This window comes from Helianthus annuus, chromosome 2, assembly GCF_002127325.2.
Source record: "Helianthus annuus cultivar XRQ/B chromosome 2, HanXRQr2.0-SUNRISE, whole genome shotgun sequence".
NCBI classification, from domain to species: Eukaryota; Viridiplantae; Streptophyta; class Magnoliopsida; order Asterales; family Asteraceae; genus Helianthus; species Helianthus annuus.
The window spans coordinates 138,566,246-138,638,334 of record NC_035434.2 but is presented as its reverse complement, the minus strand read 5'-3'; the positions used below and the strand labels follow the sequence as shown (position 1 = coordinate 138,638,334).

The following is a 72,089-nucleotide window of genomic DNA, read 5'->3' as shown; positions in this document are numbered from 1 at the left end:
CCAAACTTCATCTTGAACCATGCAAAGTCGACCTGGGATGTATTACCCAACAAGAATTTGTCGCCTATTATTCCATTTAACATTATCAGTGCAATCATGATGAGCAAATCGAAAAGTGGTATCAGTTTGCAGTAAGATTTGACCTTGTAAGGTCAAACTATACCCAAACAAGATTAGAAAATAGTCGAATTCTTACTGTTACGGTACCCTCTCGTAACATCTCGAGTGATTCCTTGAGTTGAATCTGTTTTGAAGTCGTATCACACATGGCCTGCCACAACAAAATGACAGTTACATAAAAACAATTTCAAAAAGTCAAAACAAAAGTCAATAACAATGAAATATATTCATACTTTCTTTGTCATTTGCAAGTCAAACTCCATTGACCGTATACGGTTCAACGATTCAGCAAGAATCACGTCTTTTTCTTCAGGGATGCTTGAAGGTTTGCTTGAAAGCTCAATCACTAAAGCTTCTAATTGTTTCACTTTCTCTACATACGGTAGCAAAAAGTGCTCCTTTTGATGATGTAAATCATCTGCAATTTGCGGTTGGTCTTGCTGCTGATTTCGATAATATTTTACAGGCTATTCGCTACACCAAAACACTATTTGTTCAAAGAATTTAATTTCTTTTGTAAACAATTATGATAGGTGCTATTGAAAGATTATCTACTTCATTAATAATACTACTTTGACCCACTTCCTTTTTACTTATTTGTTTTTACCATTAGGGGTATAAGCATAGTTGTCAATAGTGCTCGTAGCAACCGGTATAGCGGATAGCCTGTAGCGATAAATAGCGGATTTTTTTATTCATTTAGAAGATTAGTGATAGCATATTTGCGTTATTTTAGCATATTTGTTGAGTTTTTATACATAATTTGTGTGTGAAAATTTTTTTCTACCCTTTTATCGCTAAACATAAAATAGTAGGCGCTATTTCGTCGCTATTGCTACGTAGCATATAGGTAGCCTGTAGCGATGGTCTGTTACTCGCTATTGACAACTTTGGGTATAACATAAGCAAGTCATAAATTCCACCTTTATATAAAGGCTTCAAAGTTTTATATAACTTAATGTAGGTATTGAGTTTTCTTGGGAACTCAAAGTATTTTTGTTTTTTTATTTGAAACACATTGGAAAAGTTTTTGTAAAGATGATATGTTATAAAAAAGCACCTTTATGATAGAGTTTGCACCATATGCTTTCCTCCAGTTTAGCATTGTCAAACTTTCTTGCTTTCAAGAATCTGCAAGATTGTGTTTGAGTAAAAAAATTGTAAAATAAGCAAATTAGAAGTGATATTTAACATGGGTGAGTTCATAATTTAAAATGGAATCACCTATCAGTCACATACAGTAACATCTAGAGCATTAACTTGAAACATCTTATCTGAATAACTCACAGTCGCCGGTACCCTGTTCGTCATCGGCTGGAGGCGGCGGCTAGGGCTTCTATTATCTCCCTTCATCTGATAAAGCATAGATTATGTTTTTCTATACCTCCCAACAAATATCAAAGTGGGTTAAAATCCAAATTGCTCATCGTGGCCATACTAATATAAAGAAGCAGAAGATTAAATGGATTAGATTTAATGGGGTGGCAGTTGATGTCTCACTTGCTTCCGGTTTGCGTCGTAGGGTTAAAGGGAGGAAGATGATGCGCCAGATGAAGAAAGAAACGGATTCTGGATCTTAAATGCGTGCGGGAGAAGGATTTCTCAATTTTAGCCCTAGAGTGTCTTAAAACTTTGGTGAATATACAAATTCAACCCCTCTAAAAAGGCTTCATTTACTTGTACATGTTGTTATAATATTTGTACGCGATGTTAAATTACATTTCTATCCACTAGATTTGCTTTATATAGTTATATAGATTATTTATGTTTGAATGTTAAAAAACTCTTTTAAGTTAAATAAAATCAGTTTATTTATATTTCAGTTTATTTCAGCAGCTTGTAGAACTTAAAAAACAAACAGTCTTTTTCTTGCAGACTGCTGAGGTTTGGTCCACCTATTCAGCTGCAGATGTCTGCAGGTGGTCAGCAGACTGCATATGTTTTACCTCTGAAAAAACAAACAACACCTTTCTTTCTTTCTCTCTCCACATGCAAGGCACATGTCAATTCTCCCATCAATTTAAAACGTCCATAACTTTTTCATACGACATTTTTTAAAAGTTCACCATAATAACAAGCCTTTTTTATCTTTAATATGCGTATAATATTGCTATATAAAAATGAATTAAAAAATTTTCATTTTTACTGGTTTTTTTTTTTTTTTTTTTTTTGCATTGTGTTAAAGGTTCAGATCATTGTGTCTTTTAATTGGGTTTTGTTCATTATGGTTTTACTAGGACTTATATACATTATGTTATTATCAAAACTTATAACAATGTTAATTTGGGTTCAGACCACTGCATTTTTATCAAAACTTATAACACAATTTATGACACAATAAAGATTGTATTATATTTGGATACTCTATATATTGTGTTATAGGTTCTGGTCATTGTATTTATTCTGCTATCCATTGTGTTTTAATCTGTTGTTCATTGTGTATTAGTCTGCTGTCTATTGTGTTTTAGTTTGTTGTCCATTGTGTCTTTTATTTGTTGATCTCACTTATTGTGTCTTTTATCTGTCGTCATCAATTGTGTTTTTAGTCTACTTTCCATTGTGTTTTTAGTTTGATACTCATTATGTTTTAGTTTGTTGTCCATTGTTTCTTTTATTTGAACTCACTTATTGTGTCTTTATTTGTCGTCATCAGTTGTGCTTTTAGTCTAATTTCCATTGTGTTTTTAGTTTGATACTCATTGTGTTTTACGTTATGTCCATTGTGTCTTTTATCTGTAGTCATCGATTGTGTTTTGGTCTACTTTCCATTGTGTTTTTAGTTTAAATCTTGCCAAAAACCACGTAACTACAAAAATACACACACACACACAGATATATATATATATATATATATATATATATATATAATTATTTATGCTTCATGGGTGGGGTTCTAGAGTGAACACTAGTGTATTTGCGAACTGAGTGAACAAATCGTGTGTCACACCCCAACCGATGGCGGAATCATCGGGGCGCGGCACTGAGCGAAACAGATTGTTCAGAAGTTTCCACAACAACTATCTTACAATTCAGTTATATAACACGTCCCATACCGTGTCCCAAATAATAACAAGTTATCATAGAAATCAACTAAACAATATGGGAACTGTTCCGACAACTCAAATTCTTAATTATTACAGACCGAATGTAGATATTGTTTTAAGACTTCTAGACGGCTAACTATAGATCTCACTGACTACAGGTGCCAGTACAAGATCTACAGATAATTATGGCCCTGGAGCAGGCACGTGGACACTGTCCTAAGGTCACTGACTCCTAGAAGCTTATTATTGCCTCGCTTCCCTAGCACGCTAGTAGCTTAAACACCTGTCACATACGTTAAAATAACAGTCAATACATATAATGTAAAGGTGAGTACACAAGTTTGATATAGCATATAGAGTTCGAAAAGTTTACGCATAACCAAGCACGTACACAAGGGCAAACGATGCATGTAAATTATCAACATGGGACCATCGATACCAATGACTTCGAGTTGACTGTCCGAGACAGTTCGCAATACATGATTACCACCGTAATCCATGCAAGTAATTGTCCTTAGCAACCCCCGTGTGAACGGGTGCTGAGTCCAAACTATAGTACTACGTTGCTAAAGCAGGCAGATAGCACTCCACGTGTAAACATAATAAACAGCAATCATTTAGACAAGTAATACATGCAAGTAGGTTAGCGTTCAAATAGTTTGTGTTGTTTGTGAATTTGATAGATTACGTATGTAACACCCAAAAGTGCTGAAAGCAAAAAAAGGGATCGAGTATACTCACAGTGGTTGATTGTGGATTGAAGGGAGCACTGAGAATAGGTTAGCCTGAATAGTTCGATAGCACAACGATGAGTAACGCGGAAAAAGTAAACAATGTACTTAGATCGAGTAGGTCATTCGATCGGACAGCAGTTCGATCGAGTGGGCTGTTCGATTGGTTTGAGGGTCCGTTCGAACATCCATTCGATCGGCTGGCTAGCTCGATCGGCTGGTTCCTTCAAGTGGATTGTTTCTTCCTTTGATGTGAAGGATGTGTTCGTGTACGATGGTTTGTACTACCTTTCAAGTTGGCCGATCGAACAGCTGTTCGATCGGTTAGCCCAACCGATCGGTTAGCACTTCATTGTTTTCAAGTATGTCACTCGATCGGTTGGTATGTTCGATCGGGTGACATTCCAATGTTTTGAAAAGTCTAAGTGTTGAAGTGTAGTATCTCATGATTCGAGTAGTAATGATCACAATCGAGTGGCTCGATCGATCGAACAGAACTCTCTCAATACTACACCTTGTGAGTTTGTGGGACTAAGTGCTAGTCGTTCGGTTAGCCTAGTCGATCGGCTGGCATAGTCGTTCGGTTGGGCTGTTCGATCGAACAGCCTAGCCGTTCGGCCAGCTTCTCGATTCAGTTAACCTATCACCTAACACTTGGTTATTCCCGTTAATTGTTGATGTTTTAGAGATATTTTGACTACGAGTTGAACCACAAAACTGAAGTCCCTACTTAGTCTACTGACTCGAGCAGGAATCACCCAAACTCGGTCAGAGACGGTTTGGAACCTAAGTTTAACGCTTAACCCGGAATCGGTATATCTCTCGGTAGAACCCGAATCTTGAACCATGTGTTTGTTTAGAATGGTTTGTAAATCGGTTCAAGTCTCGTTTTCACCTTTTTGAGTGTAAAAGAGTTGAAAGATAGATGAAAACCCATCTTCTAATCCTTTTCCACCGTGAAATGTTAAGATCTTTGGAAGAGTCTAGGTTATTTATGTGGAAATCGGTTAGATCTAAGTTATTCATGGTGGAATGATGCCAAAACTTAGTGTTCTTGAAGAACACATGATGACATCACCCAAGAACACCTAGATCTTGGTGATTTCATGGATGAAATTCAGATTTTGAAAGATAGAAAGATGGAGAATCGATTAATGAACAAAAACGTACAAGGATTAGAGCGAAATACTTACCGGTTTGAGAGAAATCTGAGATTTAGTGAGAAGAAGAGGCTGGTCGGTCAGAGCTTTTCCAAAAGTGGAAAGTTTGACAAGGACAGCCCTATTTATAGGCTTCCAAAAGAGGAAAGGGTCAGCTGATCGAACAGCATTCCTGATCGAGCAGCTGTCCGATCGAACAGCCTGTTCGATCGGCTAGCCTGTTCGATCAGGTTGCCCTGTTCGATCGGCTTGCCTGGTTTTGAGCGTTTCGCGACGATTTTTGATATTTCGAGTTCGATGAACGATGATTTGAGAATGATAGAGTTCCTAATCAAATTACTTTTAGTTCCAACTACTATATCTAACATACAAGTATCCTTACAACCATTTCGGGTTCGATTTCCATTGAGTTTGATTCACCTTTGAGTCTTGATTGATTTGATTGATTCACCACACACACTTTAACATAAAAGTAAACATGCACAAGTAACACATAAGGCACACACACACGTATAAAAGCATTAAAATCCCCACACTTGAGTTTGATGATTGATTCGATTCACCTTGGTTATTGATTGACTAGCTTTATTGCATTGTTACTTCCTATCATTCACAGTCGATCGTTGATTCACAGTTCGATTATCGGTCGATTAGTTTGATTATACAACACTTACTCCAAATAATACGAAAATCAAAATGAAACTAAAATGAAATTAATCTTTATTAATCTTTAATTCCAATAACAGTCAACACTTGACTTTGACTTTGACTCTTGGAAAACACGGGGTGTTACAGTCTCCCCTCCTTTAGGGAATTTCGTCCCGAAATTAGGCCGAGAACCGTACATCGCCGTGTGATTTTTACCAATTTGATGCTTCAGAACTATCTGAATAACTGCGGGTACTTGGCCTTCATGTCACTTTCGAGTTCCCAAGTGAACTCCGCGCCTCGTTTGCCTTCCCATCGTACCTTTACAATAGGAATGCGTGAGCGTCTGAGTTGCTTGGTCTGTCGGTCCATGATTTCGACAGGCTTTTCCACGAAGTGTAGAGTCTCATTGACCTGAAGATCGTCGAGTGGTATTATTGCGTCGTGGTCGGCTACGCATTTTCGAAGGTTTGAAATATGGAAAGTCGGGTGGACATTGCTGAGTTCCTCCGGTAATTCGAGTTTGTAGGCAACTTTACCGATCCTTTCCAGAATCTTAAAAGGTCCAACAAATCGAGGCGCAAGTTTCCCTCTTTTGCCGAATCGGACTACTCCCTTCCAAGGTGATACCTTTAGGAGCACGTAGTCGCCAACTGCAAATTCGCGGGGCTTGCGTCGTTTATCGGCGTACATCTTTTGTCTGTCCCGGGCCTTTACCAAATTTTCCCTTATCTGGTGGATCTTGTCAGTCGTTTCTTGCAGAATCTCGGGCCCAGTCAATTGTGAATGACCGACCTCGTGCCATACAATAGGCGAGCGACATCTCCTACCATACAGGGCTTCGAAAGGTGCCATTTCGATGCTGGAGTGATAGCTATTATTGTACGAAAATTCGACCAATGGTAGGTGTTTGCTCCAACTACCACCAAAATCGATAACACACGCACGGAGCATGTCTTCAATAGTACGAATCGTTCTTTCCGTCTGCCCGTCGGTTTGCGGGTGGAATGCGGTACTCAAATTCAGCGTCGTACCAAGAGCTGCTTGAAAAGTTTCCCACAATCTCGATGTAAACCGAGCGTCGCGATCAGAAATGATGTCTCGAGGCGTACCATGATTCTTAATGATCTCGTCGGTGTAGATTTGGGCTAGCTTGGCCACCTTATAGTCTTCTCGTATTGGCAGAAAGTGGGCTGATTTGGTTAGACGGTCGACTATAACCCAAATACTGTCGTGACCTGATGGCGTGGTCGGAAGCTTAGTTATGAAATCCATAGCTATGCTTTCCCACTTCCATACGGGTATCGGCGGTTGTTCGAGTAAGCCTGAAGGTCTTTGGTGTTCAGCCTTGACTCTTGCACAAGTTAAACAGCTACCAACATATAGAGCAATATCCCTTTTCATCCCAGGCCACCAGTACTTGTAGCGAAGGTCCTGGTACATTTTGTCCGCACCGGGATGAATGGAATATCGGGATTTGTGGGCTTCGTTCATGATGATCTTTCGCAAATCTGTCCTCCTCGGAACCCAGATTCGGTCCAGATAATAGAATATCCCGTTGGCTTTGCTCACGAGCTGAGTTCCATCGTGATGGATTCGTTCTTTCTTCAACGTACGCTCGTTAAAGCAAGCGTGTTGTGCTTCGCGGATGAGAGCTTCGAGGTTATACTGAGCCTGGATGTTTCGAACACCTATCACGTAATTCTTTCTGCTGAGGGCGTCTGCAACTACATTCGCCTTGCCTGGGTGATAACGGATCTCACAGTCGTAATCGTTGAGAAGTTCTACCCATCGGCGTTGACGCATATTGAGTTCTCTCTGGTTAAAGATATGTTGTAGGCTCTTGTGATCGGTGAAGATCGTGCACTTTGTACCATACAGGTAGTGTCGCCAAATCTTTAAGGCAAAGACAACTGCGCCTAGCTCGAGGTCATGGGTTGTATAGTTCTTCTCGTGGATTTTGAGCTGTCGAGATGCGTAAGCTATAACCTTGTCTCGTTGCATGAGAACACAGCCAAGTCCAAGGTTTGAAGCATCACAATAGACAACGAAGTCATCGCTTCCGTCCGGCAGTGTAAGAACTGGTGCATGGCACAGCATGTGTTTGAGGGTTTGGAAAGCAGTCTCCTGCGCGGTTCCCCACACAAAAGGCTTGTCTTTATGAGTAAGGGAGGTAAGCGGTACAGCAATCTTTGAGAATCCTTCGATGAATCGCCGGTAATAACCAGCTAATCCGAGAAAAGAGCGAACTTCTGACGGATTCTTTGGCGTAACCCATCCCTTGACTGCCTCAATCTTTGCAGGATCAACGTGTATACCCCGACTATTCACAATGTGACCCAGAAATTGAACCTCCTCCAACCAGAACTCACACTTGGAGAATTTGGCGTAGAGTTGGTTTCCCTGAAGCAACTCGAGAACCAATCGCAAATGCTGCGCATGTTCGGCCCTCGATCTGGAATAGATCAGGACATCGTCGATAAATACAATGACAAAACGGTCTAAGAACGGTTTACACACGCGATTCATCAGATCCATAAAGACCGCGGGTGCGTTGGTCAAACCAAAAGGCATGACAACAAATTCGTAGTGGCCGTATCGGGTTCGAAAAGCGGTTTTGGGTATGTCTTCCTCTTGAATCCGCAACTGATGGTAGCCTGAACGTAGATCAATCTTGGAGAAACACTGAGCACCTTGTAGTTGGTCAAACAGATCATCGATTCTTGGTAAGGGGTATCGGTTCTTGATGGTCAGCTTGTTCAATTCCCGGTAATCGATGCACATTCGGAACGACCCGTCCTTCTTTTTGACGAAAAGGACTGGTGCGCCCCATGGAGAAGTGCTTGGGCGAATGAAGCCTTTTTCAAGTAACTCCTGGAGTTGGTTTGAGAGTTCTCGCATCTCAGATGGAGCGAGTCGATACGGAGCTTTGGCCACTGGGTTGGCTCCTGGAATAAGGTCGATTCGAAAGTCGATATCACGACTTGGAGGTAATCCAGGAAGATCATCAGGGAACACCTGAGGAAATTCTCGGACAACGGGAACATCCTTGACTTCAACTTTCTTTTTCTTGTCCGTCTCTGCTACAACAATGTTGGCCAGAAAGGCTCGATATTCCTTGCGGAGATATTTGCGAGCTTGAAGACATGACATAAGCTTGAGATCTTTCGCAGTAGTTTCACCATAAACACATAGAATATCACCACTAGCTAGCACAAAACGAATCATCTTATCGGAACACACAACTTCAGCACGGTTTTCACGAAGAAAGTCCATGCCTACTATGACATCGAAACTTCCGAGTTGCATTGGAATGAGATTAATCGGAAATATATGATTGTTGAGCTCGAGAGTACAATCACGGAGCACAGAATTGACAGCAATGGTTCTTCCGGTAGCGACTTCTACTTCGAAGGGTGTCGAAAGATAAGAGCGCTTACGTCTAAGAAGTTTCTCGAATTCAAAGGACACAAAGCAGTTATCGGCTCCAGTATCAAACAAACATGATGCATATATACCATTCACGAGGAACGTACCATTGACCACGTTGTTGTCAGCTTGAGCCTGGCGTGCGTTGATGTTGAAAGTTCTGGCGTGAGCGGCTTGTTGTTGAGGCTGTTGTTGTTGTTGCTGGGGTTGTTGAGCTTCTTGCTTGACTACCCTGTTCGGGCACCGGTTTGCGAAGTGGTTAGGGTCACCACATGCAAAGCAGGTCCGAACATTGTTTGCCGGGGCTTGTGCAGCTTGAGGAGCTTGAGGAGCAGGTAGCAGGGCCTGGTTGACAGCAGCTTGAGCTTGAGCTTGACGGGGACCATAGCGACAACTCGCAGTGAAATGCCCGTAGACGTTACAGTGAGCGCAGAATCGGCAAGCCACACCCACCGGGTGATGATAGGAACATGTAGCACAGAGTGGGTGGGGGCCGGTGTACGCACGCTTCGCCGGCGGCGCATTGATCACTGGCGCAGTGCGCTGTGGCTGTTGCTGTTGTGGCGGTACTGACTGAAGAGGAGCAGCATTGGTTGCGGCGGCACAACCCTTGTTCTTCTTTCTTCTTCTCGAGGACTTGGAGGTTTGAGCAGCAGGGTTGTCGGTTGATACGGCAGTAACTTGATGCAATGACTTGGATGGCTTATCCCAGACACCAGCCTTAACTCGCTTGTCGTTAATCTCGGCAGCGAGTAGGTAGGTTTCCTCGATCGTTGCGGGTTTGGCGGCGTGAACAAAATCTGCGACACAATCCGGAAGAGCACGGATGTATTTCTTGATGGTCATGTCAGAAGTCTTGACCTGGTCGGGACATATGATACTCAATTGCTTGAAACGGGCGGTGAGACCAGCATTGTCTCCCTCCTTTTGCTTGATACTCCAGAACTCATCCTCCAACTTTTGGCGTTCGTGGGGAGGACAGAACTCGTCCATCATGATCGTTTTCAATTCCTTCCACGTCAGCTCGTATGCAGCGTCGTTCCCGCGCTTGTTCCTTTCTGCGGTCCACCAGTCCAAAGCTCGCGACTGGAAGACACCGGTAGCATTGAGAGTACGGAGGTGATCTGGGCATCCGCTTTGACGAAGGGTGACTTCTACCGAGTCAAACCAATGAAACAGAGCCGTAGGGCCATCTTCACCGGTAAACTCTTTTGGCCCACATGCCTTGAATTGTTTGAAGCTAAAAGTAGCTTTGTTGGAGTCTTTGGGCGTGAGGGTTCGGGATTCCTCAGATGACTTGCTTGCGTTCTCGAACACATCACTGACGGCTTTCGCCACGGTCTTAGAGATGATAGCAGCGAGACGTCGATCTCTTTTCTCCTGGCGGGTAAGACGCGAGTGTGATCTAGGTTGTCCAGATGACGACATGGTCTGCAATAGACATCGTCACAGGCTCAACACAACGAATTCGAGCCTCACACGTTCTTAGATCTCTAAAGCTTAGAATCACGTCGCATCTCTCGTCACGTAACACATATAATCACATAAGCACATAATCATAGAGGCACATAAGCACAGAAGCAATTAGGGCACATAAGCAATTAAGCAAATTGAGCACTTAATTTCCTAAACACGTACGAAATTTTAACACAGAGGTAGTCAGAAAACAGAAACCTATAACCACAAGTCGAGTGTCGTTCGTTTTGCATATCGAATATCATCACATCGTATCGTCTAACTTAGTCGTATAGCGTAGCATAGCACACTGGTTTCGTTTAGATCACATCAACAGGGATTTGAATCGAGATAGGATAGCAACAAAGGTCACGCAGATTGATTTAACAAATGGAGCAATCAACAATTCTTAAAGCACGTAAACAGGTAAATCATATAAAATCAACAAAGCAACACTCAAAATCGGAAAATGGATTGTCTGCGGCTACTAGACTTTGACTAACCATGGCAATTTAACTATTCACAGTTGACTTGTCGTCACTTTCGGCTCTAGGGGACATGTTTCTGCCTCGATTCTTGGGCATTATGCATGCGCATTCTAGGCCATACTCGTGAGTTCAGGTCGTTGGAGTCCGTCAATTGCCTTGGCGAGATAAAATAAAGTTGGAATAACTGCCAAGGTTAGGGTTCCACCCCTAGCTTAGCAATTTCTTCCTTGTTTTAAGAAAATTTAGAGGAAAGTTTTCATCAAATTACGGGTTTCAGCCCTGATTTGGTATAATTCTCCCCCGTTTGTTGATAGAAAATCGCACAAAATAACTGGCAAAAATTTGTAATTTAGGCAGGAATTTGCGGGTTTCACTCCTAATCCCGTCCAAATTACAAAATTTGGCTCGGAGTTCGGATGTAATGATAGAATAGAAGGAAACAACATAAAATAAGCACATAAACTTGGTCTCTTGGTTCCTAACTATAGTCTAGGTCTCTAAGACAGCGATCCGGACTAGATCGTGTCTAACCTAATTCTCTATAGTTATGGCTCTGATACCAATCTGTCACACCCCAACCGATGGCGGAATCATCGGGGCGCGGCACTGAGCGAAACAGATTGTTCAGAAGTTTCCACAACAACTATCTTACAATTCAGTTATATAACACGTCCCATACCGTGTCCCAAATAATAACAAGTTATCATAGAAATCAACTAAACAATATGGGAACTGTTCCGACAACTCAAATTCTTAATTATTACAGACCGAATGTAGATATTGTTTTAAGACTTCTAGACGGCTAACTATAGATCTCACTGACTACAGGTGCCAGTACAAGATCTACAGATAATTATGGCCCTGGAGCAGGCACGTGGACACTGTCCTAAGGTCACTGACTCCTAGAAGCTTATTATTGCCTCGCTTCCCTAGCACGCTAGTAGCTTAAACACCTGTCACATACGTTAAAATAACAGTCAATACATATAATGTAAAGGTGAGTACACAAGTTTGATATAGCATATAGAGTTCGAAAAGTTTACGCATAACCAAGCACGTACACAAGGGCAAACGATGCATGTAAATTATCAACATGGGACCATCGATACCAATGACTTCGAGTTGACTGTCCGAGACAGTTCGCAATACATGATTACCACCGTAATCCATGCAAGTAATTGTCCTTAGCAACCCCCGTGTGAACGGGTGCTGAGTCCAAACTATAGTACTACGTTGCTAAAGCAGGCAGATAGCACTCCACGTGTAAACATAATAAACAGCAATCATTTAGACAAGTAATACATGCAAGTAGGTTAGCGTTCAAATAGTTTGTGTTGTTTGTGAATTTGATAGATTACGTATGTAACACCCAAAAGTGCTGAAAGCAAAAAAAGGGATCGAGTATACTCACAGTGGTTGATTGTGGATTGAAGGGAGCACTGAGAATAGGTTAGCCTGAATAGTTCGATAGCACAACGATGAGTAACGCGGAAAAAGTAAACAATGTACTTAGATCGAGTAGGTCATTCGATCGGACAGCAGTTCGATCGAGTGGGCTGTTCGATTGGTTTGAGGGTCCGTTCGAACATCCATTCGATCGGCTGGCTAGCTCGATCGGCTGGTTCCTTCAAGTGGATTGTTTCTTCCTTTGATGTGAAGGATGTGTTCGTGTACGATGGTTTGTACTACCTTTCAAGTTGGCCGATCGAACAGCTGTTCGATCGGTTAGCCCAACCGATCGGTTAGCACTTCATTGTTTTCAAGTATGTCACTCGATCGGTTGGTATGTTCGATCGGGTGACATTCCAATGTTTTGAAAAGTCTAAGTGTTGAAGTGTAGTATCTCATGATTCGAGTAGTAATGATCACAATCGAGTGGCTCGATCGATCGAACAGAACTCTCTCAATACTACACCTTGTGAGTTTGTGGGACTAAGTGCTAGTCGTTCGGTTAGCCTAGTCGATCGGCTGGCATAGTCGTTCGGTTGGGCTGTTCGATCGAACAGCCTAGCCGTTCGGCCAGCTTCTCGATTCAGTTAACCTATCACCTAACACTTGGTTATTCCCGTTAATTGTTGATGTTTTAGAGATATTTTGACTACGAGTTGAACCACAAAACTGAAGTCCCTACTTAGTCTACTGACTCGAGCAGGAATCACCCAAACTCGGTCAGAGACGGTTTGGAACCTAAGTTTAACGCTTAACCCGGAATCGGTATATCTCTCGGTAGAACCCGAATCTTGAACCATGTGTTTGTTTAGAATGGTTTGTAAATCGGTTCAAGTCTCGTTTTCACCTTTTTGAGTGTAAAAGAGTTGAAAGATAGATGAAAACCCATCTTCTAATCCTTTTCCACCGTGAAATGTTAAGATCTTTGGAAGAGTCTAGGTTATTTATGTGGAAATCGGTTAGATCTAAGTTATTCATGGTGGAATGATGCCAAAACTTAGTGTTCTTGAAGAACACATGATGACATCACCCAAGAACACCTAGATCTTGGTGATTTCATGGATGAAATTCAGATTTTGAAAGATAGAAAGATGGAGAATCGATTAATGAACAAAAACGTACAAGGATTAGAGCGAAATACTTACCGGTTTGAGAGAAATCTGAGATTTAGTGAGAAGAAGAGGCTGGTCGGTCAGAGCTTTTCCAAAAGTGGAAAGTTTGACAAGGACAGCCCTATTTATAGGCTTCCAAAAGAGGAAAGGGTCAGCTGATCGAACAGCATTCCTGATCGAGCAGCTGTCCGATCGAACAGCCTGTTCGATCGGCTAGCCTGTTCGATCAGGTTGCCCTGTTCGATCGGCTTGCCTGGTTTTGAGCGTTTCGCGACGATTTTTGATATTTCGAGTTCGATGAACGATGATTTGAGAATGATAGAGTTCCTAATCAAATTACTTTTAGTTCCAACTACTATATCTAACATACAAGTATCCTTACAACCATTTCGGGTTCGATTTCCATTGAGTTTGATTCACCTTTGAGTCTTGATTGATTTGATTGATTCACCACACACACTTTAACATAAAAGTAAACATGCACAAGTAACACATAAGGCACACACACACGTATAAAAGCATTAAAATCCCCACACTTGAGTTTGATGATTGATTCGATTCACCTTGGTTATTGATTGACTAGCTTTATTGCATTGTTACTTCCTATCATTCACAGTCGATCGTTGATTCACAGTTCGATTATCGGTCGATTAGTTTGATTATACAACACTTACTCCAAATAATACGAAAATCAAAATGAAACTAAAATGAAATTAATCTTTATTAATCTTTAATTCCAATAACAGTCAACACTTGACTTTGACTTTGACTCTTGGAAAACACGGGGTGTTACATCGTGGCCACTGATCTACACACGTGTATGGCCAGGATCTTATCATCAAATCGTAAAATACACTAGTGTATTTCAATATCACATCTTGGCCATTGATCTACACACGTGTATGGCCAGCATTAATTCACTCAGTTCACAAGTTACACTAGTGTTCACTCTTGATCCTAATCGATGCTTCATATGCCTTTGGTTTGTATTTAAAAAAGGATTATATAATATCTTTAATTCTTCAAGAGTGAAACTAGACCATGGTAGTTGTAAAGAAATCCAATCGAATGTTAGATGTATATATTATATACCAACTCAATAAATATATAAGGTTTTATGGTAAACATTAATGGTAATTAATATCATTAATTATATTATTAAGTGGCTCAAAAAATAATTTTTAAAAGTTATATCACTTTAAAGTTTTAAAAAGAAAATGCATTATTTACTAAACTAGTTTTTGACTATCAACGCGTTGCGATGAACGTTTTTTGTTGTTTAGTCTATGTTTACATGTGTTTCGAAATCTTTACGAGCATATTGCGCACGAAACAGCTGACAAGAATAAAAAGAAAATATAGAAAAAAACACTAAAAGATAACCAAAAGAAACTCAACAAAAAAAGTTGCGTGATAATGATGTTGTTCGTATGAAACCTGTGGTCAGAGATAAGCAAATTGTACTGGCTACCAGTACCGAATTTCCTGAACCGAAAGATCTTAAGTACTAATTCGGTACGACTTTTGGCGTTCCTGGTACCGATTCGCTACCAGTTTTTACCTTCATATACCGGTACCGTAACTGGTATTTTCAGTACCAGTACCGATTCGGTATTGGTTGCCATCGAGCTCATCCCTACCCCTGAAACTAAAAAAAGAAATCATTAAAAGTTGAAGAAAATCAACAAAAAAGTTGCATGATACCGTTGTTATACGTACAGTACTCGTGATCAGAAATGAGCAAATGGTACCGAGTAGCAGTACCGAATTTCTCGAACTAAAAGATTTTCAAAATCAATTTGATACCGACTTTCGGCGTTTTCTGTACAAGACTGATGCAAGTTTTTACCTTCATCTATCGATAACCGTACCGGTATTTTCAATACCAATATTGGTTGACACAAGCTTATCTAACTTAAAAAGTAAAGAAAATAATAAAAGTATTTAAAAACTATGTATATTATTATAATATTTAAAACACTATTCATTAAAAGATTTTCAAACTCAATCAGGTACCGACTTTTGGCGTTTTCTGTATCAGGATGGTGCCGGTTTTTACCTTCATGTACCGTTAATGAACCGGACCGTATCGGTATTTTCGATACCAATATTGGTTGACACCAATCTTATCCAACTTAGAAATAAAGAAAATAATAATTGTTGTTATTATTATATTAATATGTTATTATAATATATTAAAACAATTGTTCATTTCATTTCTTTGATACCGAGTTTCGGTGTTTTCTGTACCAGACTGATGCCAGTTTTTACCGATAACCGTACCGGTATTTTCGATACCAATATCGGTTGACACAATCTTATCCAACTTAAAAAGTAAAGAAAATAGTAAAAGTATTTAAAAGCTATATATATTATTATAATATTTAAAACACTATTCATTAAAAGATTTTCAAACTCAATCCGGTACCGACTTTTGGCGTTTTTTGTATTAGGCTGGTGCCGATTATTACCTTCATGTACCGATAATGAATTGGACAATACCGGTACTTTCGATACCAGTATTGGTTGACACCAAGCTTATTCAACTTAGAAAGTAAAGAAAATAATAATTGTTGTTATTATTATATTAATATGTTATTATAATATATTAAAACAACTGTTCATTTCATTTCTTTTATTAATATATAGTAATAATAGTAATAATGGTAATTGTTATTGTAAAACAATGGTCTATTAGCTACTAATATATAATTATATAAACATGAGAACAAAAACTATAAATCATGTAGAGAATAGAACATGGAGAATTCTTATTCATTAATCAATCTTCACCATATACAAATGCCTCTATATATTTAGGCATATACATTAATACAAAGAAAATAAAGAGATATGAGTTATGTATGTGGAGAGTCACCATATAAATGACTCATTCATAACACTCCCCCTTGACTATCCACATACTTTTAATACGCTTGGTGATACTGCCTCGTTAAAAACCTTGCTAGGAAAACCCAGTGGGACAAAACCTCAGCTAAGGGAAAAAGAGTGCAGCACGTATTTTCTTATTCTGATACTTCTGGATCAGGTATGTTGCCTCGTTAAAAACCTTACTAAGAAAACCCAATGGGACAAAACTTAGTTAAGGGAAAAAGAGTGCAACTTAAAAAAATCTCCCCCTCATTATAATATGTATCCTTTAAGTAACATGTGTCCATCTTCCTCGAATGTTACTCAAAACTTTTGTAGAATAATTTGTTGTTTGATGCCTTGAAGTGCAATACTTTATATTGAGTAATGTTGTAAAATCTTCTTGTGAGACTTCTAGTGCTTCCTCTTGCAAACAAATACCATAAGATCCACTACTATGTTGTGTTACATTCTTTACATCTACAAGACTAACGAAACTAGATTTCATAGGTTAGTAAAATATAAACACATATCATTCTTACCTTTAGGATATCGACATATCTGCTTTACCATTTAAATGTCTCCTCATTGTACATGTGCTATATCATGTTGATAATTCAAATAAGAAAAACATATTATGCATAGATAGAAAGAAATATTAATGCACAATTGCACTTTAGCTATGGTACTTTTGGAATGAGAATCCCTACTTTGGTAGGAGATGATAATAGTCATTTCTTATAAAAAATGACTTAACAACCTTTAACATACTTTAGGTTCAACTATGTCCATACTAAAATATCCAAACATCATCTTCTAGATGTACTTGAGGGATGAGTAAAATATGATTACATATATACTCGAACTGCAGTTCGAGTAATAATTAGACCGTGCCAAGGTCATTCAAAAATTCTCCCTCTAAAAGCTCGACAATTTCTCTCAATGATGCCTAGAATAATTACTGTAAATTGCGATTATAGTGAACTTTTAAAAGTAGAATGTTCATAGAACATGGCTAATTTAATTAAACTTATATCCCTCTTTATGTGAATATCTCGAGTTGTACAACACTCGACCCAACTATTTTAGTCCATACGTATTTTGTCAACTTCATATAATACGTTCTTGCGGTTTTTACATCATTAACGCTTCTAGCATTATCAATCCATGAGGGAATTCTTTCTATCTTATCCAAATATGCATGTGCTTTCACTCTTAGAAGTTTTGCTATATAAACTTGCCCTTTTAACACATAGATATATCTATATCATATGCAAAAATATCAAGAGCACTTGCTTTTATCTCCAAAATTCATATTGTGCCATGTTTGTACACAGTGTACATTGAGATGCCATAATAACCAGGTACACATTTTCTATGTATGTTTATTGGAGTATTGGTGCACTATAATTACATCCATAAGGTGTTTCAATTAACCTCTTAAGCACTCAAACGGTTTAGGATACTCATGGGGAGTTCCAATTATATTCAATTCAATAACATATACAACATGTATATGTATTCAGATCTGAATTTATATAATAATCATAATATTCTCGATAACTTATTTTATATGACTTAGTATCAAGTGATACATAACTTTCATAAGACGCGTGTCAATTCTCTTTTATATATTACCAGACTAATAAGATATTGGAAAGTCAATGCATCCACCACTGAAGAATACGTTTTCTCATAATCAATTATAGGTATTTGTGAAAATTCTTGTGCCACCAATTTTGACTTATATCACTTAATTTGATTTTCACATGATTCGCGTAAAGACACTTTTGTATCCAGCATATTTTACAACTTCAGTTGTATGGACTGTTGGTCCAAAAACTTTCCATTTCATTAGAGAACTAAACTCTGCCTTATTTGCGTCTTTCTATTTTGGCCAATCATTTCTTAATATTCATTCATAGGCAGATCTTAAATCTTGATCCTCATCATTTAATCATTTTAAGCGCTACAATATATACAAAAGTATAACGACGTCGATTTTTATTTCGATTCCATACATATCTTAGACATGATACAACTTAGCGAGATCTCTTTATTTTCAGGTACCTGAGGTTCTTCTTGAACCATATTGTCTATTGTCCATTCACGGGATCTTATTACTATAACCTCGACTTGACCATCTTAATTACTTGCTCCAATTTTCGAGGAATTTTATTGTTGGAATCAACTAGTCTACCACGCTATAGGCGTGCAATAGACTCATTACAAAAATATGTGGTTGTCCTCTTAGGACACAAAGATAACTGGAGCATAAGCAGTTGATTATGTGACTTACTTGGTCACTCTATTTAGGTCAGTGAACTTGTCTGGTAATTTGTACTTTAATATTGGTAAATGAATTATACTTTAAACTTCTAGTTCATAGTTTAAAGTCTGAGGATCAAGATGACATGATAATTCATTTTTACTTTTCACTTTCCAACTGCTTGTTATCTCCCCCTAATGTTGGGAACATTCATTCACTAAAGTGAAAACCAATGAGCCATAAACGAATTTCTCACTAACGGCTTTAAGTATTTAATCATAGACGATTATTTATACCCAACATATTCTCAAACTTTTTAGAAGTCCCATCTTTGTGTGGTGTGGTGGATGCGTTTCAATATATGTCGCACAACCAAAAGCTTTGATGAGACATCTTTGGTTCCTGACCAAAAACCAACTGTATGGGGAGAACTATCACTTATTGGCTTAATATGAACTGATGGTACTATATATAAAATTACATGTACCTAAATGAACTTTTTCTCCTCTCAAGATCATTGGCTTTGTAACCAACAGTAGACGTTTAGTGATTATCTCAACAATAACACTTATTCCAATGATTGTTAATAATTTGTGAATCAAATTCATTATTATCAAATAAATATACTAATCTGGATTAATATGCTTGCTGTCACATTAGCTAAGCCACAATCACACAAGCTTCAGGTTGTGGATTTGATAACCATTTAGACGATGCATCGATTTTAAAATACTAAATGGTATCATGTTTGTATATTTATTCCGTTATCATTTCTAGAATATTTGGGGATTCACACCCTACTTTGTTGATCAGTACTTAACTTCACTTGAGAGCAAACATGACATGTAATTATCAAGATAATCTTCTGGTTCTTCGATACTTTTCACATCATCATTAATGACTCGGTGTGGTCTAACCGGTCATGCCAACTAACTAAATACTTATGATCCATAAACCTTTGGATTATGATCGCATATGTATTACTTGCACGTATGTAATACAAAATGTAAGATACAAGAGAATGTATTATAATTTCAAAGTTTAAACCATCATGTTATATGGTCATTCCTTAGTTTGCCACTTTTGGTGGTCGATCTCATTATGACTATTGTTACAATTCTAATAGTCGATCTCATCATGACTATCATTTCAATTATTGTAGTCGATCTCATTATAATTTCTAAATGTTGATCTCATTATCAACATGACCATCATTGTATTTTTCTCAGTGATCACAATGATCAATATATATTCATTTCATGGATCAAAGTAAAACCAAACAATTTTCACGGTTTCCATTATTTACTCGGACATATAAATCTAAATTGATTTAGAACCTTTTTGTTTCTTTTTAATGATATTGCTACCTTAGGATCATATTTGAGGTTTGACAAACAAAGTTTGTTTTATCCGATTTTCCCTTATAAATAAACTTCTCTTTGTTGTCCGAGTCATATAATAATACCGGTCTAACATCTCACGACCATTTAAAACTTGATAATGAGATACATGGAGTATGACACTTTGGGTGTCAAATCTATGCATATTTCTCCTCTTTCATGAGAGTGACAATAAACCATGATCTGGTTTAATCGTTTCATTCAATATTATCGATGCAAATAAATGATAGCATATAGAATACAAGATATAGATAGCAACAAATCATTCAATACATGATCTCATAGCATGTCATCATATAAAAACAACTTATAATAGGCCTTTAGGAAATAAGAAACCTTTTCATCACTAATAAGCAAACGTATATAATTTATGTAATAACATATCATGGTATAACCAATCACAAAAATATGATATAGCCAATCACAAAGATATCTTATATATATTCGTTACTTACTTTGAAACTTAAACATAGATCTCTTTCAAGTTCTCAGATCATTTATTATTTGAAAATTGGAATATTTATGAACTACATAGCGTACTCAATCTTTTCTTCTCAAATATTGATATTAAAAAAAACTAATGACATCAAATAAACAATCTATATATTGCACATATGAATCATATAGCAATGGTCATTATTTTATACAAGCAATAATAATATTTAATCAAAAATTAAATTATTAAACATTAGGCAAATTGGAAATAAATAATCCCAACTCACTGTTATTGGCCAATAACAATCCCAACTCATTTAATCACCAATAATAATCCGAACTATTCACTTTTGTTTGTAAAATACTCCCACGTTAAAAAAAACACTAACTAGATTAAAATATTGCTGATGTGGCTTATCATGTGTGGACTGACGTGGCTGGTTAACATCTTGCCTGTGTGTAAAATGATTATCAGCGTCATTTGCACACAGAATCGCACTCTCCTTCAAAACCCTAATTCTACAAATTGGGCAAATTCAGTCGATTATGTGTGCAAATGAGGCTGATAATCATTTTATACACAGGTAAGATGTTAACCAGCCACGCCAGTCCACACATGTTAAGCCACATTAGCAATATTTTAACCTAGTTAGTGTTTTTTTAATGTGGGAGTATTTTACAAACAAAAGTGAATAGTTCGGATTATTATTGGTGATTAAATGAGTTGGGATTATTATTGGCCAATAACAGTGAGTTGGGATTATTTATTTCCAATTTGCCTAAACATTATGACATAGCCTAATGAATGCATGAGAAAAACCGACATCGCTAGAAAGGGTTTCTCTAATAACAAATAATGATATCTAGCAATAGGAATCAATTACATGAATTTCTTATATGCAAAATTTGTTATAAATGCTAGTATAACCCTAGTGTAAATACCAAACGTTATTTTTATAATCATGCTATAACAATAATAATACATTGCATTATAGATTGTATACTTTATTTAAAACTAAATCACGTGATGTTTCCAATGAGCACTACACACATAACTCATTTATATCTAATTGTGTAAAAGTCCTTTGGCATGCTATATATTAACAATGACTAATGAAAACAATTAATTACGATCCACATTATAACTCATTTATATCTAATTGTGTAAAAATCCTTTGGCATGCTATATATTAACAATGACTAATGAAAACAATTAATTACGATCCATATTACTATTTTATCTTTTTTTACGGCCAACAAGCAAATAATTTCAGTTAAAGGATAAAAAAGGACTTCACTTGGGGTTTAACAGAAAAAGTGTATATATTATGTCCTTGATTGAGTAGTAAAACTTTATGAGATAAGATATTCTTTTCGATCAATTAAAAAGCATAAAACTTTTTTTTTAAATAAATTATCATGGTATAATTAATTATAGTGTAACAAAAAAAAATATCTCACGTATACATATCTGTCATGTTAATTTGAAACTATGATTTTAACATATCATCATTGTTTACTAGTAAGTAGTAAATAAGCCCACCTTTTTTTTTACTTTCTACAATAATAAGTTATGTAGTTCCATATAATCGTAAAAGTATCACAAGGGTCTCAATGCTATAAATATAATATCTTACCATGCAAATATTTCAAATATTCATATATAACATCTATTTGATCCAACTTTATGAATAAGATACCAACTCATCAATATAACCAAAATCACCATAACAAGAAACAAATTTAATTAAATCCAATTACTTGGTGTATGCTCTTGTGTTTCTATGCAACCCTCTAAATTCATTTTTTTTACCATTGTGTTCATATATTCTTATCCAAGCACTAAAAATAAATTAAGAAGTAGCCCACATATTGTTTATTAAAATAATGAGTAATACGGTATCTAATATGAATGGTTAAATTTTTTTTAACTATATCTTTTATGTATGCATCGAAATCAATATTTTGGATATATGTCCTCAATTCATTGTTTTGTCTTACCAATAAATTAAAATATACTAAATAACAAAATATCAATATTTTTTGCACTTAGAAATATATTATATCAAAAACTGAAACTTAAAAAGTCCTCTAAAATTGTAAATACAACGGTATAACGTCTCCATTATTTAAATAATCTTTTGAGATTGATATAAATTGAATCAAAACAGAGATTTAATTAAATAGTTAAATAATCTTTGAATTCGTTGTCCCATACAACAAACTCCCATTTCCAAATTAAAATTCAATCCAAATCAATATAATATTATAATTCGTCAATGCATATCAACAGGATGTGTATATGTATTATGAGCAATAAGTTTTTATGCTGTTACCTTATTTGCCACTTGAGATAGGTTCGTGATTGCGGAATGGAACGCCCCGTCAAACGAGCGATGAGTGGGATGTTGGTGATAGTTGTTGTCAAGTGAGACTCGCAGTTGGTGGCTCCAGTTGGCAATATTAACTTGAACAAAACAATGGAGAATCGCTACCGCTATGTTTTTTTTTTCAACAAAAACACCGTCGTGCTGATAACGTGTTGTAAAACAATGGTCTATTAGCTATTAATATATAATTATATAAACATGAGAACAAAAACTATAAAATCATGTAGAGAATAGAACATGGAGAATTCTTATTCATTAATCAATCTTCACCATATACAAATGCCTCTATATATTTAGGCATATACATTAATACAAAGAAAATAAAGAGATATGAGTTATGTATGTGGAGAGTCACCATATAAATGACTCATTCAAAACAATTGTTTCTTTTTCTTGAACCTGGATTTTTAATTTTAACTAGTGCTATTAAATCCCCGCGTTGCGTCGTGGGTGGGTATTAGTTCGTTTAACTTCGGTACTGATACTTGTTCTAGCAACCAATAGAGAAAACCTAAAAAAATCATGATTTGACAAAAAATATACCAACACAACAGGAATTTGATCGGTATTGGTTTGTTTTTTACGCCACCTACACTCGTTACAACAACCCATAAAGAAAAAATCTTGATATGACCAAAGAATACCGACACGTGATTTACATTGATAAAAAAATGCGCAAGTTATATATAAGATATATAAAAAACCACTAAACAAAACATATAAAAAAAGTCTTTAAAACAAATAGTTACTATTTATTTAGTTTCTTTATTAATAGTATAATAATTCATTTAGTTTTTTTATTGATAGTATAATAATATATACAATTACTGTTCATTCTGTTTGCCTGTTATCATATATGAATTTTTTTATTTATATTGTTTTCTTCTTCTTTGTTTCATTTTATTGTTTCTTTAAATTTAAATATTGTACAAGTGAAGACTACCCCTTTTAAAATATATGTTTTAGTTGGCATACATATATTAAAAACACATGTGTTATACTCCTTAAAGAGTAGAATAGGCAAGGACTATCCGGACACCCTCTGCGTCTATTTTCACGCTTTTTGTGCCCTAGACGCCTCGTATAGGGCTATACGAGGCGTCTATGCACTGAATTCAAGGGGGTCACAGAGGGTGTCAGGCACAACGTTTAAGGAACCCTATACGAAGGGTACAACCCTATACGAGGCGTCTAATCTTGGGTTTTTTTTGGCTGAGATGAGGGGTGTTTTGGTGGGTTTTGGTATGGTTTTTTGGATAGTTTTTGAAGATGTGTTTTTTGGTTGAAATTTTTTTTGGTTTAAAAAAAAGGTTTTCTTTTTTTTATTTTTTTAAAAATCAACTATTTTAAAAATCGGCTCTTTAAATATATTATATCGATTAAATATTATAATGTTTTTAACATATTACTTTTAAAATATTATTCTTCCAATTAAAATTTTATCTCTTTCAAATATTGTTTCCGTATTATATTCAGGGGATATATTGTTTCCGTATTATATTCAAAACATATTTTGTTTCCGTATTATCTCAATTTAAGACAACAATCATTAAGTAACCGAATAAATGAAAACAAACATAAATATAACATATATAAGATAACTTTGTACATCCATAACAAAAATATATAAGATAAGTTTGTACATCCATAATAAAAATAAAAAACAACAACATGTCTATGCATCCAAATCCAAATCTGAATCCTGATGCTGCTGCTGATGTGGTGCTCGAGCCGGTGGAAGCGGTATCGGGGGTAATCCCTCACTCTCTCGTTTATCCTGCTCGGCCCGTACCAGCCAACCTACCAAATCGTTGAGCCTGTCAAGCTCGGCTCGTACATCTGGATGTAGTGCAGCTCCTGGGCATGACCTGGAATAACGTGACGTGGAAACTGAGGCGCCCCGGCAGGTGGCTGTGGCTGTGGCACCGCTGCACCGTCTACATCCTCCGGAGGGTCCTCCACGGGCACTGCATCAGCAGGATCTGCAGGAGGATAAATGGCCTTGAAATGCTCTGGTAAGGCCTCCTCTGTCCATATGCCCCCATCGCGGTTTTTAAACCGCGGGCCAACGGGGAACCTCTTGATTACCTTCATCCACCACAACGACTGAAAACCCATCCGCGTCGGCATGATTGCCAGCGTCCGTAGATGTGGGTCCTGGTGCAGTACGAGGCCCAATTAACGGGTAATGACGGTCACGTACGCCCTGCCATACAAAAATCCGCGCTCCTGCCGGTGATGGGCGGAGGCATAGTACTGGGCTAGACCGTGTGCTAGTGCACACGACCTCCTATACAACAAACAATAAAGGAAAAAAAGATCTGTGGTCGTACACCACTCACGGCTGTAGCCGCGCGCTGAAATAGAAGTAGCGAGCAAATGGTGCAGATACCTGCAGATAGTGTTAGCGAAATACAGAAACAAAGATTAATAAACAATGCATATAATCACAATAATTGCCGTAATAAACGTACATACCTGTACAGTGGGTCCCTAACAAACGACACCCTCCCCTTCGACTTGTCGTGCTCCCAATGATTCTCCCCCGCAATCACCTGCCAAAAGCCTACAAGAGTGGGGTTGTCAACCACCACTAGCCCCGTTGTGTAAACTGTCACACCCCGACCACGTGGAACATACAAAACGTGGCAGAAACGTCGGGGAGTGTTGTAACAGAATCAATTGTTTCAAATCCATGGCAAATGATTTTATTAATCAAACATGAAAGTTTACATTGTTTAAACAAGAATCGAAGTGTACATAACATAAATTAACTAGCTCTTGTCTCGTTTTAAGTCACTAAGGCACAGGTCCGCCTAAGTATGTCTTGATAAGTCCTATGCATCATCTCCTGAAAACACATGTGAAAATAGGTACTTCAGCATAAAAATACCTGTGAGATACATTGGTTTTGTGAAAACAGAATTCATGACTTATGTTTGAGAAAATGTTTAGTCATGAACCTGGTAATTTGCTTTGCCTTGTAAATCATTTGAAAAACGATAAGATCAGATGATGATAAGAGAACACTGTATGGTTAAATGGATAACCATGTAAAATGAGTTTGTATAAGATAAGTCGTTTGTAAATCAATGTCTCGTGAAAAGTGTGTTATTTGTATAAAATGTTATATGTCTCAAATTGAAATGATTCAAATAACGCTACGATATGTAATACCATACAAACACTTATATATAGGAAGTACCAGCGGCGTATCCACCATGCTTGTATCATATTACACACGCCTCGTTACTTAGATCACTTGCTCAAACCAAACCATCAAGATGAAATGTTTAACAATGGTAGAAATGTTCATGTCAAATGTAAATCATGTCAACAGATACAACTGGTTCACACGGTTCAATGGTTACAAACGGTTCATATAATCAAAGGGTTAAAGCGGTTCACATAGTCAAATGGTTACAACGGTTCGAAATGTAGTATAATGTGTTCATATGCTGGATGAGCATATGCAACAGAAATGCAATGTAAAACATTTTACTAAGTATGCACACAATGGGCGTACGTAGCATGAAATGTATTGTAAAGTGATGTACTAAGTATGCACACAATGGGCGTACGTAGCATGAGATGTATCGTAAAGTGATGTACTAAGTATGCACACAATGGGCGTACGTAGCATGAAATGTATTGTAAAGTGATGTACTAAGTATGCACACAATGGGCGTACGTAGCATGTGATGTATTGTAAAGTGATGTACTAAGTATGCACACAATGAGCATACATAGCATATAATGTTTTGAAATCATGTACTATAAATGTACTAATGAACATAGCAAGTATATGATGTGAAAACAGGAAAGCATGAAGGTAACAAGTAGGCACATGTGTTTCACCCCAAAACAGTTTGGAAAACAGTAAAAGAGGGGTTCAATGTACTCACATGAACTCCTCGAAAACATGTAAAAGATGGGGTTCTATGTACTCACCTGAGATTGCTTTGAAGTCCTTGTATAACAACGAAATAATGCTAGAGATCACGGAATATCAAACGGCACCTAATAGGTAGCTATATTAATATACCAGACCAAAATAAGAGGATCGGATAGGATGCGGGTTCGTAAACCAAACGAGTATGGAGACTCGTGTAATATAGTTTAACAAAGCCCACATACTAAAGTGAAACTTAACCTAAGTGCTTACGACCCATTACGACCCGTTTAGGTAGCTTATGCTATCTTAACGCGTCATTCGCGTAGAACGTGTTTGGAACGCCTAACATCGTGACCATAAGGTATAACCTCGGAAGGTTACAGCTATGGTCACCTAATGTGTTTGGTCAGATCCTAATGATCGACCAAATGGGTCGGGTTCGAAAGTATAACCGATTGTTTAGATCGCTTAACTTACGACCCTATATAAGCACTAAACTAAAAGTGACGAGCTAAGCATGTTAGAACATGCTTAACTAAGTTTAGAAAACAGGTTTGGTATCAAAACAAACGGTTTTGATACTCACGAGTAGTTTGGTTACTAAATACGCAAGAATGCGCATTTTGGCCAAAACTACGACTCGTCACTGAGCCTAGATAACGTGGTAATCAGTAGGTATAGTCACTACGGACCATAACCATCGTGATCACGCTCACGTTATGAAGTTCCAACGAACTTCGTGTTGACCATAGGCTGGTCAACGCAGAAAGTCAAACAGAGTTTGACTTTAGCACTAGAAAGCGATTAAAAGAACGAAAGAACACTTACGAAGGGTCCCTGAAAGCTAAACTTGATCCAGGAGCTCAGGTATGAAGCAATAGCAACAACTTAGAGCTCTTTGATCAGTTTTGTGGGTTTTAACACAAATGGGGGGGGGGTATTTATAGGAAAAGCAAAACCGTTAGGATCGTTTCTTGAATATCGTGCCACGATCTTATGCGTACACTTGTCAAGATGTTGTGGTGGCTCATAATGACCCTTAACTCCTGAGATTGTAAAAGGGCATTGCCCTTTGGAGTGTTTGAAAGGCCAACTTCAACCAAAAAACAAGTTTCTGCATCTCCAGGGGCCACGCGGCCCGCGTCAGCATATAGACAAAACTCAGGCGGGCCGCCTGGGCATGTCTGATCTGCACAAAGTTTCAGAAATGGCAGTTTTGGTCCCTGTTGCATATTTAGGCCATTTCCGACACTTCTAAGGCCCGTAAAGCCAACTTTAAGGCCCTAAAATGATGCCTAAACATTGTGGACATGAAACATGCTCAAAAATATGTCGGATGTCAGTTCGTTTGGTCGTACGAACGCGATGTTCGCTTAATTACGACGGAATGCGCATAAGCGCGAAAGACGATCCAAATGTCGCGACGAATGGATTTTTCTCATGCCAAACACCAGGGCATAATATTAGGATGCTTACATAAATTTTTGGATGTCCGGATGTATTCAGAATGTAAGTTATGCGTGAAAGTGCAAACTTATGCACTTTTTGACACTATTAGTCCCTGAATGATCCAAAAGTTTATTTTAGCACACCGAACACCTCAAAGCCTATTTCTAAGCTATGTAAAGGATATTTATGGTATTTTAACTTATGGACATGTTCCGGAATGTTTGTTACAGTTCAAATTGGCATACTTTCGCAGTTTGTCAAGTTTAGTCCCTGTAAGCGAATTAACTTGTTTTTGCCATACCAAAGTCTTCAAAACTTATTTCTAAGTTATGTAAAGGTTATTTAAGGTATGTTAAGTATATGTTGATGTTCCGGAGTATTTGTCGAATTAAACTGAATACGTTTACGCACCAGTTTGCGTATAATTCTCCAGAAAGCGGTGTAGAGTTTGAATTTGAACAAGAATTGATATGTGCAAAAGATACACATATTTATAGAAGATCCCAAGTATGAAATACAATATTTCATCGGCTTGGTATTTGTTTGATGGTCGTGGTAACACAGGTGTCACATAAACCTCAGTCTCAATCTCCCCCTGCATGTATAAACCACAATGCACCGCAAACTCTGCTAGCGTCATCGAACGCATAACACCAGCGAGCCTGAAAGAAACCTCAGGCGGAGGGGGAGCACCTGGGTGCGGAAGCGGCACTGGGACCCCAGGAGCGTGAAATGTGAATGACGAAAGGAACTCGACCAGCAACTCCCTGTAGGTCGGCGTGTGCGCCAAATCAAAAAGACGATGCCACGGCGAATCGACAGGTATAAACCGACGCACTCTCGGCGTCTCAGCAATCCCATCTATCGCATCCCAGTCGATCGCTGCATGCGATCCAATGTGCATCCTCCTAAGCTTCTGGCAATGACGGGCGGCATCGGTGCCGTCGGGAAACTCTAGATACGGATGCCCCTACAGCGTATCCAGAGGCGGCCGCCGTCTCCGTCGTGGACCCTGCTGGACCGGCTGACCCCCCGGCGGTGCCCCATGATGCTCTACGTGAATGTCATCGACCTGAATCAGATCGTCCTCCATAATCAATCTGCAAATAAATACCGTATACGTATAAAAACAATAATAAATAAATAAATAAATAATAATAACAATAATAATAATAACATTAATAATAATAATAATAATAATTAATAAATAATAATAATAATATTAACAAAAATAATAATAACAACAACAATAACAATATTAATAATAATAATAATAATATTAACAATAACAATAATAATAATAATAATAATAATTAATAATAATTAATAAACAATATTAATAATAATATTAATATTAATAAAAATAATAAATGATAATAATAATAACATTAACCTGTATAATAATAATAATAATAATAATAATAATAATAACATTAATAACAAAAAAAAAGTTTCAGAGCCTCGTATAACCCTCGTATAGGGCTATACTCGGCGTCCTGTTCTACCTGCTTCATCTTCAACATTTTGATTCAAACACCCAAAACCCAACAAAAACCAAATTTCAAGGCAAACCTACGGTCTAAAGGCAAAAAAGAGGCAAAAATACTAAAATACAGGATGAAATACGTAGCAGTGATGCTTCAAGTCTTCGAAAATACGGTCAAAATACTAATCCGAGGCGTATAGCAATGTGTGCTCCCTATATATGTTTGTTTTTTGTTTGGGGGTGATAACCAGGGTCGTCTAGGCCCCCCCAGCCTTATACGAGGCATAGACGACTCGTACAGACCTATACGCGTCGTCTGTCCTTTTTGTTAAATGACTATTTTGCCCCTGTATAGCCCACCGTATAGACATTATTCAGGGGCAAAATGGTAATTAACCAATCCAAGAAGATATTTCTGGAGTGGTTAATTACCATTTTGCCCCTGACTAAGGCCTATACTGGGCCTTTACAGGGGCAAAATGGTCATTTAATAAACATTTTTAATAATTAAAAAAGGAAAAAGTGTAAAAGTTGCCGCCTCAGTTAGTTGTATGGGTCGTATAGATCTATACGCGTCGTCTAGCTTTTTAAATTACCTTTAAGCCCCTATTAAAGGGCTATACTGGGGACTTTCAGTGGTATATTAGTAATTAACATAAAATATTTTCAAAATTCAAATTAAAAAAAAAAAAGAATTGTTGCCGCCCCAATAGACTACACGTATAAGTCTATACGAATCGTCCTTTTTCAAAAAATTCAAATTTTGATATTCAAAATTCAAATTTTCAAAAACCCGCTCAAATAGACGACCCGTATAGATCTATATGAGGCGTCTGGTGAAGGTAGAATGACTTTTTAGCCCTTGAAATAAGCCTAGATTGGAGGCATATCAGGGGCTAAATGGTCTTTTAGTCAATCATATACGACACGTCTAGCTCTATACGTGTCGTATATTTGTAATTTTTTATAAAAATGTTATTAAACTGTTTTAATGAATTATAATTATAGAATAATGATAGAAATTATAATAAAAATTATAGAAATTGTAGAAAATTATAGGAATTAATACAAAAAAAATACTATTAATTACAAAAAATACTATTAATTTCAAAAAATACTATTAATTACAAAAATCATTCTTCCGTATAACTATCTATGTAATTAAGACTGGGGTTTAATCTAGGCGGAGGATTCATTATCGATGTATACCATTCTAGACGTGGCAAGTACATATCTTCCCATTGTTCCATATGGGGTCTTCGGTGGGTCAACCATAGCCCGTGTGCTGGTGGCATAGGATAATCCCCTTCCAGCTTAACATGTATGAAGTGGATCTCGTTAACATGTGTAAGCCTTATGAATAATGGTTGTTGATTAGCCGGAGGACTTAGTATCGGGAAGTAAGTGGAACTCGCACCCATGGTTGTCGTTAACAGGTGCACCCCGATACCATACGTTTGTGCAATAAGAAGTCCTGCTAAGGGGAAGTCCATCCAGTGATCCTCCCCACAACCGGACACTGAATTCCAAATTAGGCTATGACGATGCCTGTAAAAGTAGCCTTCATCCCATGCTTCAAATATTGGGAACCAGATCGATTCGTTCTGATCCATTTCTTGGACAAGGTCCCTTCGAATGAGCCCCCATGAACTCTGATCCATACCTAAGCCCACAACCACAGACCGAAACCCACAATGATCGTCCAACATCACATCTCGTACGCACGAGACGTGCGGATGAAACACTGGTGGAATGGCAGACTTAAACCGTTCGATAATTCCCACGTACTCGTCCCCAATGATTAAAGGAAAACCGTGATCATCTCGTGTCTCTTTCTTCTTAGAACTCTTTGAACGGCTTAGGCTCGCTTTGGGTTTTTGGGACCTTATAACCGACTTTTGAGAGGCCTGTGACGGAACGTACGAGCTGTGGCGAGGTTTATCGTACTTACTTTGTCTGGAACCTTCAAAGCACGTGTTTGCATCACCGAAGGAGCTTCTTCTCAATTATTCATCTATACGAGAGGCCTCGTCCAACCTTTGTTGTACCTGCTTTGTTGTTGGTCGGCCACGAGTATTTTGTTGGACAACCGGTGGTTTCTTGGTAGATTTCTTTGGAGTCAACACCGCTTTAATCTTTGACATCAGGCTTTTTTGCTGAGCTGGGGGGTGCGACTCTAATTGTTGTCTAACAATATTTAGCTCTTCGACCACGTCAACGTTATCGTCTATCAATTTACAACTTTGGAAGTTAAGTTTCCGCCAGAAGACATCTATGTCTTCGGACGCTCTACACGGTTAAAAACAACATTGTTTAAGTCACATGATTAACGGAAATATATCACACAAGTGTTGTACGTTTAACAATTATTACCTTCACACATGTACTTTTCTATCCTACAAGCACAGGGCAACCCACAACTGTACCACATTTGGCAACCACATGATGAATGAAAGCGCTCCAAGACATCTAGCTTCCTAATTGCCTCTCCCCTCGACAAGTCAAGGGCTGTATGGGATACTTTTCCAAGTAGGTGTTGAAACATCGGGTGTTTGTGGTGGTTCATTCTTTTTTCGATGCTTTCTCGAAAAGTCTTCCTTATTTCACCGAACTGTGTCTCAACTATATCTCGGACACAACCAACTACATGGTCCAGCGAGCTCCTATCTAGGACGTATCTCTTTAAGTTGGCGTGTTGGCTCTCAACTCGGTTTGTGGTACGATTACCAAAGTTGCGCCTCTTATCAGTCCACGCAAAGACGAACATCTCCTTATAGTCTTTTAGCCAGTTATCGTACACGCAATTGAAGACTCCTAAAAAGTAAAAATAATTTAATAAAATTTGCATAGGTGAGTCGTATGTTATTAGAAAAACTTACTAGAACGTTTGCACTCCACAAGTCGCTTTCGCATGTTGCGCAAGTGGTACTCGTAGATGGGTATGGATGGAGACTCAATCAATGTCCCCCAGAATGACAAAAATTTCTCCCAGTCTTCGTCTGTGAAGGCACCCTTGCAGTGCTTCATAACATTTTGTTGTATGTGCCACCTGCAAAGAAGCCTGTAGGCGTCTGGAAATACTTTAGCACACGCGCCCATAAGGGCTAGGTCTCTATCCGTTAAAATCACACGTGGCTCCATACAATCATCCAACATTGACTTGACCCTCTCAAGCACCCACACAAAGTTATCACCCTGTTCTTTACTAACAACGGCATGCGCGATAATAAACGATTTGTTGGTAGGCGTCACACCAACAATCTGGATAAATGGCATATTGTATATGTTTGTTTTGTACGTCGCATCGATCAGCATGACGTGGGGGAATGCACGCCACATGTCTCTCGAATACCGATGAAGAAAGAAGATCTCTGTTACGATCTCTGTTCCGGGTTCCTCCCGTGTCTCGTAAATAAAGTCGTTGTTTATCAGCATGCTTTCTAGTGACTGCATGGTAGTCAATCCTTGTCTTTGTTCGGCTCTAATCTTCGCCACAACGTTTTGAACGTCTTTCTGAACATGAAACCTGTCGGGGTCCTGCTTCCTTAACGTTTGAAATATTTTACGCGGCTCTATGTTTTGAGCTGTCAGCTGTTCGATCAATTTCATTTCGCTTGGAGTAAACCTTCGCACAAACGCGTGGGCCGACAGGTCCTCACAAAGTTCGTGGTTATGTTCAATTATTCCGTCTTTTATCTCCCAGGTTTCATACGGGTGGTTTCGGACAGCCAGCAGGTAAAACGGGCAACCGGTTTTTTTGCTTCCAGCATTTCTAAGTGTTGCTGTAGTCTGGTGCTCACCACCACGATCACATTCAAGCCATACCCTCCCGGTTCTTCCCCCGATTTTCTTTGATCGACGGGTGACAATAACGAAACCATCCGCGTTTGCTATTTCTTGTATCCGTTTCTTTAGTTCATCTAAAAAGTTGAAAACCTGTAACATCGACAATATTAATAATAATAATAATAATAAAATAATAATAATAAAATAATAATAATAAAATAATAATAATAATAAAATATTAATAATAATAATAATAATAAAATATTAATAATAAAAAAATTTATACTTGCTTTTTTAAGTACGGACTGTCCAGGATGGGAGGTGCCTCACTACCATATCTACCATATCCACCATAACCACCATATCCTCCAACGTCCGGATTGTTTTGATGAATGTAAGGAGTGCCCGGGGAAATGAATTGCTGATGATCACCGTCTCTTCCGTATCCACCGTATCCACCATATCCACCATATCCACTGTCTCCTCCGTATCCACTGTCTCCTCCGTATCCACCGTCTCCTCCGTATCCACCGTTTCCTCCGTATCCACCGTTTCCTCCGTATCCACCAGCATGGTATGAGTCATCTACAGGGGCTGTTTCATCAATAGGAGGATGTTTGTTCAAATCTAGAAACGGGCTGTTTTGTTTTCCTTGTATACTAGACACAACCTCCTCTTGCTCATTAGAATCGGGAACGCCAGACTCCTCCAAAATAGACAACCGTATCATCATGAGTAAATAATAAACTAAAACAACAAGTAATTAAAACATTTAAGCTAATAACTGTTACCGGAACGCTTTCGTGCCCCCAGTTGTCGCTAGAATACTGCCCGAAGATATAGTTGCCGTCCCAATATGATAACATTTCAACACTCCGGGATGATAAGAACGCAAATATACACTACTAGAAAAAACATCTTTCTTGACATGCATTGCGTGTCATAAAAGGGTCTTTATGACACGCAAATGCGAGTCGTTGATTGAGGAGTCATAAAATTAACATGACATGCATTTGTGTGTCATGTTTTTATGATACACATTTAATGACACGCATTCATGACACACATTAATGACACTCATTTTATGACACTCATTTTATGACACCTTTTAATGACACAAATTCATGACACTCATTTTATGACACTTTTTAATGACACACGTTCATGACAAGCATTTATGACACATACGTATGACATTCAGTTACGCATGTCATGCTTTTAATAGTATAATTTTTTTTTATAAAATTACTAATTTGCCCTGAATACATGTATAATAACAAAAACAATGAATCTTTTTCATAAAACAAATACACACATATATATACAAAAATAATCCATTACATAATCATTTGTCAAGTATACTACAAATATTTTAACGTTAACAAAAAAAGAATTGTTTGTCAATACATTATCAACACCTAAAATACGATTTATAACTTAAAAATAGAGTTAACCGCATAAGTCGACCAATCTTCACGAATGCCATCCATATCCGCAGCCGAGTATTCTTCTACTCCTTTCCCAACCTGAGACAACAATTAAATAAAATAAATCTTAAAAATCAGAATTTAATCCTAATATATGAATTTAAGTACATATTTGTAGAATATATAGACTAAAATATGCCTCAACTTACATTATCATTGTCAAGTATTTCAACTCCTTCGTAAGCTATCTCCTTCAAGAACTTCATCACATAGTAGCCGCATCCAGTACCTCCTAGCTGACGTGGACACTATACAATTAAAAATATCAAGAAATGTGAAACCATTGCGAATTAAGTTTAAACTAAAGGGTTTCAATATTTACAATATCATTACAACCACAATTTAAATAAAGGATTAAGTGCTTACCCTAGCGTTAATCCAGATGAGTTTAATCCTTATGTTGGCACCACTTCGTGAAGCATACACGACCATTGCCCTATAAAAAATCAAAATTATATCAAAGTATATTCCAACTCTTTTATCATCCATTATGATAATTTGTATTACTTACAAATCAAATGGGTACATATTTCTCTAATATTCAGACTAAAATATACCTAAACTTACGTTATCATTGTCAAGTATTTCAACTCCTTCGTAAGCTATCTCCTTCATGAACTTCATCACATAGTAGCCGCATTCAGTACCTCCTGGCTGACGTGGACACTGCACAATTAAAAATATCAAGAAATGTGAAACCATGGCAACTTAAGTTTAAACTAAAGGGTTTCAATATTTACAATATCATTACAACCACAATTTAAATAAAGGATTAAGTGCTTACCCTAGCGTTAATCCAGATGAGTTTAATCCATATGTTGGCACCACTTCGTGAAGCATACACGGCCATTGCCCTATAAAAAAATCAAAATTATATCAAAGTATATTCCAACTTTTTTATCATCCATTATGATAATTTGTATTACTTACGAATCAAATGGGTACCGGTGCCAAACAGCAGGAAAACGGGTACCGGTACTGAAAAATGAAAAAAAAAATGGGTACCAGTACTAAATATAACCGGTTCGGTACCGGTACCAAATGCTCATCCATAGTTCGAACCGATATTCGCTCGAGCACGAGCTCTCATAAATAAGACAAGCTTGTCTCGTTTGCACCCCTAGTCAAATCCCCATAGCAAACTAGTAAAAGATGTACAACATATTTTTAAAATAAACAATTAAAGGTCATGAAACATATGCAAGTAATCCAAAATGGACCAGCTAGTTAAAAATATTTCACCTATATTTACATAGGCAATGGTTAATTGTACAGTTCTTTACACAAGGTGTGCAAGTCTTCAACCAACCGACACTATGACATAAAAATCTAGATTGTATGTAGGAAGCCTAATATTTGTCATGTGCCATGTATGTACTGTTGATTGTGTTTCTTTTTTGTAAACGTAGGCATAACAAAGTATATCACATATTTAAAATTGTAAGCATGTTATTTTAGTCCTTAATATGTTTTTATGAGACTGAAAATCAGTATCTCATAATAAATGTTTTCCGTCTCCAATATTCTTATTTATCACTCCCTAATATGTTTCTTCGGAGACTCAAAAGTAGTCTCTGATACTAAGTTTTCGATACCAGCTTTATTCAGTCCCAATATGAATTTACATCCCCTAATATATTTCGTTTCAAGAGTGTAATCTCCAATATGATGTCATTTCATTCTCTCTATATCCAACCAACAATATCATAACACATTTCCATTTCCATACAATAAATTTTCGACAATTGTATGCATAGAGTGGGTGTACCCAATGCTTAGGGGATTTTCCAAAAAAAAAAAAAAAAAAAAAAACTTGATCTTTCACTTTTAACCCAAACCTATTTGATTTTTTTACTTTTAACCCAAAAGTTTTCGTCTTTCGCAATTTAACCTCACAATTCCATCTATATCAAATATAACATAACCAATGTCTTTATATTATAATATAATACATATATATATATATATATATATATATATATATGCATATTGGAAAAATGGGTTGTCTTTCATAATATATTCCTGAATATGACTTAAGAGGCTTCATCTTATATAATTATATCTTTCTGTATCATGACATTCTTTGCATGATCCATGTGTGGTCACAACCCAACTGGTTTGTCAGGTTCATTGATATTATAATGTTGGAGTATGACGGACAATTAACCTTCGGTTTATGGGTCCGTCTACATCTACGATAAGATGAAGATTGGACACATGACATAAAGAAAGTTAAGACGAATGAACGAGTCTAAACATTAAAGAGTTAGAGAAATCAATTTGGATTTGATTTATGTCTATTATCTGCGTAATCCTTTAACCTAATCTAGTAAAATACAAACAGTATAAGTCCATTTGAAGTTCATGCATGATCCATGTTGTGTGGTGGCATGCTAGACAAATGGTTCGGGTCCAATTCAGTCTAATTCGATTTGTGGGTCTGGTCTGGTCTTTATCTATAATGATATGAAGATCGGGCCCACTAAACGACGGAAGTTAGCGTGAGTAAATGAACCATAAACCTTCAAGACTACCTAACTTGGATTCTTGTGATAGTTATTTGTCATTTAACCTTAAAAGTAATAACAACAAGATCCCTACTCTAATTAGCATTTAAGGTTTTTGAGTTGAAGGATTAAATTATGATAATCAGTTCTATTATTACAAGCCTACAAGTTACAACTCCTTAAGCATTCAACAAATACAACATGAGTGTCTTTCGAATAATTACAAGAAGAAACAGAATGTGTGTATTTGTTGAATGCTCGGGTGTGGACCAAGAATGCACTGTATGTTGCATTTTATGTGAGATATAGACGCCTCGTATAGCTCTTGACTCCCCATATGCCTTTAAGTCATGTCAGACACATAGTCTCATCATAGTCAAATCAGTCAGCAAGACGCCTCGTATAGACCTATACGCATGGTTGTAAAACAAGGTTTCCAAGGCCGAGTACTCCCCGAGTAGTCGCTACAAGGCAGGTTGCCGAGGCGACTTTCTTTGACTCCGCCTAGTTACTCGGAGTCGGTCAAACGCGGTCAACCTTGGCCAGAATTGGATCTAGTAGGTCAAATCGGGCCTAGTTTGACTTAAATAATAAAATAACATAATTTCTATACTTATCATTTTAAAGAATGAATATAATTTTCACGTATTTTGTCATAAATATTAGTAAATTTGTGTTATTTGACATATATTTAATCTTCAAAAAGTAATTTCTTTATAATTTAACATGTCCGAGTACTCCCCGAGTACTCTCCGCGTAGACCGAGTACTCTCAACTCCCCGGTCGACCGACTAGGGAGCGCCTAGCGACTTTTGCAACCATGCCTATACGAGGCGTCTAAGTACCCTCGTATTGGTCCTTCGTACAGGCCTAGACTCCCCGTCTGATGTGACTGGTGTGACGTTGTACGAGGTGCAGAAGCTGGTCGGGAAAAGAAACCCTATACGCCTCGTATAGCCCTATACGCCTCGTATAGCCCTATACGAGGCGTCTAGAAAGGTGTGGAAATAGGCATTAAGGTGTGTGAATATGTAGACCCGTAGAATATTACCCTCGTTACTGTTTGATTGATATAACATCTAGTTCCCCTGTTAACTTGTATTTAGTAGTAAATTATTAGACATTTATCAGGTCTTAGTGCGAACTATTCTTAACTTGACTCATACATGACATTAAGAGCACCTAGAATGAGGTCCTGTTTGTTTACCACTGAATGAGAATGAGAACTACTCAGAGGTCCACATCTGATTCGGTCAGATTGCAGTGGATTCAAAGTGTTTGGTTCCAAAAAGATTGATGTCTGAATGGGTGAAATAAGGTCTGAATGATTCAGATTGTGAATGAAGCTGAATGGTTCAGACATGTATGTCTGATTCGGTCAGATCTTAAACATTCAGATCTAAATAAACCAAACAGGTTCTGAGTTTGGCTCAAAGATGAAGCCACCTCGCCACCCCATTTGAAGGATGCACACCCTCCTTCCTCCCTCCCTCACATTCTCACGAATGGCTAGCTAAGCATCCTTGGGCTATATATGCCCTTATTGCAGATTCTCTAACACTTGAAGATATACGTGACACTAATTTCAAACGTTTCAAGATTACTATTATATATGTAGGGTCTTCTCCGACTTTATTTAACTAGGGTTTGAGTTTCTACTTTCAAGTATTTGTACTTATTAGGGTTTCTATTATAGAATTTGGTAGTGACTTGACAATGAGAATAGATCTCCATGTCGCGTGTCTTCACACGAAGATCAACCAACCCAAACTAGTTGTATTCTAATTACAATAAATAAACTATTTGTTTGTCATTTAATAAACATACCTAAATTTTTTTGATAGAAATAATTGAAAATATTCGTCTTTTCAGATGGGAATTGATATCGTTCTATAGACATGGCAACCACCCCGGCACATACAATAAACTCGAACTCACCAAACCATACAAATTTTAAAAACATGAATCGATCTTCATTCTTGGATAGAATACACATAGCACTATGTAATCACATTAACTGTGACAACATCCAAAACAACATGGTAAAATCAAGGTACAATCATGATAAAACATAACAATCCAAAATCCAAAAAACAAACGAATATCAAAGGAAGAGAGAACATAATCAAGAACAACAAACCACTTGCAAAAACTGAAGAGTTCCATCAACATTCAAAACCAGTAGGGACCTTTTGTCCACAATTGTTAAACACCATGCTCAACCCGAGCGATGCATCAATATTGACACCCAACACATTAGCTTTAATCGCGTTGCAAACACATGTTGCTGCCTCAAGGCTCACAAGGTTAAGGAAGAGGTTGCAACAAGGCAAGGTTGGCGGGGATCCTACAACCACTCCACCCAAGTTATTCAGTAAGCCAGTACATACACCGAACTTGAGAATGTCTGCAGAGCAAGTGGGTGCTGCTGCTGGTGCTGATGTTGTATCTGAACTTACCAAAGAGAAGAAGAGAAGGTTGAGAGTGAGGAGAAAAGCAGTTGTTTTCAAAGCCATTTTGATGGTATTGGGCAGTGAAGTGAAAAGTAGCTTAGTTTTAATTATTGAGAAGTATTAGATAGATAGCTTTGAGGTGTGAAACTAATGAAGTTTTCAATGGTATATATAGTGGAAGATCATGAATGTTGCCAACACCTTTTTCTTGTTAGTATTTCATATTTTTGTCTATAATAAAAAGTTCTAAAGATCCATGTGGGCTTTTTTTTAATTTAGTTTAAAACATATATGATGTATATTTCATGCAAGTGGTGGGGATGATTACTCTTTTCTTGAAACAATATGATATATGAACATGGTAATTAGGGGCATAAAAGAAGGCCGAACTCTCAAACCATGAGGAGTTATGGTAGTAGTAGCGTATGATTCTTTTTATTGAAGTTGTAACTTTGTAGTTTTTGTATGTTTATCAATGGGATTTTTTACTAGGTTGATCGCCCAATTTTTTATCTGGTGTATTTTAGAATTTTAATTATAGATATCATGGGCGGACCTAGCCTTTAGCCAGGGTGGGCGGTCGCACCCCTTGAAAAAAAAATTAGTGTATATTTTAGTCAAAAATCCCGACCGCACCCCATGAAAATATGGTTGAACACCTCATCCGCACCCCCAACAAAAAAAATTATGGGCCCGCCACTGAATTAGATATGTAGTTTTCGATTTGGTTGTATTGTATTTTGGAAGTTGATTCAATTTCAACCTAAGAATTTCTTTTTAATCACATATGTCAACTGTAAAGCTTTGTTTGGGAACAATTAGGGTGTGTTTTGTATGAGGTAATATAAAGAACGAAAGAATGGAATGAAAAAAGTAATGATCCATTTTATTTCATTTAAATGTTTGGTTACTCATATGTAAATAGCATGATATTTCATTTTGATGTTTGGTTACTCATATGTAAAATGAATCATTACTTTGTATAGCTTCATGACTGATTAACCGAAACCGAACCATAATCAGACTTCTAATTCACGTTATATAGATCATAACATCCAGATTTTCCAAATTATCTTTTCTTGATTACAAATGTTTATTATTAGTTAACAAAGTCGGGAATTTGATATGTAGTTACAATCGTACTGACAACAAAATTCTAGAGGTCTAAGTGGGTATATAAAAGAGAGAACCCCTAATTCTTTCATTTCTTGCTTTTTTGGATTCAAGTGAGAAACCCTAACTCATCAAGTAATCAGTTGGACTTGTAACTACCATTAAGGCGACAATCATATGAGATTTTGGTGTACAAACGGATCGTCCTTGAAGTAAAAAAAAAATCCAAAATAGTTAGATTGTCATGATTGTAATGAGTTAATCAGTTTTAAAGAGAACCGAATTAGCCGAATTGAGTAAACATGTCGAAAGAGCATTTATAGCGGTTACAAATGCTAATGCCTTGGTTTTAACCCAAATAGAGCAAAACACAAGTTAGGATGTGTTTCATTCAGCTTAAGAATGTGACAAGATCTTGTTCGAGTGAAATAAATTATACCGATTAAACAAAAATACATGGTTTATGGTAATACTTAAGGGTAGCGACCTAGATTAATTGATTTTATAATTAAGTGATTCACTAATTAAATTTGAAATTAATTCTACCTTAAAGTTTTGAAAAGAATGCATTGTTGGATATATTATTTCTTTTTCTTTCGCCTTTCGCCTGGTTTTGTTTGCATGTGTTGGTTTCATTTTCTTTTTTTCTTTTTCTCACGTTATGTATGTTTTAGTTGTCAAGTATAAAGTACACATGCATTATCTTCCTTTAAGAGTAGAATACTATCCTCGTTGCTATTTAATTGATCCATGTCTATTAGAACATCTTGTTCTAGCTTCCAATATTAATTTGTATTTAAACTTTATTAATAGATGTTTAGTAAGTGTGACCCAAATCGTTTCTTAACATGTAGGACTTGTAGTTGTACGTGACACTCTTATCACAAACACGCGTTGATTACAAATGATCGACCCTTTTTTGTTAATTAAAAGGGGAATTAGAATACATTAACAAATAACCCTATCAAGTCTTACATAAGCAACTAACTTGGAAACAAGATAAACTATAAACTATTACATACAATCATACTAGACTTCTAATTGCAACTTTACAGGTTAATGATGAACTTGTTATTACTATTAACTATTTAGTCCCTTCATTTTAAATCTCCATCAAACCATCTTGTTAGATCGTCTGTACCACCTTTCATATCCTTCAAGTTTACTGGCTTATGTTGCTATTGCTTGTGTTTTCACATCAACTGGCATAAATATGTTATTGTTGGGATTTTAGGCTACATGATATGGTGACCATCCTCCTTTTGAGGATGATCCGCCACCTATACGCCACATCATAATCCTTATGAGGATGATCCATCCCACAAAAACAATGGAAATTGGAGGATGATACTACCCCACTAGTTTATTATTATTTTTTAATCTTCCACTTTTTTAACATTTAACAAATAAAATAGGAAAATACTTTCATTAATATTAAAAAAAACAATTCATAAACTTATAAAAATCATCCACTTTGATGCTTCTTCATGATGTCATTTTGCAATTTTATCAAAGTCGAGCGTTTCGGCTCAGGATAACTATTAACATCCATCGTTAATATTTTCCACTCCTTGAGCCGAACCTTACCATCGGACAATCGTAACTTTTCTCCCGCCACGCGTGACTTTTCTTCGATCGCTCGTTCCTTCGCCCTCGCCTTTTGGGCCGTGACCTCGGTGTATGTTTTAAATTGCGTCATAAACTCCTCCATCTTCGGATCGACCTTTTGCTTTCCTTTCTTTGACGCCGCCTCCTTCTTTGATTTGTCCCAGCCCATGGGACGTTCCGCTTCCTTTACGGCGTATTCTTCTTCATCGAACTAGGCGTCGTCATTTAAATTTATGTGACATCTCGCGTCCGATCCGTTGGCGCTATAACTACCAGACTCCGATGTTCTTTGCCGTTTTGCCATCTCCACCTCGTTCTGAACCGGCGCCCACTTTGGGGCCGTTCGCATAACTTCTCACGCCCGAATGTGTGCGAACGTGGTGTGATGGTTCGTCCTGTAAACATCCAATGCCTTTTTGAACACATTCTCGTCGCTCATCCCACTACGACGCCCACTTGAATATATTTTATTATATTCTTCCGAAAACTTGTTGACGAACTCGCTCATTTTTTGCCACTTAGAAGTGTTGGTGCACTTGTGTCTGTACTTTGTCTGTATTCGGTCTGTATGTACGATGTTCTATTTAGTGTTGTAAGTTGACCAAGTCAACCATCCTCCGGTTTGACTTGGCCAACAGTTGGAATATGTTTGATATGTTTGTCTGAATCGAAGGATAACCTCGAAGGATAATGTTGATCCTTCGAGGTGCTCGAAAGATATGCTTCGAATGATTAGACCTCGAAAGATGATCTTTCGAGGTCCCTGCTTATCCTTCGAAAGCATTGTATCCGAAAGATGATCCTTCGGACCATCTATCGAATCCTTCGAGAAGACCTGCTGTATATGGGTATATATACCCATGAAGTGTTGAGGACAGAAGAGAGATGCACACAGACAAGAACAGAGAGCATTCTGTCCGAAACACTCACACACACTTAGAGAATTTATAGAACATTTCTGTAAACATTGAGCTTGTAACCGAACCCTCATTGCATTAATACAATTTGTGTTAATCGGTGAACTTGTGTGTTTGTTTCTCTACTTGCTACTAACTCGGTTTGCTTGCTAGCTTGGATTCCGCACTCGCTAGTAGGTTTGTATAACAAGGTTTAGGTTCGTAATCCTCCGCGAAAAGGGACCTACAAGTGGTATCAGAGCTTTGGCTCTTTACCTTGTTTAAAACCGGGTTTTTACAAGTTTTGGTGTGTTGAAACACTTGGTTTTGCACCTGTTTTTACTTGGTTTCTTGCATTTTCTTTGAGTAAAAACGTGTCTAAACTAACCGGGAGTGTTTAAAGTTGGGTTGGGTAACTTGGAAATTGGTTTTTAAGAAACTTTGTGTTTTCCGGCCAATTTCCGGTGTGTTTCCGGTGACCAGACTTGGTGGATAAGGTTTGCCATTTTTGGGCATTGTTTTTGAAAGTCAAAAAGTTGGTGAAGATCCGTGTGCAGAACATACCTTTCTGCCGAAAGTACTTCACCAACCCATCACCTTTTTCACCAACCTATCACATCAGATCAGTGTGTGTCAGAACCTCTCGAAAGATATCTTTCGACATCGAAAGACTATCCTTCGACATCTGTCGATCAAGGAAGGCTCGAAAGATTGTTATCCTTCGACCCATCCTTCGAAGTCTGAATCATATCCTTCGAGAAAGGAATCTAATCGAAAGACAAGTGTCCGAAAGATAAGGATTTAGCTCGAAAGATAAGGATCTTTCAAAGGAGAATCCTTCGAGATCTTGAATCTTTCGAAATCATTGTTCGAGACTCAACAGTAATCTTTCGAGTACTGTTGATCCTTCGAACAATAGTTGATCTTTCGATTGTGGTCAGTTTGTTGTTAACAAGTTTCTGTGATTTCAGATCCTTCGACCAGGGTCCTTCGACTGGGTGTGATCTTTCGGGTGCTCATCATCTTTCGTGACTTGGACATAGAATTTATTTTTCTTGTCAAAGATGAATCCGAGTTGGTGGGGAAGTCCGGCTCCAGACAGTGGAAAATACATGAATACCAGTCAATCTCCATCATGGGCCGAATCTCCGGTATCTACATCCTCACAAACAAATGCCACTCAAGCTGGTCAATGGGCGTTTGTTTCAAATCAAACTCCGAGTATTCAAAGTCTTCTACTAAGCGAAAGTGAAACCGGAAGTTTAAACAGGCCTCCAAAGTTGATGCATCTTAATGAATATCCAGGATGGGTTGATCGTTTCCATATATACATTCTTGGTCAAAATACAGAGTTATGGTTGCGGTTCACTACGGAATTCGATCAAACTATCGAGGTTGCTGCTTCTTCGACAGCTACATTTGCCGATCTTCCAGATGATCAAAAGAAGACGTATGACTTAGAAAAGAAAGCATACGCTATTCTAACTCAAGCACTGAGCAAGGATATTTATCATCAGTTCGTCAGTTTCAAGACTACGAAGAAACTGTGGGATGCATTGAAGACAAGAGGAGTAGGTAATGAAGCCACACGTCAACTACGACGAGATCTACTGAAGAAAGAATTCGATGGCTTCACATGTATGGATAAGGAGTCCTTGGGAGATATGACAAGTCGTTTCTATCACCTACTTACTGAGCTGACCAACTTTGAAGTCACAACGACTCCAACAGAGGTGGTAAAGAAGTTTGCCGATGCATTGCCTCCTCAATGGAATAACTTCCTGGAAATCTTGAAGTACAACGGAACGTTGAAAACTACAAATATCAACGATTTCGTGCAGCTTCTGGAGAACAAGGATCAGGAAGAAACGTTGAAGGCAAAGAGAGTTGCAGTGCCACAGAATCCAGAGATGTATTATGGCACCTCCACTACTTCATCTGCAAAAGCCGGTTCACATGCTCCACTTCAAACGGCGTTTGTCACAAGCACGGATATGTATGGCAATCCAGTGCAAGTTCCTGTAAAGCCGCCTCCAACCACAGATCTGTATGGAAATCCAATACAACCACCTCCTCCTCCTCCTGCTCAACAACCACAATATGCGTGTTATGGAGGAACATCATCTGCTGCAGGTCAACAATCAAAGCAAAATACAGTACAGCTTGACACTTCAAGCTTCTCTAAAGTCAGTGTAGAAGTAGCTAAGGAACACATTGAGCTACTTAACACTGTGGTAAGCGCGTACTGTGGGTTGATAGAAGGTCAGATTGGAAACATTAATCTGACACAAGAAGATTACAGGCAGATTGATAAGGAAGAGATGGACTTGATGGATATCAAGTGGGCCTTTGCAAGTGCTGTGAGAAGAGCAAAGGATTGGATGGAAAGTACTGGCAGAACCAGCTTGGAAAGTAAGCGAGACACCAAGTATGGGTTCGATAAGCAGGCTGTTAAGTGCTTCAACTGTGGTGAACGGGGCCACTTTAAAAGGGAATGTACAAAGCCAGCACAGCATGGGAATCAAAATCCCTTCAGAAACCGAGGCAACCAGCAGAATCAGAACAGAAACACTGAGCGGTCATTGGTGCCTGCAAATAACCAAACCAACCGAGCACTAGCAGTTCAGGTGGATGAAGGTTGTGACTGGTCAATCCAGTTGGGTGCTGATGCTCCTGATGAAACAGCATGTTTTGCTCAAATTGTGAAAGAGTTGGTTCACACCAGTGGTAGAGAATCTTCTGCCAGTGGTGGTGAATCGTCTGAAGATGAAGACTCTTCTGGTTATAGCAGGAGTGCTGATGAAGAATCATCCAATTCTGGTGATGATTATGTGGGTGAGACATCGAATGCAGCAATCGATGCAGATATTGATGAACTCTTGGAGGAAGCTGCAGCAGAAACTCAAAGAAGATCTATTTTGGTGGATCAAGCTGCTTATACTTCGTCTTCTCTCCATTCAGCCTTTATGGCTAATGTCGACGGTTCATCAAGTCAGGTATGTGTCGATGAACCCACTGCTGTTAATTGTGATGAATGTGATAGATTGCATGCTAGGTGTGCCGAATTAGAAGGAAACATGTCTGAGTTGCAAGCCAAACATGATGCTTTACAAGCTAGTTTGTTTGACTTGCAAGACAAACATAGTTCCTTGAGTGCTGAGTGGTGTGACTTGCAAAGCAAGCATGAGGCTTTGCAAGAGAAATATGATGTGACATTCATCCACAATCAGAAATTGACTGTGGATCTCTCTAAATGCACAGAAGCCAACATGTTTTATGAAAACCATGAAAAAGAATTTAAGTCAGTAATTGAAACATTAAAGAAGGATAAAACTGAACTGACTAAAATGGTTTCAAGAAAACAAACTGATATTAATTTGTATATATCTCGCCTTGAGAGTATGCAAAAAGAGATGGCTTGTGTGAAAACCGAAAGTGATGCGATCCAACTCAAGCTAGACAGTTATTTGAGTTCTAGCTATGTATTAGATCACATCATTGACGTTCAGAAGGAAAAGAGAGATGTCACCTGCATAGGCTACAAGAAGTGTCCACCACCAGTGAGACATAATTATGACGCCATGCCTGATGAAGAGGACAGAGTTTTCTTTGAACCTTCTGTGCCTCTAGATGTTAAGGAGTTTGCTGCAGGACTCGGATACCAAAAGGAAGTATCCTCAGATTCAGATGTGTCAGCAGATACTTTTGTGAGTGCTGAACAGAATCAAGATCCTCCTGTTGTGATTGAGGATGCTGATTCGTCTGATGATGAATCTGATGATACTGTCCCAGCAAAGTCTGATGCGGTAGCCAAAAATGAGGACATACCTCTTGAGAATCACATTCTATGTGATCCCCCTGTACAAACCGCTAAGACTATTGCAACTGAGTCCTCATCTGCAGAAGAGCCGGAGAGTGTGAATTTGCTGTACACTCTAGTTGGTGATGATAAAATTTACTCAGACAAAGATTTTCCCATTAAGAATGTTAATCAATCCTTAATCTGCAAAGTCTTTGAGAATTCGACGAGTAAGTTCTTGGGAAAGGCAGGACCTAAAGTTACAGTTACACAGTGTCCTCCTATTCCAAAAGCTGAAATTCGAAAACAATTTGGTAACAAGAAATTACCAACAGTGCCAACACAGCAAAATCACACCAAACCCAAAGGTAAAACACCGGCTCAAGCTGACAAGAAGCCGAACCAAAAGAAGAAGAAAAATGTTAACTTTGTGAAATCGACGGGAACAGACAAAATTGAAAAGTTTGAAAATCAATCTAACTTAGATTTTGTCAAGAAAGCTATTGTCGAGAAAAGAAATGAACCAAGTAGTTCAAAACCTAGTACCTCGGGTTCACAAAGTTCAACATCATCGGCTAGACGATCACATGATTCTTCGGGGTTTGTAGAACGAAGATCATGTTTTGAGTGTGGAACCATTGGGCACATTATTAGAAACTGCCCATATCTTCATAAGCAGAAAGGAAAGGTTGATGATCCCCGTGGCAAAACTGACCGTAAGCCAACTGTTTCCACAAAACAAGATCCCCGCCTTGTAAAAGAAAGGGAAAAGAAACAGAAACGCCAACAGGTCAAAAAGATTGAAAAAGCGATTAAAACCGATGTGGTTCAAAAACAATCTGTTGTTGTAAAACCAGAAAATTCTAAAACTTCAAATCATCAAGAAGTTAAAATTTTAAAGAAAAACACTGGTGAAACCAAACAGACTTGGAAACCAAAAACGGTTGTTGAATCAGGGGGACCATCACAATTCACCAACCATCAAAGACAAGAAGTGATTGTCATTGATGAAAATGGAAGACCCAAGACCACAATGGCTTGGGTCCCCATCTCCAACTAATTCATTTGAGTTCATGTGCAGGGTGCTTCAGGAGGAACTATCAGTAGTCATTGGATTGTTGATAGTGGGGCATCCAGGCACATGACAGGCGACATGAAGCTTCTCTACGATGTTAAATCTATAAGAGGAGGTTATGTTGCTTTTGCTGGAGATAAAGGTGGATATATAACGGGTGAAGGAATGATATCTAACGGGATTGTCAGCTTTGACAAGATCAATTTTGTGCAACAACTTGATCACAATCTTCTTAGTGTTTCTCAAATTTGTGACAAGAAATTTTCAGTACACTTTGATGCTAATGGATGTTATGTGCTGAAACCCGGCTTCAAAATTCCAAAAGAATGGATTCTCTTGTCGGCTCCAAGGATAAATGATTTGTACGTCCTTGACATGAGCCAGGCTATTACTACGTCTGCACAAGCAACTTGTTTCGTTTCTAAAGCCACAGAAAAAGACACTATCTCTTGGCACAGACGAATGGGTCACATTCACTTACGCAAAATGAATCATTTGGTCTCAAATGAATTGGTGAATGGTGTTCCCCTCAAAAATTTCCATCTTCAAGACGTCTGTGTTTCGTGCCAGAAAGGAAAGCAAACAAAGAAGAAGCACCCTACAAAGAAGATCAACACAGTGGCAGTTCCTCTTGAACGTTTGCACATGGATTTGTTCGGTCCTGTCAAACACAAGAGTATTCGGGGTGATCAATACTGCCTCGTGGTTACTGATGATTATTCAAGATTTTCTTGGGTTGCGTTCATGGCACACAAGAGTGAAACCTTTGGTATTATCAAAAACTTAATCATTCAGATTGAGAATTTGTATAAGTTGAAGGTTAGGCGGATACGTAGCGACAATGGTACTGAATTTAAGAATCATTCCATGGCGGAGTTCTGCACTTCAAAGGGTATTCTTCATGAGTTTAGTGCAGCCTATACTCCTCAACAGAATGGTGTCGCTGAACGTAAGAACCGCACATTGATCGAGACTGCTAGGACAATGTTAGTAGAGTCACAGTTGCCCATTCCATTCTGGACTGAAGCTGTGGCCTCTGCATGTTACACATTGAACAGAGTTCTTACAGTAAAAAGGCACAACAAGACCTGCTTTGAGCTTCTTCAAAAACGGAAACCAGATTTGTCTTATCTAGAACCGTTTGGAGCTCCATGCACAATCATCGATCCTAATGGAAAGTTTGGGGCAAGAGCAATTGATGGGTACTTTCTTGGGTATGCCACCCCTAACTTACGAGTCTGGAATCTAGAGACTAAACGGGTCGAGGAATGGTCTGAGGTCAGAGTACAAAGGCACACTTTGCCAGTCAAAAATCCGGGTCAACCTTGGATGTTTGAGTACGATGACTTCTTCAATTCGATCAATGTTGAAGCCGTTGAAGAAAATGCTGCGGCTAGGATGTTTTTCGAGAGTGACAATGCAACAGTTTCACCGGTGGTTCGTCCAATTCTTGTGAATCAAGAACCATCTTCTTCGGTGAACAACAATACTCTCAACAATGAGGATTTTCATGATGCAAACGAATTGAACGAATCTTCAGAGGATGATGAATTTCTAGATGCAGATCAAGAAGCTCCTACAACAGCAGTTCATGGTACTTCAGAGGGTACTCCTCCAGTGGATACACATAGAACAGCTGAGACTACTGCATCATCCTCTTCGTCAATTCCGGGTCTTGAATTGGTTGTTGATCTTAATCTTAACAACCTGGGTATAAATGTTCCAGTTCCAGATAATCCAGAAACAAGGATTCATAATACCCATCCTCAACAAAACATCATTGGAAATGTGCAAAGTGGCGTACAAACAAGAAACATGTTGCGAAACAACAACAATGCAGGCTTGTATGCAGCTATTCGAGAATCCGGGCAACAAAACGACTGGTCCTTCGCGTGTTATGTCTCACAGGAAGAACCAAGAACGTGGAAAGAAGCCTTGAAAGATAATGCTTGGGTTGAAGCAATGCAGGAAGAACTGCAACAATTCCAGAAGCTGGGTGTCTGGAAACTAGTAGAGAAACCTGCTGGATACAAGAAGATTGGTACCCGTTGGGTTTTCAAATGCAAAAAGGATGACCGTGGAGTTGTTATCCGAAACAAAGCACGTTTAGTCGTTCAGGGTTTTCGTCAGATTGAAGGGATCGACTACAACGAAGTCTATGCACCAGTGGCACGTCTCGAAGCAATTCGAATCTTTCTAGCCTATGCGTCCTTCAAAGGATTCAAGGTTTATCAGATGGACGTGAAAAGTGCATTTTTACACGGTGTGGTTGAAGAAGAGGTGTACGTCGAACAGCCTCCAGGTTTTGAAGATCCTATCCATCCCGATCGGGTTTGGTTGCTCAACAAAGCTCTTTATGGTCTTCATCAAGCACCGCGAGCTTGGTATGCAACCTTATCTCACTATCTGCTGGAGAACGGTTTTCGCAGAGGTCTTATCGACTGTACTCTTTTCATCAAAGAACAAGATGGAGATCTTCTTCTGGTACAGGTATACGTTGATGACATTATTTTTGGTTCTACTAATGATGTCTTGTGTAGGGAATTCGAGCGCATCATGCAGGATAAATTCGAGATGAGTGCTATGGGGGAAATGACTTTCTTCTTGGGCCTACAAGTTCAACAAACGGAGTCTGGGATATTCATCCATCAGACTAAATATGTTGGTGACATCTTGAGCCGGTTCCAGATGTCTGATGCAACGCCCATTGGTACCCCATTGCCAACTAATCACGGAATTACTCCAGACTTGAAGGGAGAAGCTGTTAGCCCTTCAATCTATCGCGCTATGATCGGATCTCTTATGTACCTCACAGCATCAAGGCCAGACATAATGTACCCAACGTGCCTGCTTGCTAGATATCAAGTTAACCCGAAGGCCTCACATCTTGCTGCTGTTAAAAGGATTTTTCGTTATTTGAAGGCGTACCCTGACACCGGTCTGTGGTACCCTAGGGATAATAACTTTGAATTGGTAGCTTTCAGTGATTCTGATTTTGGCGGATGCAAAATCGACGGTAAATCCACAACGGCTGGATGTCAGTTTTTAGGAAATCGCCTAGTTACATGGCAGTGCAAGAAGCAGAGGTGTGTAGCTACATCAACATGCGAAGCTGAATACATTGCTGCCTCAAGTTGTTGCTCCCAAGTTCTTTGGATCCAACAACAAATGCGAGACTACGGTTTTGAATTCCTAACTACTCCTATTTACGTTGATAATTCTGCTGCTTTAGATATCACTAGAAATCCTGTGCAGCATTCAAAGACCAAACACATCGAAATCAAATATCACTTCATACGTGATTGCTTTGAGAAAAGGCTAATCGATGTTGTTAAGGTCCACACCGATGACCAACGTGCCGACTTATTTACCAAAGCATTTGACAAATCAAGATTTGACTTTTTATTATTGGTAAACGGCATTAAGGTCAAGCAAGAGTAAACCCAACATCGGAAAATCATTTTTGTAAATACCTTTGTGTTTTAAATTTGTCTTAGTTTATTGATTTTAGGGGGAGTAAATCCAAAAATCTGAAAATCCAAAAACATCGAAAAATTTCAAAAACTCAAAAACAATAGAAAAACAAAAATGAGTTTCCTGGCGAGCAAAAGAGAAAATGATAGTACATCAGTGGTCTATCCAAACCTCTTTAAACCTTAAATGCAAAACGATAAGCAGCTCTATATAAGATGTATCGGTAGGCTCACAATCATTTTAAAGTGTGCAGGGTGATATAAATCTTAATCGACTGAAGATCAGGTGGGAACCATTCATTGGCATATGGTCTTAGTACCGAAATTTCGTTTGATAGATTGCCGAGGTTCTGAGATATTCGGTCTTTATGCTGCTTATCATCTGGGTATCATGGTTGTATCTTTTACCGAAAAATAACGGGGACGCAAGTCTAGATCTTCCATGATACTATACATACGTGTACATATTGCATACTGCATTCGACCTCAATAAGTGATAAACAATCACATGTCCAAATCAAATAAGTGATAATATATCACATTTTTCCGGGTGTCAAGTTCGTCTCTCTGTTGTACGGAAGTACTGACCTGTTCACGAACTTGCACCTGTGCCCTCATGCATACGAAAATCAAGTTCCTCATCAATAAGTGATTATATCACATAGGGCTTGTTTTCAAATCAAAATAAGTGAGTATCTCACAATTTATACGGTCATACAGATGATAATCGGTATACTCACCGGTAAGATGAACTCTCGTGCATACCTTGATACGGGAATGTGTCGTGATGTGGATGAACACCGGTCGGTAAGTATAAATCATACATTAACGTATCCTCTAAACATGATTACATCTGATAAGTTGAGCTTAAGTGGACAACAATACCGATAATTGTTATAGGATGCTTATCTTAATACTAACTAACTGAACAACAAGAGTGTTTTGGCATGACCGTACACTGATATGATTCTCTTACCCTCGAAACTCGCAAAAAGAATGTTTGAATATATATATTTATTTACTGCTTAACTTTTATTGTTTTCTTTTAAACAGTTTCGTCGTTTGGTGCATATCAGCACGACATTAGCGGTGATGTCGTTTGATAACACTCAAAGGATTTTAAATTGTTGTCTTTTACTTTCAAAAATACCAAAAAGATTTTAGGTGTGTTTTAATATAAACTTTTTAAAAGCCAAAAAGATTTTATTTCTGCTTTATTTTCGATCGTACGATGTTGGAGCTCAAGTCTTCGTTACCTGAAACCTGACTGAAAACCGAACTGACTAAATCTTCATAAACGGTCGAAATTTGCAAGTTTTGAAAGTTAAAGACTAAAATTGAAAATTTATTAAACTTTCAAACTGTCGGACGGTGTTTGATTGTGACATGGTCATTCGTGTGTTATTTGTGTATACTATATTCCAAGCAGTTGTTCTCATTATGCGTTTAGATTTCTTGCATGTGCAGATTCTAAAGGCTAGGAGAACATGGTCGATGACAAGTTCTGGAATGAAGACACGACGAGAAGGCGCTCAAGTGATGAAAATGATCGAGTTGCCGTTGGCCATCATCAACACCACAAGGATCTCACTTCATAAAGATAAAGTCTTTTCACGAGCATAACTCAAGGGGGAGCTTATGTTAAGGGGGAGTTTGTCAACACACTTCCTACATGATACGGGTAGTTTGTTGATACACTCTCTGCTTTCAAGACGTGAAGACTTTGAAGATCCTCCGACATTGAAGACTTGAAAGGACATCAGAGTTTTGAGAACTCGAAGACCCAAGACCGTCGAAGTTCGAGACGAGTCTACAACCATAGAAGATAAAGACAAAGCTACAGCCAAGGGGGAGTTTGTTGGTGCACTTGTGTCTGTACTTTGTCTGTATTCGGTCTGTATGTACGATGTTCTATTTAGTGTTGTAAGTTGACCAAGTCAACCATCCTCCGGTTTGACTTGGCCAACAGTTGGAATATGTTTGATATGTTTGTCTGAATCGAAGGATAACCTTGAAGGATAATGTTGATCCTTCGAGGTGCTCGAAAGATATGCTTCGAATGATTAGACCTCGAAAGATGATCTTTCGAGGTCCCTGCTTATCCTTCGAAAGCATTGTATCCGAAAGATGATCCTTCGGACCATCTATCGAATCCTTCGAGAAGACCTGCTGTATATGGGTATATATACCCATGAAGTGTTGAGGACAGAAGAGAGATGCACACAGACAAGAACAGAGAGCATTCTGTCCGAAACACTCACACACACTTAGAGAGTTTATAGAACATTTCTGTAAACATTGAGCTTGTAACCGAACCCTCATTGCATTAATACAATTTGTGTTAATCGGTGAACTTGTGTGTTTGTTTCTCTACTTGCTACTAACTCGGTTTGCTTGCTAGCTTGGATTCCGCACTCGCTAGTAGGTTTGTATAACAAGGTTTAGGTTCGTAATCCTCCGCGAAAAGGGACCTACAAGAAGACACCGAGTCGACATCTCGATACGGCCCTTGTTCCATAATTAGCTCAAGAAATTTCGCTAAAACCGATTTCCAAAACCCCTCGCCCGTTTGATTGTTACCTATATTGGACAAAAATATATGTTACAAAAAATTAAAAATTTAATACTACAAAGTATATACTTAAAAAAAGTACAAGTTATTTTTACGTACCTTTAATGGAGTGTGTGGACGAGTCTATATAAGCCTTCGCTAAGGCTTCTTCCTCGAGTTGCGTCCGTTGTTTCGGCTTCGTTTTGGACGGTTGGCTTTGCTCACCCGCAACTTGCTTGCCTTTTTTTCGTTTGTTTTTTTGCGGTTGGGTCTCGGGAACAACTTCAACATCTTCGTCGGGTTCGGTTCGAATGGGTTGCGATGGTTGTTCGGGTTGAAAGGGTTGCACGGGTTGGATATTAAAAGGATTACACATCATCAAGTATTGTATGGCTTGAGTTTGTTGCGTGTTCGCAAAAACATTCAGTAAGTTTTGGAAAGCGGCTAAAACGTTTGCGGAAAACTGACCGAATTGGTTCGTTTCCATCATCGGATAGTACCCCGGCACCGAAAATACATTTGGGGAGTTCGGGTTGTTGGGGTTGTTGGGGACGTTCGGGTTGAAGGGATCCATGGTAGAATAATTTTCTATAAAAAGGGAAGAATGTTTTAAAAAATGAGAGAGAGAGAGATGAGTTGTAGTGGATGAAAAAGTGTGAAAATGGTGTAAAAGTGGGGAATATATATAATTTTTGGTTGGATTTTGGTAAAAAAATTGAGATATAGCCGTTCGTTTTTTTTTTTTTTTTTTTTTGAAATTGTAATTTTTTTTTTGTTTTCAAACGGTCACATACATGGGAGAAGGCAAAATTTTGTCTTTTTGTGCTCCGTCTCCAACGTCTTGTACGGGGAGGACGAGGACAGGGGGGGCACGGTGTTTGGGTCGGCGCCGTGGCTGGAAGGGTGGGGAACGTTCTCCGTACCGTCTAGCCTTAGTGAACTAAGAGTTACTGTGTATGTAGTGCACGCTCGTTCAAGAGTACTTGTCAAATTTCCGACCACTTACTATTGATCTCGTAGTTGCTGCTAATTGTATTTACTGCTGATTGTAGTTGTTGTTGATCATACTTCAACAATTTCTAAGCAACTGCTTTGGTTACTTTTTGAAAGAATTTCTGCTCCTAGTAATTGAATTTTAGCCAAACACAATCTTTTACGATGTCATTTCGACTAAAGAGTTGTCATAGTTGCTCAATTATAAAACGAAAGTCCTTGTTCTATTTTTGGTACAGGTTTTCAAAACACTAAACGCATAGTTCTTGGTTTCTTTTTGAATTATTCAATTAAATTTTTGTGAGTATCATCAAAATACTTTAATCTACTTTAATCTGACGATAATTATATTGGGCCGGTTTTAATTTGGGTCGTTTGTTTTTGGGTCAGTAGTTTTTAATAATGGGCTTTAGAGCAGTCAAAAGTCCAACTGGTTTACCCGGTATTAGTGAGTCGTCATCCAGTCTTTAATCACAAGGGGTGGTTCACCCAAACCATTTAAAAAAAATGTATGATTGGTTGGAAAGAGAGTGAGACCCACTATAAACCTCTCTCTATCCTCTTCCCTCCTCTCCCCTTGTGCGGTGAACAATCACCGAATTCACAGTCACCGCGCGATGACTTGGTTGATGGAGGCGGTGTTCCCGCGAGGCAAATTACTTTGCCGCATCACTCCCCTCACCCACCCCTTCCACCCTATCAAATTTATGTTTTGTCCACTTTTTGGTGCTGTTTGTTTTTGCTTAAAACCTCTGCAAAGTGTTTATGTCTGCAGGCGGGCAGACATAAGACCTTAAAGACTGTTTGTTTTTTTTTTAAACAGATCTTCAAATGGCTTATTTCATCTTAAATAAAAAGCACAAAAAATAAGCTTCAAACATCTGCAACACCCTCTTCTCTTCTCCTCTTCTCCTTCCAGTTCCAGCCAGCACCACCTCTGCCGCCACCACCTCCACCTCCACCTCCGACACCACCACCTCCGACACCACCACCCCCGACACCACCTCCTCTGCCACCACCTCCTGCATACGAAAGAAGAGAGAGAGACCGTAGAGAGAGAGAGAGGGAGCGGCAGGAGAGAGAGAGGGAAAGAAGAGAGAGAGACCGTAGAGAGAGAGAGGGAGCGGCAGGAGAGAGAGAGAGGGAAAGAAGAGAGAGATCGGCGGTGGTGGGTTTGATGTTCTTCATCTTCAAACAAAACCCCCAAATCGAACGACGGTGGTGCTAGGGCTCGTGGTGGTGCTAGGGCTTCGCGGTGGTGCTAGGGTTCCCGGTGGTGCTAGGGCTTCGCGGTGGTGCTAGGGCTTCCCGGTGGTGCTAGGGCTTCGCGGTGGTGCTAGGGTTCCCGGTGGTGCTAGGGTTTGCGGTGGTGCTTGACGGTGGTTGTTGGTTGTGGTGGTGGCAGGTGGACGGTGGAGGAGGTGGTGGCAGATGGTTGTGGTGGTGGTGGTAGATGAAGCACAGAGAGAGGACTGAGGAGTGTTGTGTGTTTGTGTGTGTTGTGTGTGTGGTTTTTGTAGAAGTAAAAAAAAAAACAAACCCTCTTCTCCTTGCAGACTGCAGACCTTTGGTCCACCTCTTCTCATGCAGATGCCTGCAGATGTGGTCCGCAGACTACAGACCTTTTACATCTGAAAAAACAAACAGCACCTTTATCTCTAATATATTAGTTATCCCACTCTTCATCTTTCTATTTGTTCTGTCTTGTATAATTAATTTTCTCAATTTTCATCTTTCTTATGTATGATTTCATGAAATTCATGTGGATATTTTGGACAAACGAATCGAATATCTAAGAATGATTTCACGAATTCCTTTTGTTTCAAATTTAGTTATTGACTTAGGTAGTCAGTTTATCGGTTAAGGTTGTGTTAGTTTCTCGTTAAGCATTTGGACTCATTTCAGTTTGCCTATTTTATATTAAACAAAAATAACCCTCAAAATGATGACTAGAGTCATCAAGCTGGAGATGGATGAATCTCTTATCCGTGTCGCCATCGACCATGAATGATGAACAACTACAAATGGTGAAGGATGAAGAGCCAAATTGGGTCGGGTATGGGATGGGTATTGATAATCCAAGTTTCATTCCTAATTGTAAAACAATGTCCAATACACGGCTCATTATCTATTAAAATTTGTCAAGTAATTATTTGTAGGTATTAGACATACCTGGTATACTCATATGTTTTTTTTTTTTTTTTTTTTTTTTTTTTTTTTGCCATTTCTAATCACTCGTATTTACAAAATAATAAACTATGTTAATTAGTTAGATAAATGACCACATGTTATGTTATCTGGTGGTTATAATGAGTACCCACGTTTCAAACTTTCAATAACTTACTATGTTATCAAAACCATAAATGTGATTATCTACTTTAACAATAAATTATCAATATTGTGACCAAATTATTAAACTTATAGCGACCTTAAAGTTATGATTACAGTTGTATGTAAGTAAGATGTATAAATCATGTTCAACAACAGCCAAAACCTTTCGTCGCTAAAGGTTTCAAACTTTGTATTTAGTAGAATTGGTTTTTCTATTCAAAAGGGGGTGGCGGCACAACTTGTTGCCCGACTACCTGCCATTGCTTTGTAATTGTCCGTTTTCGTGTGGAATTTCAAAAATGAGGCAGAAGGTTTTCTAAAAAAAAAAAAAAAAAATTGTCGTAACTGTTAAAGACAACAAAGGAATTGAAGACAGGTGACTATAGTATGTAATAACTAATATATGATGAAATAACTGAATAACTAGCTAGCTTTTAAAACCCGATAACCTAATTCCTAAGTTTTATAAAAACCAGAAATTAACACACATGGCTTGCTTTTGTTGTAAAGAAGAAAAAGAAACGCAAAGGGGTGCAAATACAGCCCGCTATCTAACAGTGCCAACAAGGATAATATATCTTTATAGTGTAGGCTGGAAAGGAGATCTCATGGAAACATTCTTTATGGACGATAGTTTTTTTGTTTTTTTTTTTTTTTTGAACGGTAGGATTCTAGGATTATAGAATAGGGCCAACATATGCTGTAAAAATCCAATAAGCAGATACAAAGTTCGAAATAAAATTACAATTACACTACAAACCCCCAATTTATGAAAATCTTAAAGTATAATGTCTCTTATGTTGAAATCTAGCCATCTCTCCCATATCAAGTTCTTAAATTCCGATCTCTCTTTGAGCCACAAAAAGGAATTTGAATGTATGTCTTCCATTGTTTTTGTCACAGAAGTGTTCGTGTCTTCGAATTCTTTTAGATTCCTCGCCTTCCAAATTTCTCATATAGTCGTTAAAAATACCATTTCGATAACTTTTCTCTAATCTAAAGATCCTGCGAATGTATGTGTATGCTAATACTTCGCTGCGTGACCTGAACATTGCTGGTGATGGTAATTTTAGCCAGGTTAGCGTCTTCTGCTAAATTTCTTTCGCCATTGCACATGTAGTTATTATGTGTTCGACTGATTCTTCTTCTTCACTACATCTTGAACATTGTCGATTGGTCATCATTATTTCACGTTTTCATAATTTTGTTTTGGTTGCTATCCTTCCCAAGTCTGCCCTTTGTTGGTAATAAGGCTAAAGGACGATAGTTGCATATCTACTTCTATGGCTTGTTTTTAGCTGGATTTGTTGGTAATAAATCTAAAGGGTGTGGTCATGACCCATATAGACATTTATGTCAGTCACCTCTAATTCACTATCCAAAACCACTACCCTAAGGGTGTGGTCGTGACCTATACCACTATCCCCTTTATTATTTTAATATATTTTTGTCTCAAAATTTTCGAATGTGAGGGTCGTGATAATCATGGTTCAATCCACGCCAACCACCATCAATCAAGGAGGGGAGTGGCGTAGCCTTCCATTCATATTTCTACGTGACGAATCATGTTCCAACAATGACCCCCACACCCTTTACCCTAAATGTAAATGTTATTGAGTACAAGTTTGGTTGAACGTAGAGCACCCGAAGACGTTAAAAAACTAGGCACGCTAATGGACGAAAAGCCTACGGACAATGCATTGGGCGGCTACATTTGTGGATATGACATCTATGTGGATAGACGTCAACGGACGACAGGGGTTTCAAAATTTTAAAAACTTTTTAGTTTCCATTTTTCTTCGGGGAATTGGCCTGTAATAATCCCAACTAGAGGTTATTGTCATTGACAGTCCCACCTTTGAATACCCCCCACAAGTCCCACCTTTCACCTATTTTTCCTACACCGGTCCCCCGTTAAAAAAACTTAACGGACTTAAGCTTTATTCCAAATTACAAACAGATTTTTAGGGTTGTTGATCAGAACGACGAGAAAGTCCATTATGTAAAACTTACCTCGAAATGGTGCTCCAAATGACTTGATTTTTGTTAATTGGAAATTTAAACACCCGAATTGAAGCGCCGTTTTCGTCGTTTGAAGTACTGTTTCGAGGTAAGTTTTACATCAATGGACTCTGATGAAAAGCCGTAAAAAACTGTTTGTAATTTAGAAAAAAAACATAACTCCGCTATTAACGGGGGACCGGTGTAGGAAAAATAGGTGAAAGGTGAGACTGGTGGAGGGAATATTTATAGGTGGAACTGTCAATGACCAATGACTTTTAGTTGGGGTTATTACAGGCCAATTCCCCTTTTTCTTCTTGTCGTTTTTCGGATTTTAATAGAATTTAAGTGATGTTTATTTTCTTTATAAAAACTTGTAAAAGTGTTTATGTATGATTAGTATTTTCGAAATTTGTATATCTATTTATTAACTTGGAAAATTAGGAAATAAAAAAAATCAAAAAGTTGTAGATTTGTTTAAACTTTGTAAAAATAATTTATTACTAATCGAATTCCCATCGCAATCCACTAGTTATATATATAAAACAAAATGAATAATAATTGTTTGTCTTCTGATGAGTTTTTTTTTTGTTCTTTTTGTATTTTACCCCCTTAAATTTTAGCAGTGACATTTACACCCTCTTAACTTTTTAAAAACTTTGTAAAATGTAATTTGACCTTGTTCGGGTTTCTAAAGTTTCAAGTTTATAATTCTGTAATTAAAAAAACACTATTTTCTTAATTGTTAGTATAAACGTGGGTTTACGTTTTGACGTTAATTTTCGGAAATAAGTCAAATCACATATTATACATTTTTGTGCTTATTTTTATGTACGTTTTCACTTGTTTTACGTTTTGACATAAATTTTGTTTGAAAACGAGTCGGGTCTCGTTTTCACTAGACGGATTTTATGTTTCGACGGCGTCGCAACGCGCGGCAAGTAAACTTACTAGTTGATATACATACATACATATATATGTGTGTGTATGTATGTATGTATGTATGTATGTATGTATGTATGTATGTATGTATGTATGTATGTATGTATGTATGTATGTATGTATGTATGTATGTATGTATGTATGTATGTACGTACGTACGTATGTATGTATGTATGTATGTATGTATGTATGTATGTATGTATGTATGTATGTATGTATGTATGTATGTATGTATGTATGTATGTATGTATGTATGTATGTATAGGGGAAGGTTTCCCTAAAAAGTGTAAGTTGACTAAGAAGTAATCTTAATCATCAATTTTGTAAATGTACATAACTTTTAAACACGACATTATTTTTATAAAAAAAAATTACATAATAAAAACGAGCATTTTTTTCTCTTTAATTTGAGTATACAATTGATATACAAAAAACGACATTCTATAAAACATACGAAAACTGTGTTGTATTTTGAATCCAACACATTTAGAAGAACAAAATCCAGCACATTAAAATAAGAAAATCCAGCACGCTAAGAAGAACGAAAAAAACCAAGCACATTAAAAGAAGAAAAATCCGACACGCTAAGAAGAGCAAAAAAAACCAATCACATTAAAAAGAAGAAAAAAATCCAACACCGTACCAAAATCCAGCACATTGAGAAGAACAAAAAATCTAACAAAATACCCAAATCTAGCAAATTGGAAGAACAAGATCCAACACATTAAGAACAAATAATCTAGATTTTTTGCTATTATATTCTTACTCTTAAAGGACGCAACAAAATAAACAAAGAGAAAAATGCCCGGATAGTCACTGTGGTTTCGTATTTTTTCACCTATAGTCCCCAACTTTCTAAAACTACCTGAATAGTCCCCAACTTTTCATTTTTTGTTCCCGGATAGTCCCTGAGTCTAACTTCAGTTTGTTTTCTCTGTTAAGTGGGTGTGAAATGACCAACTTACCCTTTCCTTTAAAAGGCCAAACCACAGGGACTATCCGGACATCTTCTTTGCCTGCATATTGAAATACACACATAAATAGAAACACAGAACCTTATCTCTATCTTCATCTTGAGCTCACCCAAACACACCCACACATAATCTGTTACTCTCCCCCTCTCGATGTCGATCCGGCAACCACAAGGAGGAAGAGTCGGCGTTACTATGGCAGTTCTCCGACCAGACGCCCCCCCCCCCACACACACACCTGCTCTCGAGAAATATAGGGACCGATGAAATGAAGGGAGAGAGAGAGAGAGAGGAATCGCAGAGGGAGAATCAGGTGAGAGAAAGATAAGATCGGAGAGGGTATAAGGGCCGACCACCACCCTTGGTGGCGGAGCTCGACGTCTGCGGCGTCTGTAGCGGCGGAGGACATGTGGCGGCGGTCTTCACTTCTTTTCTACAAGTTTCCGGTAAAATCCTCTCCCCATTTTCTTTTATTCTGTGAAGATCGATGAGGATGATGATGTTGTCGTTGTTGAAGGTAATGATGATTTGCTGAGGATGATGATGTCAGTGGTGGCCGACGATGGCAACCGACGCCGAAAATAACTGTTGGCCGATGATTTGCGCGACTTTGATGTCAGGTTGAATTTGAATTTGATCGGTGAAATTCGTTTGCAGATCTGTAAATAACGGAATCCGTACAGTTTTGTTGGAGAGGATCATTTTCTAGAGGTTTATTATTTGTGTAAGTGTTCATGCGTTTGCTGGAGATCGAGATGGCGTTTTTGGAGTTGAATGAAGAAATTGCTCTGTTTTCGAGCTTGAATTCGAGGAATTAAGCTCTTGTACAAAATCGATCACGGCCTGGTGATTACAGGTTTATGGATTCAGCTGAAAAATCTGAAATAAAATTAGTAGTATAGGATCTGGTAGCATTGATCAGGTTGATGATGATGATTCACGATAAATTTGGCCAGTCAGTAGCTGTTTTCAGGCGGTGGTTCTGCGCGGCGGAGACCGGCGGCGGCCGGTGATGGTGGAGGGTGGAGGAGGGTGATGGTGGGTGGAGGTTGAAGATGAGTGTGGTGGTGGGGATTTTATAAATAAAAATAAAGAAGATGCCCGGATAGTCCCGTGCTTTTGCCTTTTAAAGGAAAGGGTAAATTGGTCATTTCAAACCTACTTAATAGAGAAAACAAACTGAAGTTAGACCCAGGGACTATCCGGGAACAAAAATGAAAAGTTGGGGACTATTCAGGTAGTTTTAGAAAGTTGGGGACTATAGGTGAAAAAATGCGAAACCACAGGGACTATTCGGGCATTTTTCTCATAAACAAATAAAGGATAACACCTTGTTTTATACTCAAATATCCCACATCATCGTCATTACCTTAAATATAATACAAAACTCTAACATAATCATAAATCCAGCACTAGAAATGGTAGTTATACAAACCCTAAATGTGAGAATAGGATGTATTATTCATATTGACTTGTGACTCGAGTGGTGACGAAGTTGAAGGGGACATCGATTAATGAGATCTCACCAGAACAGCTTCTTGTGTTGGGTTTTCTTCCCAAATCCTTGAACACTAACTTGATTTTAGTATTGGAAGCTGAAATCGAGAACCTTAGCAATCGATTGGGATTGTAGAACAGGGGTGGCGATGGTGAATCTCAGATCTAGGGTGGAGCAAGGGCGACGTACGGTGGTGGAGCAAGGGCGACGTACGGTGGTGGAGCAAGGGTGGCGGTGGAGAAATCTCAGATCTAGGGTGTGGCAGGGATGGAGGTAGAGCAAGGGTGGTGTTCGGTGGTGGAGCAAGGATGACAGTGGAGCAAGGACGACGGTGGTTGATGGTGGAACATGGGTGGCGGTGGTGAAATCTCAGATTTAGGGCCTGCCATGTAATATGTTGCAATTTTGATAAAAAGATATGAGAGAAATAATTGAGGAGGATAGTGTTTTTTACTAAAATGCCCTTTACCTAGTTAATTAGGAGTGCCACATGTCAAACCCACAATCCTTCTTATCCTGCTTAGGGAAAACTCACTTTTTATTTGATCATTTCCCTGTATATATATATAGGAGAGGGACCCATTAGGAACCACCCTTTATTGCGAGAACCGGAAAAACCAATGTAAACACAACCAAAAATAACTATAAATAGCTAAAAACACACATTTTTTTTAATATTTTTTAAATTAAAATCGCTATATTTCGTTATTAAAAAAAAAATTTTAAAAATTGGCTACTAAAAGTAGCGACTTTTACATAAAAAATATTAAAAAAACAATTTTGTGTGTGTTTTTTTTTTAAATTTTTTTAGGTTTTTTGAAGGTTTAGTTTTTAGCATTTTAGCTTGGGCGGGGGGTTGGGGGTTACGTTTTTTTTTTTTTTTTTTTTTTGGGGGGGGGGGTAGGTTTTTTTTGGTGTGTTTACATTGGTTCTCATGGTTCTCACAATAAAGGTGGTTCTCAAATGAACCTTACCATATATATATATATATATATATATATATATATATATATATATATATATATATATATATATATATATATATATATATATATAGGGGAAGGTTCAAATGAAAACCACTATTTATTGTGAAAACTCGAAAACTAATTAAAAAAGCCAAAAAAACATACCAAATTTGTTTTACAAACTAATTTTCGCAGGTTTTTATATATAAAAAAATTTCAAAAAAAAAAATTGTGTAGTGCACATGTGTAATACTACACATGTGTATTATTACACATGTGTATTATTACACATGTGTAATACAAAAAAAAATTCTTTTTTTATATATAAAAACCTGTGATTTTTATAAAAAAAAAACTGAAAAAAAAATTGTGTGTTTTTTAGGCTTTTTTTAGTTAGTTTTCGAGTTTTCACAATAAAAGTGGTTTTCATTTGAACCATCCCCTATATATATGCTTAGGTTCAAGAGTGAACACTAGTATATTTGCGAACTGAGCGAACTAATCCTTGCCATACACGTGTGTAAATCGATGGTAAAGATTTGTTCACTCATTTCGCAAATACGCTAGTACTGTTCACTCTAGAACCCCACCATATATATATATATATATATATATATATATATATATATATATATATATATATATATATATATATATATATATATATATATATATATATATATATATATATATATAGGGGGCTGCTAGAATGAGAACCACCCCGAGTTGTAAGAACCGCGAGAACTACACCCCACGGAGCGCCGTTCGCCATGATTTTTTTTTACAAATAGATGTGTATATTATAAACACAGCCGTAAAAAATCATGGCGAACGGCGCTCCGTGGGGTGTAGTTTTTTACACCACAAGTTTGGTGTTTTTTAATTTTTTTTTCTTTTTTCTTTTTTTTTTCCACCAAACTTGTGGTGTAAAAAACTACACCCCACGGAGCGCCGTTCGCCATGATTTTATACGGCTGTGTTTATAATATACACATCTACTTGTAAAAAAAATCATGGCGAACGGCGCTCCGTGGGGTGTAGTTCTCGCGGTTCTTACAACTCGAGGTGGTTCTCATTCTAGCGGCTCCCTATATATATATATATATATATATATATATATATATATATATATATATATATATATATATATATATATATAGGGCAAGGATAAATCGAAAAACCCCTCTAGTTGAGAAAACCTTGAAAACTCAATATCTACCATTGATTAGAAGAGATGGATAGTTGTGATGTGTTTGGGTATTATCTCTCTTACTTTTTAATATAATAATCAGTAATAGTACCCTTAAGGGTAAAATGGGAATAAAGTGTGACAATTGTTTTCTTGGGAGAATTGAGCTGCATGCCTATGAAACTTGGCTACAACTTTCAACACCACAAAAAATACAAAAGCCATCATTGCACAACTTCAATTTTTTTTTATCAATTTTTAGTAAAGCACCTATTCTCTCTCTCTCTCTCTCTTCATCTCATCTTCATCCAAAAAGCTCCTGCAGAAAAACTCACCGCAAATCAACAATTATCCTTCTCCAAACCTAAATAACGCTGATAGATTTGCAAACGATCTTACCGGAGATATCCATCAACTGCAAAATTTCAGGTGCGTCCGCCATCCGGCTTTCTTTTGGGGGTAAAAATGTGTTTTTTCTTGACAAATTTACAAGCTTTGTTTCCTGTATAATTTGGGGTTTCATCTAGGGTTTTTGGTTGTTATTTTCATACACATTTGGGTTTTTTTTTTCTTTTTAAAAAAAGTGGTTTATGTACTTTATGTGATGTTCATAAACAGTGTTGGAAGGCAGTGTACGTTCCCTGTTTTTTGGTTTGTATGTTCTTAAAAAGTGGTTTCATGTTTTTTAAGGCTGTTACAAAATTGTTTTATTGGGAAGAAAAGATTACATTTATGTTTGACAATTAATTTGAAATAAAACAACAGTCATATTTTTTTTCTTTACTCTTTTGGTTATTTTATAAGTTGAACTCCTTTTTCACAAAAAAAAAAAAAAACGGGTGTCTAAAAAATAGGAAATAAAATAAAAAATAAACTAATTGGTATGTAACATTAAATTGTTAGATGGTTTGTTACATTTATGTTTGACAATTTATTTTGTAACAGTGTTGGAAGGCAGTGTGAATCGGGCACACCAGTAAAGGATTTAAAAGAAAAGAAAAAAATATTTTTGTAACTTAAGTATTTTGTTTTTTAGGGAGCAAGTGTGTTGTATGCGTTTTTAGGTTATATAGTAATGTTGCACCTTAACATTTGCGGGGGCAAAATTTTGTAACTTAAGTATTTTCTTCATAAAGTTGTTTTACGATACTTTTTTTTAATTTATCGGTGTTTGGGCCACCGGTGTTGTATATAACAAATAAATGTAAAAGCATTAGGTGAAAAACTGGATATACATGTTGAATAAGGTTACATTCTACAAATGAGCAATAAATATTACATTATATGTAACATTTTACAAAAAAAAAAAAAAAATGTAACCAATGAGGAAAAAATGTTACTTTATATGTACCATCTTATTAAGGTTACATTCTATAAAATGAGCAATAAGTATTACATTATATGTAACATTTTACAAAAAAAAAGTACAAAAAATAACGTTACATTTTCTGTATAATTTCAAAAAATGTAAACACCCAGTAAACAAGAAAAAATGCTTGTTTTTTACCATTTAAAGGATATCCACAAACATAAGAGTATAACGCGTTTTCTTTTCTTTCTCCTCTGACACAAAATGTTATATTATATCACATTGTTACAGAAGTCGTCTTCCTACAAAAAGATGTTACATGTTGGTACGTACACTACATAAAAAGATGTTACATATATTATACATATATATGAAGTTACACCACGTGTAAATATATATTTTCTGTATAATTTCAAAAAATGTAAACACCCAGTAAACAAAAAAAATGAGCAATAAGTATTACATTATGTGTAACATTTTACAAAAAAAAAATACAAAAAATAACGTTACGTTTTCTGTATAAGTCCAAAAAATGTAAACACCCAGTAAACAAGAAAAAGTGCTTGTTTATTACCATTTAAAGGATATCCACATACATAAAAGTGTAACACGTTTTTTTTTCTCCTCCGACACAAAGTGTTATATTACATCACATTGTTACAAAAGTCGTCTTCCTACAAAAAGATGTTACATGTTGGTACGCACACTACAAAAAAAGATGTTACATATATTATACATATATTCATGGGACTGATCCAGGGTATCAGTTTTGCGTTTAATCTGTGGTTTTGAATATTTAGTACACCTTATGTAACAAACCTCTTCCATCTCTTGGTTTGCCCCTTAAGAATAGAAAACCCACAATACACGGCATACTCCTTGTACATACTAAACAAATCCTTCCAGTTTCGTATACACAACCAACAATAGGCCTTAAACCAGTAGGAACATTAGGACACCACATTCTAGTGCTATTGGGTGTGTGGTGAACATAAAATTTCTCGTCCGCCTAAATACCTACATAAAAAACTAGTTATAACGAGGTTGGGCTTGCATATGTATATCCAAAAAACATTTTTTGACCTACATGTACGTTTGTTTCTACGATCATAAAAGTCAAACTTTAAAAAAGGTCACAAGTCTTTTACAAAACATTGCATTCTTTCTAAATTTTGACACGAAACCTAACATAGTGGTGCATTTTTTAAATAAGCAAAAAAGTGTAACCTCGAAAAATTTTACCTTCCAAAAAATATAAAAATTTATTTCACAAAAAAAACTTTTTGAGACAGAGTAAAAAAATGGTATTGTTAATACAAGTTTAACACCTTTTGCTACAATGAACCTTAATATGCTGGTGAATTTTTTAAATATGGCCAAAAAGTGTAACCTCGAATATATTTACCTTCCAAAAAATATAAAAACTTATTTCATAAAAAAACTTTTTGTGTCAAAATACAAAAAATGGTATTGTAAATGCAAGTGTAACCTCACATATTTTTACCTTCTAAAAAGTATAAAAACTTATTTCATAAAAAAAAATTGGGCTAGAATAAAAAAATGATATTGTTAATACAAGTTTAACACATTTGCTACCAAACAAACCACAACATCATCTGAGGGTTTTTTCTCCTCTACCGCCAAAAAAATAGAAAAAAAACACATTCTGATAACAAACTACAAGCATTATAACTGGGGTATCACAATACCTAAAAAATGTACATTTCATAAACTTAAAAAAAAATGTGTGACTCACCTGGAAACTTTGTAGAAATAGGTTCCGAATCTTCAACAACTCTGCTCTCAACCAATGCATCTTCATCTTCGTTAAATTCAAAATCAGGTAAAAGATTATGTGGAACAACATTTAAAGGTGAACCCGTTAAAGAAGCTTCCAGATCATCATTGAATGTCGTCGTACCACCGGCAACACTCCGTGATGGTTGGCTATTCAAGTCAACCATGTTTAATGCAAATTTTTTGTGAATGGTGTTTCTGGTTGTTGACTCTCATCCACTATCTTTTTGGAGAAAGTCAAATGTGAAACAAACCCACAATAGTTATGTTACATATACAAAATAAACAAAAAGTTGTCATAGTACAAAGTACACTTCACATTAAATGTGGGAGGGGAGAAACAAGCAAAACAGGCTCTCTCTCTCTCTCTCTCTCTCTCTCTCTGATACATATTCTGTCGAAAATGAGTAAATGACAAAATTGCCCGTAGCTTCATCTTTTTACATATAATGATGTGGCTAAATCCTAGCCACACAATAGGGTTTATTGGGTTTTCTTAACTGGGGTGAGTTTTCTCACTATAAATAGCATATATATATATATATGACAAAGATCCGTTAGGAACCACCCTTTATCGTGAGAACCACGAGAACCAATGTGAACACAACCAAAAATGCCTAAAAATAACTAAAAAACACACAAAAAAAATAATATCTTTTATAAAAAAATCACTACTTTTAGTAGCCAAATTTTTTTTTAATTTTGGCTACGAAAAGTAGCGATTTTAACATAAAAACTATTAAAAAAATTTAGATTTTTTTTTTTTAGATTTTTTTAGGTTTTTTGGGGGTTTAGTTTTTAGCATTTTATCTTTGGTTGGGGGGGGGGGGGGTTAGTTTTTTTTTTAGGTTTTTTGGGGTTTTTAGTTTTTAGCATTTAGATTGGGGGGGGGGGGGTTAGGTTTTTTTACCTATTTTAGGTTGTGTTCACATTGATTCTCGCGGTTCTCGCATGAACCTTACCCTATATATATATATATATATATATATATATATATATATATATATATACACACACACACACATATATAGCGGAAAGATAAATTGAAAACCCATGTAAGTTTAAAAAACCCAAATAAACTCTATGTAACATTTTTTATTTTTTCTAAAAAAACAGGGAATGTATTATAAATGTACACGAACATTTTTATGAAAAAAAAATGAAAAAACGCTTACTAGTTATTAAAAAAATGTTGATAATTTGTATGTTACAATTTTTTGGACATATATATTATGTAAACTGAAGTTTGTAACATTTAAAAAAAACTACTCGGTGTTTTTTTGTGTTTCTTTTTTAAAAATGTTCAAATATATGTAGATTACATTTTCATTTTTTTTTAGAAAAAAATAAAAATGTTATATGGGTTTTTTTAATAAAAAAATTTATTTGTATGTTAATTAGAATTAAAAAAAACAAATAGATATTTGTTAGACATATATAAAGTCTTACAGCCAATAATTCTCTAACTTGACTCGATACGTGACACTAACGGTAGCGAAAATGAGTATGGCTTAAAATGGAAAAATGAGTATGGATCAAAATCTAAAAATGGGTATGGCTCAAAGTCCACTCATGAAAATAAAATGTACGTTTCACACTCTCTCTTGGATACGCAACATTGGCTCAAAAATTCCCTTATGGCAAATGCTGTAAGACGCACTTGAAGTTGTAGGTGACATTAATCCTAGAAGATTCAGAATTACTTTTATATATGTTGGGTCTTGTCCAACTCTAGTTCCTTGCAGGTTTATAAGTGAATAAATGTAATTCAATTTTAATTTTGATAAAACTAAAAGTTTCCATGCTTATAAATCTATATAAATACTTGAAGATAGTCGTCAATTCTGTCGAATGCGAAACTAGTATGGATGAAAATGCGCATATGATATCGTTCTATAGATATGGCGACACACTAAGGCACATCCAATAAACTCTAACTCACCAAAACAAACAAATTTTAAAAACATGAATCTTCATTCTTGGAATAAAATACAAATAGCACTAATCAAATTAACTGTGACAACATCAAAAATAATAAGGTACAATCATAATAAAACGTAACAACCGAATTCCAAAACAAACAAATTAATATCAAAGGAAGAGAGGACATAATCAAGAACAACAAACCACTTGCAAAAATTTGAAGAGTTCCATCAACATTCAAAACCAGTAGGGACCTTCTGTCCACAATTGTTAAACACCATGCTCAACCCGAGAGATGCATCAATATTGACACCCAATACGTTAGCTTTAATCGCGTTGCAAACACATGTTGCTGCCTCAAGGCTCACAAGGTTAAGGAAGAGGTTGCAACAAGGCAAGGTTGGCGGGGATCCTACAACCACTCCACCCAAGTTATTCAGCAAGCCAGCGCATACACCGAACTTGAGAATGTCTGCAGAGCAAGTGGGTGCTGCTGCTGGTGCGGCTGGTGTTGTATCTGAACTTACCAAAGAGAAGAAGAGAAGGTTGAGAGTGAGGAGAAAAGCAGTTGTTTTCAAAGCCATTTTGATGGTATTGGGCAGTGAAGTGAAAAGTAGCTTAGTTTTAACTATTGAGAAGTATTAGATAGCTTTGAGATGTGAAGCTAATGAGGTTTACAATGGTATTTATAGTGGAAGATCATGAACCTGTTGCCACCAGCAGTCCAGCTTTTTCTTATTAGTATTTCATCTATAATAAAAATTATTAAAGATCCATATGGCCATATGGGTTTTTTTTTTTAAGTTAATTTGCAAATATAAGACGTATATAATATGGGCAAATGGTGGATTGAAACAGATAGGAGCATGGTAATTAGGGGCATAAAAGAAGGAAACTCTGAAACCATGAGGAATTATGGTAGTGGCAACGTATTCGGGATTCTTTTATTGGAGTTGTAACTTTTTTTTTATGTTTCTTTATCAAGTAGGATCGCCCGATTCCTTTTTTTTTTTAACGGTCAATAGAATTAATCCGAGTAGGCACTCACTGGACCAAACGGAGTACTCCGAGGGTAACCCGATTCCACCACCAATTCCGGAGAAAACCCAGTACCCACTCACCCGTAGGCACGACAGTGAAATTACCGTAAAACCCGTTTGGCTCAAGGATCAAACATAAGTTTCCCTGGGTCTCCTATCATTGCCCGTCTGTGCCTCACTCTGCACCAAATGGGAGTTGAACCTGCATTTCAGTCTTCCACCACTTAATCTAGAGATCATTGGCAATTGTCCGATTTAGTATTATTATTTTTTTTTTGTTGAATTAAATCTGGTGGCCGAAATATTTTAGGCTTTTAATTATAGATATAGGATTTTCAATATGATTTGATTTGTAATGATTTTTGGGAGGTGATATAATTTCAAGTGAAGGTTTTCATTTTTTAATCCCATACTGTAAAGCTTTGTTCGGTACCTGTCTTTTTTTTTAGTCAAATTAAGAGTCTGGTCATCGAAATATTTTAGGCTTTTAAGTGTAGATATAGGGTTTTCGATCTGAATTGGTTTATATTGTTTTTTTAAAGGTGGTTCAA

General features: G+C 37.3%; 3 protein-coding genes across 3 annotated transcripts; all 3 read right to left on the bottom strand.

Annotated features, from left to right (window-relative positions):
* Positions 1 to 30,964: 30,964 nt before the first annotated feature.
* On the bottom strand, positions 30,965 to 31,540 carry LOC110896569. The gene has a single exon (XM_022143840.1). The coding sequence runs from the start codon at positions 31,538 to 31,540 to the stop codon at positions 30,965 to 30,967; it is 576 nt and encodes a 191-aa protein (XP_021999532.1).
* Positions 31,541 to 31,837: 297 nt separating this feature from the next.
* Positions 31,838 to 34,079, bottom strand: LOC110896557 (protein FAR-RED IMPAIRED RESPONSE 1-like). The gene is made up of 4 exons (XM_035982328.1): positions 33,960 to 34,079; positions 32,711 to 33,767; positions 32,219 to 32,645; positions 31,838 to 32,120 (listed from the first exon to the last, which is right to left on the bottom strand). Exons 1-4 carry the CDS (start codon positions 34,077 to 34,079, stop codon positions 31,838 to 31,840), a joined length of 1,887 nt encoding a protein of 628 aa, XP_035838221.1.
* A 22,366-nt stretch (positions 34,080 to 56,445) lies between these two features.
* On the bottom strand, positions 56,446 to 68,742 carry LOC118485838 (serine/arginine-rich splicing factor 1-like). The gene is made up of 2 exons (XM_035982326.1): positions 68,535 to 68,742; positions 56,446 to 56,594 (listed from the first exon to the last, which is right to left on the bottom strand). The coding sequence occupies exons 1-2, from the start codon at positions 68,740 to 68,742 to the stop codon at positions 56,446 to 56,448; spliced, it is 357 nt and encodes a 118-aa protein (XP_035838219.1).
* Positions 68,743 to 72,089: the final 3,347 nt, after the last annotated feature.

Excerpts from the sequence above, each read along its gene's own strand:
- LOC110896569 (XM_022143840.1), bottom strand. The coding sequence starts at position 31,540 with ATGTTGGACGATCATTGTGGGTTTCGGTCTGTGGTTGTGGGCTTAGGT.
- LOC110896557 (XM_035982328.1), bottom strand. The coding sequence starts at position 34,079 with ATGGTGGATACGGTGGATACGGAAGAGACGGTGATCATCAGCAATTCA. Across the intron at positions 32,646-32,710 it reads TGTGGAGTGCAAACGTTCTA|GAGTCTTCAATTGCGTGTAC; the intron begins GTAAGTTTTTCT and ends TTTACTTTTTAG. Across the intron at positions 32,121-32,218 it reads TGTGCTTGTAGGATAGAAAA|AGCGTCCGAAGACATAGATG; the intron begins GTACATGTGTGA and ends TTAACCGTGTAG.
- LOC118485838 (XM_035982326.1), bottom strand. The coding sequence starts at position 68,742 with ATGGTTGACTTGAATAGCCAACCATCACGGAGTGTTGCCGGTGGTACG. Across the intron at positions 56,595-68,534 it reads TATTTCTACAAAGTTTCCAG|GAGGTGGTGGCAGAGGAGGT; the intron begins GTGAGTCACACA and ends TTTCGTATGCAG.